We start from the raw sequence: 71,883 nt of genomic DNA, 5'->3' as shown, positions 1-71,883 counted from the left end.
AAAGTGTGCAACAAAAGGGAAGGGCGCATTATCCTAAGGGTCTGTCAGGGTGTAACTACTCCATGAACCAGTCTTCTCCTTCTATCACTCTATGAAGCACAGGCACATCACTGGTGCTATATAAACAAGAAATACTATTAAGAACAGCCTTTATTCTTTGCACACTGTGCCAGTAACTCCTAGCTTGGGAGTGCAGTCAAATGAAAGTGAGGGAAGGCGAACAGGCTGAAGCTGAACCCAGACAAGACGGGGGTGGTGTTGGGGAGGGGGGCAACTTTAGACATCACTGGTTGCCAGCTTGTTTCTGGCTCCAATTCAATTCGCTTTAGTGTTTAAAGCCCCAGATTTCCAAAAGTCTGCTTTCTTCACTAAATAGCCTCTGGAGTTTAGATCAGAGACAGGCCCTCTTAGTAATTCCACCACCCTCAGAAGTTATGGGTGGTGATGGTTCAGGAGAGGGCTTTCTCTGTGGCAGCCCCTAAGCTAAAAATTCCCTCCTGAACAAAGATGTATATAGCACCATTATTATTTAGCTTTTGCCCCATATACATACAGTGGTACCTCTGGTTACATACGCTTCAGGTTACATACGCTTCAGGTTACAGACTCCGCTAACCCAGAAATAGTACCTCGGGTTGAGAACTTTGCTTCAGGATGAGAACAGAAATCGTGTAGCAGCGGCGCAGCGGGAGGCCCCATTAGCTAAAGTGATGCTTCAGGTTAAGAGCAGTTTCAGGTTAAGAACGGACGTCCAGAACGAATTAAGTACTTAACCCGAGGTACCACTATACACACACACACACACACACACACACACACACACACACAATCTAGGACCCAGGTGGCACCTTAAACTTGGGTTATGGTCACCACAATGGAATGTCTAGGTGCCTTTTTCCAATGAAGATGATGATGATTTCATTTCTATACCACTTTATGTTATTTATATTTTAAATAACAAATCTCAGCGCGGTTTACAAAACGTTAAAACGTCAAATAAAACAATCTAGAACAAAACAAATTCAAGCTTCATGGAAAATATTTCAGGTCCTTCTCTGACATTTTGCTTTCCCCAGTCCCCAGAGATCTCCGCTTGTTTACAATTGGACCCACCCCAGTTGCAAAATGTGCCTGGCTATTTTCTATCCCTGCCTCCACTAACACTCTGACATGCAGTGGCATAGCGTGGGTTGCCAGTGCCTGGGACCGTGTGGAGGGGAGGGAGGAAAAGGACGGAGTACACGTGTGCATTCAACTGCCTAATGGCATCCATAACAACCAGGTGATTGCAGCCGCAGTGATAAGAAAATAAGAGCTGTTCTGTTGTCTGGAGAGGTTACTTCTTGCTTTGCACGCAGAAGCCGTTTTCAATGGAGCCCAGTGCCAGAAGTGCGCAGCTGTATTGAGGCAGCACCAGGTGTTGAAATTTTGCATCCCCTAACAATTTTGCACCCAGGGCAACCACCCCCGTACCCCCACCACCATGCTATGCCACTGCTGATATGGTTGCAGGTCCTTCTTAGGCCAATACGTGTGACACATCTGCTCAATAGCTCACCCCAACGCCACAAACCCTACAGACTAACATCACAGAAATAAAGACAAGATTTGGAGTTGTGAACCTCTCATTTCCTCTGCCTTCAAAGTGCCAAGTTGACCCTCTAAGCCATCCTGAAGCCCCAACCCACAAAGCAGCAACTGCCCATGTCTGCTTAGACAAAGACACACATACACACACATCCCTTAAGTGGATTTTCTGCCTCAAACAGACAAGGCAGAGATTTGCTCAGGCATACTTTAAGCTAGGATTTCTCAAGAGCGGATAAAGAGAAGGATTTGCCTGTCTGGGCAAAGGCTGGATTCCACAGCTATAAAGCAGGGAAGGGAAGAGGCAGTGTATTGAGGAGGGTTCAGGATCCATCCTTCACCTTACATACTCCCATCCAGAACAGAGGCCCATTGAGTAACCCCAAGGCAAAATGAAGCCTCAACATCCACACACACAAAGAGAGAAGCACACACATGAGCTGGCTAGCCTGGCAGTATCTTCCCAAGGGCTAATACACAAATTATGCACAAAACCGCAAGACGTGGGTATACAAGAGTCAATCTGAGTTGCATACACACTTTATGGCACATTTGAGGCACGCGCGCGCACACACGCACACACGCACACACGCACACACACACGCACACACACACGCACACACACACACAGAGAATGCTAGGCACTGTTGATTGCTAAGGTTGGCCAGGAGAGATAAACTACAACTCTTTGAGGGAAAGAATGTGCTTCAAAGGTACAGCCTGTATGCAGCCTAAAATTAGCTTTCATTGTGGCTAAATGTCTAATATGCTTCAATACTGGAAGGAGAGGTCCACTCCTCCCACCCCGCAGTCACACAATGGACAGAAGACATGACTTGATGGGCAGCTTATGAGAAGGTGATCTTCCATAAGCACAAGGAAGATGGGGATCTCTCCGCTGCATGAACTCCATGTACAGATTAATTTGCTTGTACATCTGAGCACTGGGTGGGTCTGGGACCACCAGCTCTTCTGCCACCCAACCCCCCCTAAATGTACGAATAGAATGTATTGTTTTGATTTATTGTGGTTTGTTTTGTATTGTTTGACTGTTCTTGGATTTGCATCTTTCTGGAAAATTCAATTTTAAAAAAACCTAAGTTTTAGACACACAATCCTGCATGCAAATAATAATACTAATGTTGTGTGCATGAGTATTATTTTCCTTAGAAGCTGCCAACATGCCCATCTTCAGCTGGGGGCTGCTCTCGTCCATTCAGTTCTCCCTCCAGCGCCTTCTGAAATCCAAATCCCTCCTGCTCTCCAGCTAACTCCCCTTCTCCCTACTACAGACTTTTTTTAGTGGCGCTTTCCAAGCAGTTTGCCTTACCTGCCCAGAGCAGAGACATTCTCCATGGCGCCTCCTTGCTTGCCGGACTCAGCTGCTGAAGGCTGTTGTTGTGTCGGCAAGCAACGGCAAGTATACAAGCTCCGAATCAGGAAGCTGGCAACTTTTAAAAAGGAGCATTCCTGGCAGGTCAACCTCAAGACCCACAGCCTTTGGGTGATCTCCTTAAGCTGCTCACCGGCAGACAGAAGAATGCCCTCTCCAACATGTGCAAGGCAGGGCACTGACAGCAGGGTGCCAAGAGCTCAGGAACACGAAGCACCTGCTGGTCTATAGCTATGAGAGCCAGGGGAGCAAAGGGTGCCCTCCATATGTTTTGAGATCCAATACCCATCTTCACGGGACGCGGGTGGTGCTGTGGTCTAAACCACTGAGCCTAGGGCTTGCCAGTCGAAAGGTGGGTGGTTCGAATCCCTGCGACGGGGTGAGCTCCTGTTGTTCAGTCCCTGCTCCTGCCAACCTAGCAGTTCAAAAGCACGTCAAAGTGCAAGTAGATAAATAGGTACCACTCTGGCGGGAAGGTAAACGGCGTTTCCGTGCGCTGCTCTGGTTCGCCAGAGGCGGCTTAGTCATGCTGGCCACATGACCCGGAAGCTCTCTGCAGAAAAACGCCGGCTCCCTCGGCCAATAAAGCGAGATGAGCGCGCAACCCCAGAGTCGGCCACGACTGGACCTAACAGTCAGGGGTACCTTTACCTTTACCCATCTTCACAGGCCATTAAAAGCCCTAAACGGCCTGTATACTTGAAGGAGCATCTCCACCACCAGTGTTCAGCCCAGACACTGAGGTCCAGCTCCAAGGGTCTTCTGGCAGTTCCCTCATTGCAAGAAGTGAAACTGCAGGGAGCGAGGCAGATGGCTTTCTCGGTAGTGGCACCCACCCCGTGCAATGCCCTCCCAGCAGATGTCAAAGAGTTAAACAACTATATAACTTTTCATAGACATCTGAAGACAGTCCTGCATAGTTTTTAATGTTTGATATTTTGGGCGGCTTCCAACACATATAAAATTTCAAAATTTAATAAAATTATTTATAAATTTATAAGTTTTAAAATAGAAAATAAAACCAGCTATCTTAAAACAGTTATACTTACTAAAATCATATGTTAAAATTGCATGTCAGGATAGACTTGCTGGAAGAAAAAGGGTTTTAGCAGGCACTGAAAACAATACCGTGAAGGCGCTTGCCTAATATAAATGGGCAGGGAGTTCCATAGTGTAGGTGTTTGCACACTAAAGGTTGACTCCTTGCAAGTGTGAAATGAACATTAGGCGGCACCTATGAAAGTGGCAGTGAGACAGATCCCACGCTTGTTCCAAAGTGCTGATCATCCTGCCAGCCAAGAACCTCCTGCGAAAGTTGCTTCCAAAGCCATGCACATCTAACACGTGTCAATCTGAGCACAGTGTGCTGCAAAGAGGAGTACGCATCAGGCTATATAGGGCAAATATCAAGCATAACTTCTATCAGGCTTAAATCCAGATGGCTGCCAACAATCCGTCACCTTGGCACGCTAGAGAGAAAAGCAAAGAGCCTTAATCTGATCACCAGGCAATCTGATTAAGGCAGTGGGCAGAGATGGAAAGACACGCCTTGTTCCTGTACCAATATGACAATTTGATATGTACATCTGAACAAAGAATCCATTGAGATCTCCCTGGTGGAAAAGGTTAGCATGGATAATGAATCGTAAGAGTAAAAGCACACATTGCGTTTATGCAGCATTTTCCATGACAGCTCAAACGGCCTCATGTCCAGTTTCTCAGGAATCTATTAACAACAACCTAGAAAGGCAGTCCAGCATCGTTATCCTCATTTTACAGAGCAGGGCTTGAGAACGTGACAATGGTGACTTGCCTAGGACTACCTAGTGAAGGAGCTGTGAACCTGTAGCCTTCCAGATTGCTGAACCAATTGTGGTGGTATTGAAATGCATAGACTGCAACAGCCAGAAAGGTTGGGTTGCTAGAGGTAACCAGGGTGATGGGAGTTGTAGTCCACAACATCAGGAGAATACCATGTTGACTACCCAGGGCTAGAGAACCACCTAGGACTAGGGAGATTTGGCTTCAAATCCTTGCTCAGCTGGCAGTGGGGAGAATATCATCATTTCTCTATCCAACGTATGCCATAAAGATAAAAAAGAGGGAGAACCACAACCTGAGTTCCTCAAAGGAAGGCTGGAGGTAGAGTAACAATACACCACCAACAAAAGGTGCCCCCATGCTAGCTAGTCAGACCACCAGTCACTGCCCAATAGCAGCCCCCCCTCCCATGGCCTCGGCCCAGGATACCTGAAGAAGAAGGAGAGGAGGAGGAGGAGTTTGGATTTGATATCCTGCTTTATCACTACCCAAAGGAGTCTCAAAGCGGCTAACATTCTCCTTTCCCTTCCTCCCCCACAACAAACACTCTGTGAGGTGAGTGGGGATGAGAGACTTCAGAGAAGTATGACTGGCCCAAGGTCACCCAGCAGCTGCATGTGGAGGAGCAGAGACGCGAACCTGGTTCACCAGATTACGAGTCTACTGCTCTTAACCACTACACCACATTGGCTCTGAAGGAGTGTCTCCACCCCAATCGTTCAGCCTGGACTCTGAGGTCCAGCTCTGAGGGCCTTCTGGTAGTTCCCTCACTGCGAGAAGCCAAGTTACAGGGAACCAGGCAGAGGGCCTTCTCGGTAGTGGCGCCCGCCCTGTGGAACACCCTCCCATCAAATGTCAAAGAAATGAACAACTATCTGACTTTTAGAAGACATCTGAAGACAGCCCTGTTTAGGGAAGTTTTTAATGTTTGATGTTTTATTGTATTTTTAATATTTTGTTGGAAGCCGTCCAGAGTGCCAGGAGAGACCCAGTCAGATGGGCGGGGTATGTATAAATAAATAAATAAATAAATAAATAAATAATTCCTAACCTGCAAGAATTCAAACAATCCTTGAAAGTGCCATACCATTGGCCGCCACACCACAAGTCATATTCTACAACAGTTCTTCAAAGGGCCAGCCCAGGTGACAATAGATGATGTGCGTTGGGGAAAAGTGATTAGGTGCTGGATAACAGATCTGTGGCCAATAGCGGATTGCCATGCACCCTCTATCTACCAGGGGTCAGCAAACTTTTCAACAGGGGGCCGGTCCCCTGTCCCTCAGGCCTTGTGGGGGGCAAGACTATATTTTGAAAAAATAATAATGAACCAATTCCTATGCCCCACAAATAACCCAGAGATGCATTTTAAATAAAAGCACCCATTCTACTCATGTAAAACACGCTGATTCCCGGACCGTCCACGGGCCGGACTGAGAAGCCGATTGGGCCAGATCCGGCCCCCGGGCCTTAGTTTGCCTACCCATGATCTAAGCCAGCCAGTTGCTGTCACATATGGCGAAAGATGCCGTTTCATCCCCAGCACTGAAGGAAGACGCTTTGCTTTCTTCTCCTTAAAATCTAAAGCCTATTCATTGCACTGAACGTTTTCCTGGCTCCTTATATTTTTAGAAACGGTTAAACAAGAACAAGACTCCATTCACTTTGGATGGTCCTGAGGTAAGTCCACAGGACACAGAAGATTCATTTCTCCCTTCTCAGGCAGGAAGCCAGCGAAGAGGGAGGGAGTCAATGCTGGATCTCTAGCCAAGTAAAATCAGTACACAGATTGCCTGGGTTTGGGGCGGTATCCTCATCCAGCAGCTCCCACTGAATCTCTTTTGGGTATTTCCATTTAGCCAAATTTAGCCAAGGAATAGCCCAACCCAAGGCCACATTTTAAAATTTAAAAAACCCCAGAAACAACAGCACAAAACCTTACGCATTCAAAAACAACAACACAAAGCAGAGAGAGCCTTGACCTTTTGCTATCCCACACTACAAGCCCATGCTGGCTGAGGCTGATGAAATCCAGCAACATATGGAGGGCCAAAAGCCACTCATTTCTGTCCTAAAAGCTACTTTAAGGCTGCCTCATTCTGAGCTATCTGAATACTTACACAAACAAGTTTTTAATGTGGCCTTGGATGCACAGGAAACCACTTTTTGATCAAACTGCAAATCCATCTGCCAGCTTTTGCCCTCATTTCAAATTCCAAGCGCTTTTCTAAAAGCACTTATTTGTATTACTTTTTTAAATTGTACATGCTGTAATCAACAACATTGTGTGTGTGTGCATGTGTGTACACACACACGGTATGGAGTACAGCATGGACTTGCCCTTTAGTACCTTTTCAATGTGAAACTTTGCCACAGTCCATCACCTTTTGCAGCAAAACTCGATTCTCTATGCTGGCAACCCTTTGCTTTATTCTTCCAGATGGCCCATTGCTAGCTTCCTGCCTAGATGCTTCACCGTACGAACTTTGCCCAGTCATGCCATGCATTTATCATCCAGGACCACTTCTTCTCACACAAACACCAGGAGGATATTTCCGTTGTCAGGCCCAGTGGTTTTTTTTATTAACTGCTTGGAGGAGGGCATGGGGGGGGGATGCTTAACAGATTTGCATAGAGGGGACCAAAGTTTAAAACCCTCTTGACAGGCGGGGACACCAGGCTGAAAAAAACCAACGTGTGATATTCTTTTTTTATGTTTTACAAATGTAATTCCTGCGTTGATTTTGCCTCTGTCTTCTCCCAAAAGGAGAGCAATGCCCAACCTGCCGATAACATAATAAATGACGTAAGGAGGAGCTGCAGCCCAAGATAGGAAAGGAGGTGGTAAGGGAACACCTGGCTTCTATAAATTAAATCAAATCTCCAGGGTCTGATGAGCTGCACCCAAGGGTACTAAAGGAGCCAGCGAATATAAGCTCAGAGCCTCTGCCTATGATCTTGGAGAATTCTTGGAGAACAGAGGAGGTCCCTACAGACTAGAGGTGGGCAAATGTTGTCCCCATCTTCAAAAAGACCCAGGAACTACCAACCAATGAACTTGACATTGATAGAGACAAATATAAGGTTCTGCATTTAGGCAGGAAGAATATAAGATCGGGGACACCTGGCTTACTAGTAGTACAGTGGTACCTCCAGTTGCGGACGGGATCCATTCCGGTGTTCCGGCCAGATCCTGAGGTTTTCATAACCAGAGAGACCACTTCTGCGCATGTGCACACGACCAAAACCCAGAAATATACTTCCGGGTTTGCGGCTTACGTATCCCGAAGTTTACGTAACCGGAGGGATACGTAAGCGGAGGTACAACTGTACATGTGAAAGGGTTTTAGTGGATCACAAGCTTAACATGAGTCAACAGTGTGATAAAGCAGCAAAAAAGTTAATGCCATTCTAGGCTGCATCAACAGAAGTTTAGTATCCAGATCAAGGGAAGTAATAGTACCACTCTATTCTGCCTTGGTCAGGCCATACCTGGAATACTGTGTCCAGTTCTGGGCAGCATAATTTAAGAAGGACGTTGACAAGCTGGAATGTGTGCAGAGGAGGGCAACCAAGATGATCAAAAGTGTTGCAGGATGAGGGATGCAGTTTGGCCTAACTGTAAGTGGAAAGGATCTAGTAACTTTTTATTGGGTTTTATAAACAAGGATCATAGGAATAATAAATAAACACTGAAGTCTCACATCAGTTGTACATAACAAAAATAGCATAATAAATTTTCAGCAATATCTACAACATACGGTGCATGATTAGTGGTCAATGTATAGGTTCTTGCGTTTGTCATTTGATTTAAACAAAAACAAAGGGGAAACAGGATAGAACAGAATTAACAGATAACACTCAACATTGCAAAGCTAAATGCCCAGTCAGGAGCCCTTGTGATTGTGTTTAAATTAAGTATGAGCAATAATCATTTTTCCTCTTATGTTAGTAATGAAACAATATACAGGCAACTCCCATTTTGCACACGTTCAAAGAACGCACGACCGTGCATGCGCACATCACCGCAACCTGGAAGTGGCTGGGAAAGGGGGCGGGGAGAGGGCATAAGAGGGCAGAGTGGGTTTATATGCGTGTGGGTCAGGAACTCAACTCCCGTGCAAAACGGTCATTGCCTGTAAAGTGTTGGTGTATTGATGAACATGGAAGCGGGGTTCAAATATAATAATTTATGTTTAAATTTAAATTTAGATCAAGCAGACTGAGCCAAATGCGGGAGGCGGAGGGTTGTTCATTTTTTGGAGTACTGGCATATGTTATGCAATTAAATCACACTGGGGTAAAGCCATCTTTCGTGATCTGTTCACGTGTCAACCACACTTTATTTGTTAATCTCTCCAGGAGAGCTGTTTCCCAAACTGTTTTGTGTCAGTTGTCGATCGTTGTGCCAGAAAGGCATTTCCAGTACAGTATCTGGTTATGTTGGGTCTCGTCATTTGTAATAAATGGCTTATTAATTCTTTATTATGTGAATCCAGATTGTTGTCTAGAAATATATTTAATAAAGCTAATTCTGGTTTGACTTTCCAGTTGTTGTTTTTGTTATGTTATTAATTTCTTTTGGATTCCAGAATCCAAAACTACTGGATTCCAGAAAGGCTGTCCAGGTGGTCTTCGTTTATTCCAAGCTGAACATGAGCCAGAAGTACTATTTTAGACAGCATTCTAGCCACAAGAGGCAGCCTCAGAGCCACCCAGAACAACACAAAGTAACACAATATACAATTTTAAAAATGCAAAACAATTACAAGAATGACTCGCTCATTCTTTGCTTTGAGAGCATCCCAGTGACCTCTGTGCTCAAATTTCCCATTCTGCCAAGCAAAGCTGGTTTTCATTTTCAAAAACTGGCAAAAACATTTCGCCACGCACAAAACCCTGTAACACTAAGACAGTAGCAATTTAATGCCATCAGCCCCCCAAACGCAACCCGAAATCAAGGGTGATGTGGTTACATAAACACATCAGAGGCATACCAAGGCTTAAAACTAAGGCCGATATATTTTTCCCGTTTTTAGAACACCAAGTTCATCCTGATTAGGAGGCCAACAGCTGTTGGCCTCATTCCGCAAAAGGCTGCCGGCTGACTGGCTGAGCCCTCGAAATATACCCATCCTCATCGCTGCATCTTGCCCGCAAGAATTTCAGAACCGATTCACAGATGGCCCTCTCCCACAGGGAGATGAAGATGCACAACTCACTTCCCAAATCTGAAGGACCACCTGCTCCCGCAGGAACCTACCCGTATCTTAAGTTGGGTATTAGGGGCTGTGATCTAGGTCGGCTCAGAGGTTTGGACTAGGAGTGTTAGCTAGCAGGGAGATGGCTTTCCTTGTGGCAATGTCCACTTGTGGAAATTCCCTTTCCACAGCAAGCCTCCTGGCACCCGCTTTACGAGCATTTAGGACCTGGATTTAAAAAAAACAGTTACCCACAGACAGTGCTATTTTTCTAGAAAAAAGAGGTGCCAGAATTCACCCTTGTCCTCTCATAATGGCAATGGCACCCACCTGAAAGGGTCCGGTACTGAGTTCCGGGGCGTTCCGGCTGGAAAAAAGCCCTGCCCACAAATTCAGTGGTATTAGGATTACGTTGCTAGTGGGGAGTTTTGGTGACTGTTTCTCATTTGCAGGTGGAAGATGAGCACTCCTGCATGGCTGTTATCTTCTGGGAGGGCCCATTCAGAGATGGAGAACCAGTGGCCCTCCAGATTCCCATCAGCCCCAGAGTCAAGTCTGAGGGGAGTTTTAGTCCAGCTGCATCTGAACAACCACGGCCTAGGCAGACTTTTGGGGTGGATCCAGTAGGGCAGCTGTTAAGGTTGTAATGAATTTAGTTTTTAATAATATATTTATTTATATACCCCCTGACAGGACTCAAGACAGCTGATAAGAACCGGGGGGAAACAAGCATTAATAAACAATTAAAAATTGAAAAAATTAAAATTATATACATATATAAAGCCTAAGAAAACCAAGAATTACGATACTGTAAAAACAGAACGGCACCAGCCAGTGTTAGTAACTCAAATATACAATCTAATTGCCAAATGGCACCTTAAACCTGGTTTATGGTAGCCACAATGGAATGTCTAAGTGCCTTTTTTCCAACAATGTTGTTGTTGTTGTTGCTGTGTTTTCATTTCTGTACCACTTTATATTTTAAAGAACAGATCTCAAAGCAGTTTACAACACATTGAAACATCAAATAAAACCATCCAGAATAAATCAGAGTCAAGCTTCAAGGAAAATATTTCAGATCCTTCTCAAAAGGATATTTTGCTTTCCCCAGTCGCCAGCCTGGCATCCAGAGATCTCCACGTGGTCGCAGTTGGACCCGCGCCAGTCACAAAGTGCGCCTGGCACCTGGCTATATTCTGTCGCTGAAAACCTCAGTCTACATGGCCAACCGTCAGAGGTGATGGGAGCTGCAGTCCAGCAACCACGGGTTAGGTAAAGGTAAAGGGACCCCTGACCATTAGGTCCAGTCGTGACCGACTCTGGGGTTGCGGCGCTTATCTCGCTTTATTGGCCGAGGGAGCCGGCGTACAGCTTACGGGTCATGTGGCCAGCAGGACTAAGCCGCTTCTGGCAAACCAGAGCAGCGCACGGAAACGCCGTTTACCTTCCCGCCGAAGTGGTACCTATTGATCTACTTGCACTTTGAGGTGCTTTCAAACTGCTAGGTGGGCAGGAGCAGGAACCGAGCAACGGGAGCTCATCCCGTCGCGGGGATTCGAACCGCCGACCTTCTGGTTGGCAAGTCCTAGGCTCTGTGCTTTATCCCACAGCGCCACCCGTATCCCTAACCACGGGTTAGCCACCCATAGAAAATGAATGTGGGAAGCAGCTCCTCATCAGAGAACCATCCTCCCTGGCTTCTCCGAGAACATAGCAAGGCAGCTTATGCAAGAGACCTGCCCGACAGAGTCCCAGTCAAGCTGTCGGCAGCCCGTCACGTTGCTGCATGTTGAGTCAAACTCCCAGGAGAGGTTTGCTGGAGAATGCCCACGCCAGGTCCCGAGAGTTTCGCGCAGCCAGCCTGAATTTCCGAGACACAGCCCTCATTCAGCAGTGACCTCATTTCCTTGCTCTAGATGGGTACGGCTGCATTGCCCCAGCCTGCATTCCAGTGGAAATTGTTTGCGTGCGGATTCGGAGAAATGCTACGCTTCTCTACAGCCGGAGGCGGGGGACGGACACACACAGACACACGCAGCAAGCAAGGGCATCCTTTGTTGGCGAAATCATGCTCAGAACGAGGGCAGTGAAGACTTGACAAGTCACACTGCGCTCCTCCTTAAAGCACGGCAAATATGAAATAACTGAAATGCTAAAGGCAGCTTTTTGAGTCATATTTATTCACAGGGAGTTGGGGGGGGTGTTGCAGGGGGTGGGGCTATGCTAGCAAGGAAGAAAAAGGCTAAGCAAAGTCCCCTTTTGTAGGGATCCGAGGCAGGCAAGAAAAATATTATATAGCAAGTGAGTCTGCAACAAAATGCCAAGAGTCTGTGCAGAGTGCCAGCCAGCCAATGAATGCTAACCGCTCTCAGGATATTTCCAGTTCATTGCCGTTTTCTTTCTCCACCCCAAAACTCTCTGTCAGTATTCCAGCTTACTGAGCATGCTCAGTTCTTACCAGGCTGTCTCCCCAATATTCAATCACCCTTGTGTTATACCATACTCTCCCCAATGCTGAGGTGAAAAAACAGGGCACACATCTTCTGGGGCAACGCTCATGCACAAGTCACATGGCCCACGCAAGATCACAGCCCCGAAAGGTGTGTTTTCTTCAGGGCACTCAAAAATGCGCATTTTGGGTCACCACCTCAGATTGCGGCCCTGAAAATTGCACTTTTACAGTGTGAGATGGTGTGAGGTCATGGCGCTCAAAATGGCTGCCGTGCTCTCACACAAAAACCCTCCAGGATAACCTGGTTTTATCAGGACAGTTGAGGGGTATGTTGTACTGCTGCAAATCTGCAAATGCTGAGCTCCCATGTGCTTGCTTACACCTTCCTCATTTTGGCTACACAGGGGTTCACACTCAAATAATGAGTCCAATATTAATTGAACTCATAGGAGGGGTAGTCAATGTGGTCCCCTCAAGATGTTATTGGACTACAACCCCTATCAGCCCCAGCTATGGCTTATGGCTGGGGATGATGGGACTTGTAGTCAAAGTATATTTGGATGGTACCATGTTGGCCACCTCTGGTACATCTCCATTAGCCCGCCGGGCCCCCCCCCCAATTATGGGTGCTTTATTTTTTTTCCCTTCAGCCCTCACTTCTGCCTCCTCCTAAACAGCCAGATATTCATAAAATAAGAATATATTTCTGTAGACACCACTGCAATCTCTGAGTTGTGAGAGATTCCAGGGATTCCAGGCACTTACCCAGGGCTTATGTTTTCTTTGCAAATGAGGCACAGTGGAAACTGTGCTATCATTATGATATATAGTTTATTTACACACATATACAACCTGAGCCAGCGATGGAGGGGCTGCCAGCATTACACTCCAAAGCGTCTTGCTTCTCCCATAGCTCTGACTCTGCTCAGCTTGCTGTATTTAAGACATCCACTTTTCTCTCCAGCTTGCTGATGCTTACAGCCTTCAACTATTTTTCCTCCAGCTCACATCATCCCCAACTGCAATCCCAAGACTCAACTCTGCTTTGTCTCTAACTATCTCTCCCTTGAAGGAGGGGCTCAGACCCATCTACTGGCACAGAGTATTTGCTTTGTTAATTGCCCATTACCTTCCTTTTGTTCTCCGTAATGGCTCTTCTCCCAGGCAATTTCCTGAACGGGAAACTGGTTTCACCTGTATTTTAACACTTTGCTAAAGCCAGCACCTGGCAGCCCATTTTAATACTCCAACCACTGATTAAACTCCATCACCCACTAGACCCAGGAATTTTGGGGGTGGATCTAGCGCCCAGGAGTTTTATCCTTTTTCCTTCAGCCTTCCCTTCTGTCTTCTCCTAACAGTCACAGATTAATAAAATAAGAATACACTTTGCCAAGGCCCCCCTAGTGAATACCTTCCCCCTAAAACTACCAAGAACACAGAATACAGCAATTGCTTTGAAATAAGGACTTTACCTTTGGCAAAGCATGTCTTACACCAATAGGATATAGCAATAGCTACAAGTATGGGCAATATTCATCCTGCTTCCTAGGCAGCGTACAGACTGTTACTTCTATGGAGCAATGGGACTGAGTTCTTCTTTAGCTGTTACCATGCCAAAGGCTCTGATCCAGCATAACCCTCACTACACAAAACACAAGAGGGGGAAGGACAGAGCCTCACTACAGTGGCTGAATGTTCCTTGGGCTTTCCTAATTACAACTGCTGCTCTTAGCCACTTTCATAAACAGTGATGAAATAACCTGAACCAGATGGGCAAGCAACTTCTGATCTAATCAATTTAACTCCTAACGATTTCTATTGATTTCTTAGTCCTTGGACAGCAGTGCATTCCTGCAAGGTGTTGCTAGGTTCATTTTTCTAATGCACCACACAAGAACTTCAATGTCCATCCTTTTGGGTGTTTTTAAAAAACCAAATTGCTCTAGGAACTATAAATTATATGGAGACAGCAGAAGAAGGCCTCAGTCATGGGTATAATTCCGACAACCACAATGCTCACACAAAAATGTGAATGTCTCTTGCTGCTGTACTCAGGTCACCTCTGAGAGCTCGTTTTAGTTTTCCTCAGGTATGTCTTGGAAGTGCAACAGAAACCTGCCAAACTGGTTCGACCAAAGAACTTGGTGGGATCTTAAAAAATGAGCGCATATGAAGGATAGCTGTACAGGACAGGGTTGGCAGCAGCTGGTCTAGGGAAGGTCGGAGCGAGCTGCTCATGACTGGGACCTTCCAAAGTTGACTGGGTTGTGTGTGCAGAGGGAATGGTAGTGGGAGGCTGCAGCAGCAATGCACCATAGATGGTTCCCCACCTCAACTTTGCATGCAGAGGGCGCCAGGTTCAATCCTTGGGATCCCCAGTTAAGGCTGGGAATGTCCCCAGTCTGCAACCCTGGAAAGCCTCTACCAATCCATGCAGACAACACTGAGCTGCACGGACCAATGGCCTGACTCGGTATAAGGCAGGTAGGTCCTCATGCTCCTGTGGATGATGAAAGCAGCACCAGACTCCTGGCACTCCCTCAGCCCAAAGTGGCAGAGAGAAAGGGTGGAGGAGGCAGCTACAGTGGCCATCTTCATGATCCCAAATGCCTCTGGGCCCCACCTCCAACACTGTGTGCATCCAAGGCAGGGCTAAGAGATATTAGGAGTAATTAAGACGGCAGCAGCTTCTGACACATGGCCTGGTGCTTCTCATCACAATGGAGGACCATGAAAAATTCTAAAATTCATGGACTTTTGGCCTGATGTAGCAGGACTTGTTATGTGCCAGGGTGGATTTGATTTAAATCAAATCGATTTAAATCACAATTTAAATCACTAGTCAGTAAGACTTGATTTAAATCATTTTTTTACAGAAAGACTCATTCTTAATATTTACAACCAGATGAAGGTTTCATTTTTGGAATAATAAATGTTCAGAGTAGTTTTTACAGTTATATCAAACATTACTGATTTGGTTATACTATTAGAAATACATAGACAGATAATTATGACATTATTGTGAGGTTTAATAAGTTAACTGTTTATATTTGGACAACTTTTCTGCTGTACGTTATTGGAAGGAGAAAAATAATTATTTACTTAATAACAATTTAAACAATTTATTTAACTAAAACAATAACATCATAGCATATGTATCCATGTTTGTTAACTGATGTGGTTAAACGGTTTTTTAAAAAAAAAAACTTAAGACTGAGTTTTAGCACACATGAAAAACGTAAAACAAATCCTTATTTCCTGATGAATAGCCTTTGGACTATAATGTAGCTTAAATAGAAAACTATCTTTAGAAAGATTTTTCCTCCAAAAGCATTTTATTTGAAAAATCTGATTTAAATAAAAAAAATCTGATTTAAATCAAAAAATCTGATTTTTGTATTTTTTTAAAAGAAAAAACATTGATTATATGCCATTATATGCAGTGTTATAAACTCAGATATACAAGCCAGATGCCAAATGGCGCCTTCAATCTAGGTTACAGCTGCCACGAAGAAATGCCTATTCGCCAGGTGATCGAGCTAGATGACCTTTGGAGTCTCATCCAATGCTACAATTCTACGATTCTACAATTCTCAACTACACTGCTTGACTTGTAGCTTGCTCCTACAACCATTCACTTGTCCCAGGATGCAAGAAGGAGGAACACACACAGGGGAAATTGAAGCAATATTTCTGATGAACTAATACAAAGGTTTTTAAACTGTGGTCACCAATCCGGTGCCCAGAAATCTCCAGGTAGTTACAATTGGACCCACGCCAGAAGCAAAACACACCTGGCACCTGGGGAACTTCGAACACTGGTCACATGTTCTCAAAAGGCGATCGCTATAGTCTTCCATGGATGGATCCCAAGTTATTCATCCACCGCTCACACGTGCTAGCAACAACGATAAACATTTGGGAGGAAGTGGCCACATTCAAGAATCTGGGGTCATTTAAGACAAGACATTGATCAGAATTGACGTAGGCAAACGTCATAGCCGGTACGTACCCAGGTTAGGAACACAAGAAGCTGCCTTGAAGCATCAGCCCATCTAATTCAGTATCATCTGTGTTAAAGCTCATCTGCCCAGAATTTGGGAAAGAAGTTTTTCTGAGCCTTACCTGGAATTTCTTCAGGCACAGCATGTGGCTCTAGTACTCTACAACAGTCCTTCTACAAACCTAGATCTCCAAATATTCTAGGGGGTTTCCCCAGCAATTTGCCAGCCGGCCAAGCAAAACAATCAAATTTTCTAAGACAATACAGACCAGACTGGCATCCAAGAATCAAATCAACCTGGGAAATTGGGACCTACTGTCGTTGTTTTGGCACTGGGGGTGGAGGCATTGCCCACCTACAGAGAGCAATTAAGTCCCACCTCCAAGCCTCTGTTACTTTGCTTTGCCACCATCAAAAGCAGCTTCTGGACACAGCTACAGAGACAAAGCTACATTCAGCGGAGAGCCAAGTGGACAAGATGTTTGGAAACATACAGTCCTTTGGGAGAGCTGCAGCCACCCTGCATAGCTTTCCCTCCAAACTTCAAGGTCACGCGATGCCCCGGTTTCTCATATCCCAGCATATGTCACAGGGGGAAAAGAAAGCACTCTGGCAAGCAGCGGGGTGGGGGAAGAGCGAAACACCAAAAATAATTAGCATGCCCTAGTGTAGCAAAAGACAGCACAGCAAAAGGAAAGAAAAGGAGGGGAGGTGGAGGGAAATCAGACATTCTGTCCTCACTGGCAGAGATAGATGTGTAATAGTGCAAAGCAAACAATGCCGGGCCTGTTAGAGCAGAGAACGGCAGGCCTCCCAGACGGTCTCATCCACGCAATCCCACCCAGGGCAGGGGGAAGAATTTCCAGAATCATGCCATAAAGAGCTTCGTCAGCTGGCAGCCCCAGGAACCTGGCAAATCTAACCTGCAGATGACCCAAAGGAGAGGCAAATCGAAAGGGAACGGGGGGGGGGGCAGAGGGTGATGAGGCAGCACAGGCTCCTGAAGCACCAGCTGAAGTGAGAGCATAACTGCACTCCCTGAAATAAAAGTTGTCTAACTCACCAGACACAGGCATACAAAACTTCCACCTGGGAATCATTAACATACAGAAGCCCGCATGTGTCTGCTGCAAAACACGCCTCACTCGTCTCCCGTGACCTTCCCTGTTGGGCTCTAGGGAATCAGAAACGGCAGAAGCTTCCTCGTCAGTTTAGTTCTCCAACTCAGCAGCAACAAAGCCAGGATTGTGTATGGAGAAATGGCAAGACACCACGGCTTCCAAATCTGCCACTCAACCTCTCCCTGCCCAACACGGCCGTATGATGCAATTTTAGCAACTGGGACATGTGTCTCTGGACAGCAGGCATCGCTCTTAAACCTGGAGGGGAGTTGGGCATTGACAGGAAGCATCAAGGCTTTAATTCCAGAGTTAAAAGAAACTTTTTAGCAACAGATCAAGCATCCAAAAAGGCCACCAGATCCAAATATTTTTAGAAGTGTTCCTTGCTATCTTGCAGAAGCACCCGAGTCCAGACATCATCGGCTCATCTCCAAAAACTGAACTCATTCTTACAGCCTGTTCATCCTCATAATGCCCTAGCTTTGTAAGAGTGAAAAGGGTTAGGATCCAGCCCTCTGCTCTGATTATTATTTACAATATTTCTGACCCACACCTCATCATTCATGACCCCAGAACAACCACAAACAATCATTCCATGTCACAAAAATAACAGAGCAGATAAAATATCATAATCAGAATACACCAAACATTAAGAATCTTTAAGACTGCAGCACAGCTCCTAACTTCTATCACAAGGCTGGCTGAATTAGCATCCTCCAAAAGCTTGAGTAGATAGATCCGCCTTAAGTTGGTGCCAAAAGAAAAAGAATCAGCAACAACCGTATCACTGGAAAGAATGCACCCTGTAAACAGGGTGCCAACACAGAGAAGGCCTTTGAGAATTGTGCCTGAATCGACTGGCTCACCAGTTGAGTGACATCAAGCAAGTAGTCTCTCAACTATAATTCTCTCATCAGCAAAACAGGTTTTTTGTTTATTTATTTTAACTATCCTACTACACCAGGTAGTGCAAACAAATGTTCCCAAACCCCCAAGGGATAATTTCTGAAACGTCCTGCTGCAATTTAATCAGCTTTCACACGCACTCTGGCAGTAATCAGCACAATAACCTTATTTATTAAATTGCATTTCGGTCCCATCTTTCCTCCCAGGAGGACAGGGCAATGTATGTAGTCGTTCCCACTCTAACCCCGTGTGCATTTTACCATGACAACAACCCTGTGAGGTAGGTTAGGATATGAACAGCCTACAGAGTGGGCTTCACAAAGGAAGTGGGTGGGACTGGGTCTCCCCTGTCACTACACCACACAGGCCTTCTTCAGAATAAAGCTAAGGAACCCACAGGCCTCCACGTATCGCTAGACAACAGCTCTCATTATTCTTGATTGTCAACAACATCCAGAGTGCCACAGTTTCCCCATCCTGGCTTTAGAGAGGAAAACCTGCTATAGCAGCAGCTGGGATCCCATTGGCAAGGGGGAATTATCCTGTGCTATAGGAGTTAAGACTGGGCAACACTGCCCCCCCAGGCCTAGAGACCCACACCAAGGTTGTTGAGGAGTGGCCCCTTCAGACTCTGGCTACCATCAGGGAGATACACCAAGTCCCTCTCTTACCAGGCTCAGTCCCTGACAGGATGCTGCCACAGCCCTAGTCATGCAGATGCAACTTCATCGGGTACTTGGTGGTGCCATCAAGGCAGGACTTTAGGGCAGAAGTACAAGGGCCCCACGCAGCAGAATGAGCAAATGGGATCCACCTGTTATAATTATTAACTACACACCCTTCCCAATTAGTTGAGATTCCTGCATGGCGGCGGGTTGGACTAGATGACCCTAGAGACCCCTTTCCGACTCTACAATTCCATCATTCCTAAGGTCTCAGGGCTGGTTAGCAAGAGGAAATCACAATATGTAAAGGCATTTTAAAGCAGCTTGCAGTCAGGAAAAGCAACGCAGCAGCGATTCTGGGCGGCTTGTCACAGTTTCAACGACCACCTAAGCAGCCCCCGTTTCCCCCTTCGGCCCCCAAGGCCAGCCCAGGGTCTCAAACGCCGGTTTGGCACCGGCCCGCGCCTCCCTCCCGACCCCCGCGTCAGGCGTGCCGCCCCTTACCCTTTCCTCGAGGGGCTGCCCTGGCCCAAAAGGTTCCAGACGACGGCATAAGCCAAGGCGCCAGCGAAGCTCCCCGCCTCTATCCCACCAGCGCTCCGATCCAGGAGAGACGAGCCTGGAGGGAAACCGTTTGCGCTGATCAGAACGAGGGCGAAGGCAGGAGCCGCCGGGTCCCGCTCTCTCCCCAGGCCGACCCTCGGCACGTAGAAGGCGCGGGGAAAGGGCTGCTGCTCCCCCGGTTCCCGAGCCCCAGGCGGGCAGCAGCAGGACAGGGAGCCCCCCGCCCGCCTGCCCGAGGCGCGTCCCAGCCGAGGAGCCTCTTTCCCCGCGCCCGGGTCCCAGCCACGCATCCCTCCCGCGTTCCCACGTGCAGTCTGACACGGGGATGATGTAACCCGCATACCTGCCCGGCGGCCCCTCGCGATCCCCCCTCCGCGGAGCCGTCATTCCCGGCAGCTCGCGATCGCCCGGCACTGGCCACGCCCACTCGCCAGCCTATTGGCGGCAGCAGCGGCGGCGGCGGCGTGGCCCTCCCTCCCCGAGTGCGCGCGCTATCCCAACCTCGCGCTCTCATTGGCTTGCTCGCTGACCCTCCACGCGAAGTCCCTCCCCCCGGGTTTGGGCGGGGTGCGCAGCGGCGGCGGTGTCGCTTCTTAAAGGGGACGCGTCCTGTGCTCGACGGGGCGGAGATCTTTCCGGTGATAAGGGAATGTGGGGTTGGTGACGTGTCGTGGGTTTGCGCTCCAGATGAGAAACTCTGGTAGCAGCAGCCTTGTGCAGTTCGGTAGGATCCACTCCTGTGTGAGTGTGCAAAAGATTGCAGTCCTGCAGCCTGAGACTTTTGAGGTTTACTCGGAAGTAAGTCCGATCGCAGTGGGACTTGCTTCCTAGCAAAGAAAGCATGCATAGGAGTATTGATTGCCCAGCTGCCGCAACCCGGCTTGTGCATGTTTTCTAAATGGCCCGGAAAAACGTGGGCTCCCTCTGCCAGTAAAGCAAGATGAGCGCCGCAACCCCAGAGTGGCTCGCGACTGGACTTAACTGTCAGGGGTCTTTACCTTTACCTTTACCTTTAAGTACTTTAGGTAAAGGTAAAGGGACCCCTGACCATTAGGTCCATTCGTGACCGACTCTGGGGTTGCGACGCTCATCTCGCTTTATTGGCGAGCCGGCATACAGCTTCCGGGTCATGTGGCCAGCATGACTAAGCCGCTTCTGGTGAACCAGAGCAGTGCACAGAAACGCCGTTTACCTTCCCACCTATTTATCTACTTGCACTTTGAGGTGCTTTCTAACTTCTAGGTTGGCAGGAGCAGGGACCGAGCAACGGGCGCTCACCCCGTTGCAGGGATTCAAACCGCTGACCTTCTGATCGGCAAGTCCTAGGCTCTGTGGTTTAACCCACAGCACCAGTTAAATAGGGCTTATTCCCAATTGAAAAACAATGAAGAATCACATGACACCATAAAGACTGACATGAACATTTGGGGACTAAAGTCCACTGCATCAGAAGAGCAATCCTCATATGAAATCCTCATAAGTAATAGTGCCACTGTATTCTGCTCTGGTCAGACCTCACCTGGAGTACTGTGTCCAGTTCTGGGCACCACAGTTCAAGAAGGACACTGACAAACTGGAACATGTCCAGAGGAGGGCAACCAAAATGGTCAAAGGCCTGGAAACGATGCCTTATGAGGAACGGCTAAGGGAGCTGGGCATGTTTAGCCTGGAGAAGAGGAGGTTAAGGGGTGATAGGATAGCCATGTTCAAATATATAAAAGGATGTCACATAGAGGAGGGAGAAAGGTTGTTTTCTGCTGCTCCAGAGAAGCGGACACGGAGCAATGGATCCAAACTACAAGAAAGAAGATTCCACCTAAACATTAGGAAGAACTTCCTGACAGTAAGAGCTGTTTGACAGTGGAATTTGCTGCCAAGGAGTGTGGTGGAGTCTCCTTCTTTGGAGGTCTTTAAGCAGAGGCTTGACAACCATATGTCAGGAGTGCTCTGATGGTGTTTCCTGCTTGGCAGGGGGTTGGACTCGATGGCCCTTGTGGTCTCTTCCAACTCTATGATTCTATGAATATATTTATAGTATATACATGCACATGGGTGTAAAAGAAAACAGTGTTCAAGTTCGATGTTAAAGGGCACTAATATGCAAAAAGGACAGATTCTCATCGCATCCACACGGCTGACCCCAAGAATCCTGGGAGCTGTAGTTCGGTAAGGGTGCTGGGAATTATAGCTCCGAGAAGGGTTCACTACAGTTCCCATGGTTGTTTGCGGGGGAGCCATGTGCTTCCCATGTGGTGTTGAGGTGACCATTCAGTGGCCTCCCTCAACTGTCCTTCCTGGTGGCTGCCATTTTGTCAGGAGAGAAAGCTCTGCTGAAGAACCAGCTACATGTGACTCCTCCCATCCTTGAACTGTTTCTGTTCCACTGTGCACTGCACTGCAGATGACCTCAGAGACCGCCTTCCATGATTCCACTGACGCCTGCAACCACGTCACAACATGCCCCATTTATTAATTCAAAGTAGGTCAGAGTTGAGTGAGTTGACTACACACCTGGATAGCTCAGTCACAGAGCATGAGACTCTTAATCTCAGTGTTGGGCAGAAGATTCCCGCATTGCAGGAAGTTGGACTAGATGACTCTCGTGGTCCCTTCCAGCTCGTGAGTGTTGCCCATTCTGCAGCTTGCATTAAATAAGGTCAAGGCAATCTCCTCGCTGTCTCCAAGCGGTGCCATGAGTTCCTTGGATAATCATTCCTACCTTCTACGACAGTGGTACCTCAGGTTAAGTACTTAATTTGTTCCAGAGGTCCGTTCTTAACCTGAAACTGTTCTTAACCTGAAGCACCACTTTAGCTAATTGGGGCCTCCTGCTGCCGCCGTGCCGCCGGAGCACGATTTCTGTTCTCATCCTGAAGCAAAGTTCTTAACCTGAGGTACTATTTCTGGGTTAGCGGAGTCTGTAACCTGAAGCGTATGTAACCCGAGGTACCACTGTATGTGCTGATACCAACCAGGCTCCGTACTCCCACAAAGCCAGCGCGGTGGAGAGACTTTCTTGTTCCTTCAGCCTGTCATTATGTTATTTATTTCCATTCATTAAAACAAACAAAGCACCCAGCCTTGTTGCTCTGGGCATCTGCCACGAAAATGAACTTTCGAAATCCGGCACTGCTAAGCCCACTCTGGCACAAACTGGGAAAACACACACAGAGGCACTAAAACAACATCGGCTCAATCAAAGGCACCCAGGAGGAGACCGGAGATCCTGGAAGCTTTTCCCTTCACTCTCTCCTGCGTTTACGAAGATATCTGCTGGAAGGAGAAGCAGCCGCAGGGCAGCACCACCCCATGAACTGGTTGTAAGTTAGAAGACAGGCAGATGGGGGCTGTCTGAGAGCAGACTGTTGTTGGTGGGACAGAGCCCCATTACCCTTAATTGGACCAGCCTCCACTCCTGGGAACTATAGTTTACCCCTCATAGAGGCACAATTCTCAGCACCCTTAAACTACAGGTCCCATAATTCATGATTGTGTGCTTTAAATTCTATCCCCTAAATGGGAACTATAACATGGAGGTGGATGGGAACAAAACTAGAATTGGTTGGGTCTGCCAGATTTGGCTCTGGCGCCACCTGCTGTTGGTCTCCTTGCATTCTGCCCTACCAGTCTCAACAGCCGCCACTGGAAGATTGTTCTCTTGCAGTGAGGGCTTCCCACCTAAGGGAAAGATATTTAGAATCCATTTCAGCCAAGTGTGGTGCAGATTCTCAGGGTATAAATTCATTCTCTCATTAATTTCCCCAATTTATTTATGTTTGTTTATTGGTTTGGTTTTACAATTTTTATTAAAATGAAATACTTCTTTTTGGCTAATTGTTTTTATTTTTTATTTTCTGGTATACACAAAGCAATAGCAACAACAATTAAGAGAAAAGATCAAAGGAAGAAAGGAAAGGAAGGATGTGAGGAGAGAGGACGGAGTGGTAGCATCCAAAGAACAGCATTATACAGTGGTACCTCGGGTTAAGAACTTAATTCGTTCTGGAGGTCTGTTCTTAACCTGAAACTGTTCTTAACCTGAAGCACCACTTTAGCTAATGGAGCCTCCTGCTGCTGCTGCGCCGCCAGAGCACGATTTCTGTTCTCATCCTGAAGCAAAGTTCTTAACCTGAAGTAATATTTCTGGGTTAGCGGAGTCTGTAACCTGAAGCGTATGTAACCTGAAGCATATGTAACCCAAGGTACCACTGTAGTTCTAGACAATTGTCCCTCAAAATCATATTATCCAATGTTGTTTCACCATAGGAATCCATGAGAAGGGGGTGCGTGGCAATCATATTCCTTAACTTTAATGTATTCAATAAATGGATGCCAAACTTCAGAAAAGTTGTCCCTTTTTCAGATTGCATAAGGTTTGGGTGTGCTGTTAAATTTTCCATTAAAGCATTGGTCCAGACCTAGAGAGATCAATAGTCTTGCTAATCTCCAGCCACAGACTTCCAGTAGTTGGCAAAATAAAACATTTATTCAGTATAGTTTTGATTAAATATCTTTGCATATACTTTTGATTAAGTATCTTTTTATTTTGTTCTTTAATATTGTCAATGGACTAGCTCAATAGAGTAGATGCTACTCTTAAAAATAATTAAGTTTGAAATATCCAGGAGTATTAAAATGGTATTTACTTGGCAATGAAAATATCAGCATGTAGATACCAAGCTGCCCCCCCCCCAAATCAATAAAAACCAATAAACAAAGCAAACTGAGGTTTTGCCCCCCCACCCCAAATCCTGGCTACGCCCATGCCTAAGGCCATCACTGTATCAAACGGCAGTAAATTCTGGACACCTTGTGAGCTTTTCCTACCCCTTTTGGTCTGCTCTGCATGTGAGACTATTCTCTAATGAGAACTTGCAGGAGCTTAACCAGGCCTCACTAACTGTCATTAGGTTTGCCGGGTCACAAGTATCCCAGACCTTGAGTTTTCAGGGCCCAATCCTGATGTCATGGACGCAGAGGAATGGCGAGAAGAACCAGCTGGGGAACCCCCAAGAGAAGTCTGGCTCAGAGCTCAGGGATTGATGGTGGGACAACCATGAGGGGTCAGAGGGAGAAGACTAGGAAGAGGAGGTGTTGGAAACTGAGGAGTTAACAGGGTTTAGTGAGAAGGGAGAGTCTGCAGCAGGGAGTTTAGTGTACCTCACTCTTCTGGCACAGCTGAGATCATTGTTGCTGTTACAAGGCCAGCCTGCAGCATTGCCGGAAACTCTAAAGCAGACACCTGCCTCATTAACAGATCCCCAGGGAAGTTCCTCCAGCTCCCCATGGCCCATCCAACCTCCTCCTGCACAACAAATGATGCTCTAACAAGCCTCAGGACGCAGGGCCAGCTCCAATTGCTGCTAGTACTTCTGACAGGAATCTGCCTTCTCCTCACGTTTCCCTCCTTTAATGTAACCCAAAGCAACAAAAGGGTAGACTCTACCATTTGCTAATCTCCCAGGAAAAGTAAAGTGATTTCAGAGAAATTGGGGGTTGCGCATATGAGGATGTCAAGGGCATCCAGAATAAAATCACACTAAACATAATGGAACTTGCAAGTTACAATCTTGATGGCATCTCGTATAACACAAGGAGGTTGTCAGGTTAACAATGAATCAGTTAGGAATAATACATGCTATAACGACCCAAAAGGTGTGTTACTTGAATGTTTAAAGTGTATTATAATCATTTTTTAATGGCTGTTAACTTTTTAATTGTTGCAAACATGTCAAAATATTATTATTGGGAGGGGAATATAAGAAGATGGGATGTTGTACATATATGGGTATTTGCTTATTAATAATACACTGGTTATAAATTGCTACCTTAAATCTGGAACGTTTACGTTCAAAACAACAGGGTACCAGGAAAATACACTGTGTGAAAATACAATGGAATATATGAGGGCTCTGTATCCTTTCTCTCACAAAAGGCAGCTGAACAATGGGAAATAAATTTGAGCTGTGGTTTAAAACAAAGTTTGAGTACAGATAGGAGTTGGGAAAGGCTCTGTTGTGTTACCTTTTTTGTGTTAGCATCTACCGTATGTTGTGCCCATCTGGGTTTTTTTTTCTCCTTAAAAAAATAATAAAAATAACCCTCCCTCCCCAATCAATTCAGATCTCCCCCACTACTTTCTATTCAAGGGCCCTTCCCTTTCATGTCATGACCGCTGCTCTTCTGTAACCTGCTGTCTCTCTTCCTCCATCCGTGTCTACATTCAAATCCAGGGTTGTGATTGATGGCAAGGCACTACAGATCCTTCAGTGGAGACTGCACTCTTGACTTCATGCAAATCCAGGATTGTAACATGGCATGATAGAACCTTCATTATGGCTTGTGTGGTGGCAGCCTTACTATCTATATATATCTATATATCTCTCTCTCTCTCTCTCTCTCTATATATATATGAAGACGAATTGACAACTGAGCTAGTTCTAGTCAAATAAGCTACTGTAGAAAACTGATATATAGGAAGCAAAGCCTAAGATGATGGAGAAGACTGCAAATCTGGTAACTGCTTGCCTTCTGCTAATATTGGCACCTGACAAATAATATCACAGAACCTTTGACTGCATTAAGTCCTGGCCACAAAGCTATCCAGAACTTACAGGAGAGATTCAGGATACACACTTAAAGCCAGAGATTGAATACATTATTCCTTCTGAATGTCCCAAATCTCATACGTGCCAGACTGCAAATGCACACTGCCCTTATGGGACCAGATGGAAGGTTTTCACATTGACAGAACCACATGTGCCACCCTGGTGCATTTGCAAAGGGGGACAAGCACATTGTGAAAGGCTGATAAGCAAATCAGACCAGATTTCCACAGACCAGGACTGAAGAGCTGCTGATGCAAAAGCTAAAATCCAGAACTTAGCTGCTCACCCGGCCCCCCTCAGTAATATCTTTGGGTTAGTCAAATGAGAAGACAGGTCTAAGGAACCAACCAATCATAGTGGTACCTTGGGTTACAGATGCTTCAGGTTACGCAATTTCGGGTTGCACACCGCGTTGAACCCAGAAGTACCGGAACGGGATACTTCTGTGTTTCGGCGCTCGTGCATGTGCAGAAGCACTAAATCGCACTTTGTACATGTGCAGAAGTGCCAAATTGCAACCCACGCGTGCGTAGATGCGGCGCTGCGGGTTGCGAACGTGCCTCCCGCACGGATCATGTTTGCAACCCAAGGTTCCACTGCAGTTACTTCATCCCAGTCTCTCTAGGTGTGTCCATAAACCTGCACAGGACCTGGGGGAACCTAGCCTGTTAGGTTTAGGTTTACACACTGCGTCTTAAAGGCTAAAGAGTTCTGGAGAACACAAAAGCTTGCTCACTTTTTAATAATAATAATAATAATAATAATAATAATAATAATAATAATATAATGTCCTGGCTGGCCAGAAGTGGGAAAAGGTATCCCCAATAAGCACCACATGAACACAATTTTTTCTTATTCCTATTCTGATCTAATTCCACAGCAGAGAAATCATCCTGAATGAGCTCATAGTATAAAATAAGATTACAGTAAAAAGGCAAAGGACCCCTGGATGGTTAAGTCCAGTCAAATCTATGGGGTGCAATGCTCATCTCTGCTGAGGAAGTCAGCATTTGACTGCAGACAGCTTTTCCAGGTTATGTGGCCAGCAGGACTAAACAACTTCTAGTGTAACAGGACACACACAGTGATGGGAAGCCACAGCACACGGAAAGTTTACTTTCCTGCTACAGCGGTAGATCTATTTATCTACTTGTGCTGGCATGCTTTCCAACTGCTAAATTGGCAGGAGCTGGGACAGAGCAAAGGAAGCTCACCCCATCGCAGAGATTCGAACTGGCGACAGCACCACCCGCATTCAAGTGTCCTGCCTTAATACAATTAGGGCTGTCACCTATTCAGGTGTTGCAACTGACTAAAACACGCACATAAGGGGAGGCAGGCTATGGATCTGTTAACTTGACAGGCCTCTCAGACCTGTCAAATACGACTTTTTTATGAGAACTATTTTCTGCTTTGCAGGTACCTCAGGCTGCACTGCAAGTTACACAGCTTCCACACACTAAGAGGGGTGGGGGGCTTTTGGGATGGGGTGGGGAAAGAAGCAGAGAAGAAACTCTTGTCAAAAATGACTTTTGACATGACTGTGCCTTTGCAGGAGCAGTGCAGATTGTTCCTCCTATCATCAGTTTGGCTAAACAGGAGTGGCTTGATTCATAACAAACCATCAGTCTTCTGCACAACTTGCCATTCAGCTAGGTCGCAAAAGAACAGTTCTTTGGAGTCATTTTGTTTTGTTTTCTCTAGGGGAAAAAGTTCTGTCAAGGTCAGCTAACCAGTGCTTTTACCTTTGGAGTCTGATTTGATTATTCTGCATATGTTGATGCATCAGTAATTTGCCAGTTATAAGAAAAAAAGTTCAGTTCTGAATCTAGGCCATCCTTTCTGAATCCAAGCCTCCTTTTGCAGGAAAATATTTACTAGGAATTCTGGAGAAAGCTCCCCCTCTAGTGGATGATTTAGTAAGTGCACCCAGTGAAATACAAAAATTCCTAACAGTGACAATGTAGTGTCTAGACCAACTGCTTCCAGCTTAACTGTAAAATGGCTTAAGTTTGGTGCACTTTTAGGATTAAGGAAATTTGGGGCGGGACACTATATAAAATCTGCACCCACTAGCAGTACTAGAGGCTTTGCATTCAAAGCGGCAGGAATTTCAGAGAAGGGCTATAGCTCAGTGGTTCAAGGAGTTCAAACTGCAGGCAACACTCCCCTTTCTGAAATCCTGGGCTTCCTAGGTTCTAACACATGAGTAGGCAAACTAAGGCCTGGGGGCTGGATCTGGGAATCCGTGCATTTTTACATGAGTAGAATGTGTGCTTTTATTTAAAATGCATTTCTGGGTCATTTGTTGGGCATAGGGATTTGTGGTTTTTTCCCTTCGAAATATAGTCCGCCCCCCCCCCAAGGTCTGAGGGACAGTGGACCAGCCCCCTGCTGAAAAAGTTTGCTGACCATTCTAACAGGATGGGCATTTGGGCCTCCTTCATTTATTATAGGTAACTAGGGACAGTAAGCTTATTGAAAAAGTTCCCAGAGGCCAGTTCTTAAAGACGCTTATTTGTATGGAAAAAAACAGCTCTCAAATTCAGTGCAAAAGCACTTGGTCCTAACATGGATCATGTGTTGAATGTGAAAACGCTTGTATTATGGGTGGCAAAGGGATTGTATTAAAATTAGCACAATAACTTTATTCTCTCCCAGTAGTTTTAAAGGTGCAATTCAATAAACAGTTCACTAGCTGTACAGACTTATTTTGCTACCATGTGCATCCGCTGCTAGGCTGAGCAGACTAAAGCAAGCCCTGCTGTGCCTCTGATCTCTTTGAGGCTTCCTCCACTGTCACTGAAGTCCTTTTCTGTCTCCTGGGTCTCCTTACCATTTCCCAGCTTGAATTTATTTCCCAGCACCAGACATATACACAACCACACAAGAGTTGATCCATGTGTTTAGTGGGGAGATGTCTGTACAGGGGCACAAACATTTGCTAGCACTCCAGCCCAACTGAAACACTAAAAAAAAGTATACATTCAATTTGTACTTTCAATGAATTTCTTGATTTTTATTGGCTTCCAGACCGTTTTGACGAGCCTTTTGTGTGAAGTAGTATATAAATATAATGAACTGTTAAGGAAATACTAAGAATTATACATTTGGTACAAAGCTTTAGATCCCCTTGAAGGGAGCAGCAAAAGGCCACTGAACAGCCAGTACTCTCTAGGATATGGCAGACTAAATGTGTTCCTGGGAAATGCTGCACAGGATATCAAAGCACAGCGGTGTGTGCAAAGATTTTTGTCCCCAGTAGAGGTTTGGAAACATCTGCAGCTGTTTTCAATGTCCTATTGGATTGGACAGAATAATGAGGAGCCAACCTGTGTCCCTTTATATGTTGGAACTCCAAACCCTTGTCAGTATAGCCATCATAGGATGGGAGGAGTTGTCCAAACGTGGAGGGCCACCTTTGCTGTAATGTGCATCTGTCACGAGGCCTTATAATAAGCTATAATTCTCAGGCACCTTGGTAATAATCCAGATTGAAAGAACAGCAGCTATTTTTTCTAAACACCAGTGTTTCAGGGCATCAGGGCATAGGCAAGTTGAAAAGAACCATTAAACCAGAAAAACAGAAAATGCACAGATAGGTATGTGAGCTCTGCTTTATTGATGTACAAAGTTGTACTCTACAACCTGATACACCTGTTACAGTAGGTAAATCATCCTGATTTATAGAGGATAGTTAGTGCTCAGGAAACACGACTCAACTTGAACACAAAAACACAACACTGCAACAGGCGCACAAGCAGCTTGAGATGTGGGGAGTGCATCAGGTGAATTTTTTACTGCACTGCTCAGCCCTTTAAAGTTCCATACACAAAATATGCCATTTTTAGTTTTTATATCAAACCTGAAGCAATCTGTACCTGAGTAGACTCTGGGAGCAAAAGAACCCTGCAGACACTCATTTCCATTGCTATTCTCTAGCTGTGCTGGCAATAAGATACAGCAATCAATTTTTAAAACCAGGTTTTCTGGAACTTCAAGGGACAAGCATGTGATGTTTTCTGCCACTACCTATTGGAGTGTACAGTTAAGATATCCAAGTGATTGTGTTGTAGAGTTCTGGTTACAGTGTACCAAAAACCCCTGTATACCCACAGGGACACAGCAAGACTAGAGATGTTACAGAAAGGAGAGCTATGTCGGTCTATGTAGATCCTAATCCGGAGTGTTTGCGTGGAGACCTGACAGTACAGAACTACAGAAAAGGGACTTGGCAGGTATTGCCACTGCATAAAATGCCTTACTAGTTGGATGAAGGCCCTCCTGTTTCTTTGGACTCCAGAGAGCTGAAGAAGAAACACTGGGCAGCCCAAGTTGCCACACTAGACAATTTTACGCTGGTTCCCAACAAATAAGGCAGGAGACTTTGGGGAGGGGTTCTAATTATCAGAGAACTATTTCAAGTATTTCTAGACTTAGTCTCTCTTCCCCCAATTACTGCACTTGGTGGTTTTTGGCAGCCTCTATCCACTCTACAGGCAAAGACAATATTGCAAGCAATTTGCTGATCTAATGCAAGGGGAAGGTGGTGAGACAAAAGGAGGGTTGAGATTGCTGGGTCTGATTTTATGGAACTGGCACAACACGCATGGTGTTGGTATAGCCGGAACCAGGACGCCATCCAGTAAGTACTATGACTAGATCACCAGTCTTGAAGAATCCACGAGCTTTACCTGGAAAGAAAAAGAAAGCAGTGAGAAAATGGGTCTTAAAACATATAAATTATAGAACTGCATAGCAATGGTTTTGGTAACACCTAACAACCCAAAATGACCAAGTTATTCTGAAACTAGTTAAAGTTATAATAGCTTCAACTGTAGCCTAAAATCTCATGTAAAGGTAAAGGTAAAGGGACCCCTGACCATTAGGTCCAGTCGTGGACGACTGGGGCTGCGCGCTCATCTCGCTCTATAGGCCGAGGGAGCCGGCGTTTGTCCGCAAACAGCTTCCAGGTCATGTGGCCAGCATGACTAAGCCGCTTCTGGCGAACCAGAGCAGCAAATGGAAACGCCGTTTAGCTTCCCACCGGAGCGGTACCTATTTATCTACTTGCACTTTGGTGTGCTTTCAAACTGCTAGGTTGGCAGGAGCTGGGACCGAGCAACGGGAGCTCACCCCGTCGCGGGGATTCAAACCGCCGACCTTCTGATCGGCAAGTCCTAGGCTCTGTGGTTTAACCCACAGTGCCACCCGCGTCCCTAAAATCTCATGTAAGATTGTTCTAATACACCAAACTGTCAAATATTGGTTCAAAACTCTGGGATATTTCCAGCTGCCAGATAAAATTACTGTATGATTTTTTAAAGCTTCCAGAGAGAGCGAAGGATACCAACATTTACTAACTTACCAACTTTCATGCCCACATTAACTCTGAGGTCAACATCCTCAGCCCAGGCATCATGGGTTGGCTCTTTGCACAGCACGGGGAAAATACCACGGTACAGATGGGCCTGGCGTGCGGCCTGAGCATTACGGGTCACAGCAATGATGGGAGCACGTGGGCGGTACCTTGACACCAGGTGAGCAGATCTACAAAGGAGAACATGTGGCAGGTTCAACTGTCATCTCAACAAGGTCACTGGGATATGCTATTTCAGTGTGTACAATGAATCCAGGGTACAAAGGAGTCAAGGCAGCTTCCAAGCAGAGACTTAATATACTAACTTTTGATGTCTACATCGCACTAGTCTCCAGATTATATGGTATTATACTCAAATTCTGGATATATGGAAATACCCCCAGACAATATTTAACAAGTATAATCTAGCACTGTAGCCTCCTGACAAATGTAGCCTCCTGACAAATGCCGTTATAATAAAAGGAAGGATGCCTTTGCATTTTCAGCACAGTAAACAAACTCGTTAAGTGAGTAGCAAACAGGAAGCTCATTCAATTCTCCAGACATTTTAGCAAAAAAATTGTGCTGTTTGCTCCCTCCTGAGTGACAAAAGCAGCAGTGAAGATACTTTGTAAATTTTCTCAGTTCTTCTAAGAGCTCAGTGTGCTAAGGGATCATCATTTTGAACATAACAGGGACCATGTAGTAAATGCTTGAAATAGGGAAGAAATGTAACTAAACCACACTACTCAGAAATGGAGTAAGTACTATTGCTTTTACTTTTCTTTAGAAAGCTACCAAAAGGTTGTATCCCAAGATTTAAGATGTGTACATTATGGTTTCAGCAGGCCCCATATTCCCATTGCTGCACCATGACTAATAAATCTAAACAGAAAAACTGTCTTAGACCTTTTTCAGTTTGTTGCTTTACAAACTATTTGATATTCACAAATGCAAACTTACAGTACTGGAAACCTTTAAGTTGCTCAAGGAGACCTAAGCAGTACTGTTAGAAGGGAAGTCTAATTTAGCTCTGGATTTTGTTTCAAGTTCAGATTTCTTCAGAAAGGTCAGGCATGAGGCTCGGAAGAACCCTTTACAAACAAGTAATAATATTAAGGGTACAGCTCAGAGCATGTCTGCACCATAGCTTAAAACCTCCACCCAATTTCAAGGAGAATCTGTGCAGAAATATCACTGCAGTGCCATCTACAATGACCTATCACAGTGTGCACTTTGTTTCCCTCTTCACACCCTATAATTACGAGAACTAAATGTCTTCCTTGAGCAACCTGGTGTTTCTGTGCAGTTGCTACTCCTTACATAATTTGGCATGAGAACTCTGCACTGATCCTAGCTTCAATTAATGTAGATATTACTGGTCTGATAAATGGCCACGTACATTTTCAATATAATTCCAGTATATTGATAAACAAAACTGAACTCAAGTGAAAGTCTCATGGTTCAGTTTGCTGGTTCTGGTTCAGTTACAAAACATTCAGGCAGCCAGGCACTGAGGAACCTTATACAGTGGTGCCTCGCAAGACGAAATTAATTCGTTCCGCGAGTTTTTTCGTCTAGCGAGTTTTTTGTCTTGCGAAGCACGGTGTCGGAAAAGTTTTGGAAAAGCTTCAAAAATCACCAAAAACCTCAAAAAAGGCTACCACACCGCGTTCTATGAGTTGCTCCTCATAGTCGCAACTGTATTAACGGTGTTAAGAAAAAGGAAAAACAAACTTGCAAAAAACGCAAGACGTTTTCGTCTTGCGAAGCAAGCCCATAGGGAAATTCATCTTGCGAAGCAGCTCAAAAACCGCAAAACCCTTTCGTCTAGCGAGTTTTTCGTCTTGCAGGGCACCACTGTATTTAAAGGCAAAACAGAAGCTACTTAGTATTGCACAAAGCCTTTTATCTGCACGTTGACAAGACAACCGATTCAAGATGTGTCAAAAATATAGAATTAGTGCCAACCCCACATTAGTGGGGCATACATATATTTTCCCACCCTTTTTTCCTTTGTGCCAGAGAGATTCTAGTACAGTAAGCCCACAACTTACAGGTTGGTTGGTTTTACATATAATTTGAGGTTTGCACTTTGATTTTGTTCTTGTTTTTACAATCTTGTTTTAGTATTAACTGCTCTCGCGGTGGAGTGAATCTGGGTGTTGCTTTTAAAGTTATTTTAAATTAATTGCTTTAAGTTATCTTGAGACTTCCTTTGGAAAGACAATATAAAAAAGTTTAATGCGCAATTAACTACTCAGGTCCGGGTAAATCCAAGTAAGTAGCAATGTAACAGACACTCCTCCACACAGACAATGAAAAATACAGTATTTGATTGAGACAGATGTTCATGTTGTGTGTTACTTAAACACGTGAAGTCCATGCGACTTCTGCCAGAACCTTCCACCTCCTACCTTCCAGACTTGGTGAGTACGATAATGGCCCCACTGCAACACTTGAAGGAAGCTTCAACAGCGCCAACAGCGGCAGCTTCAGTGGGATCCCGATTCAGCGGGGCCAGCCGTCGGAGCTCTTCAAACAATTGCCTGTGAAAGATGGCTGCCTCTGCTTCGCGAGCAATCTATAAGAGCAACACGCGTTCGGAAGACAACATTCACATCTGTCATCACTAGCGGCATGAGTGAAGGTGGGGTCTGGACTTGGCAGAGTGCTTATAGCAGCAAACCCAAATGAGCATCTAGTAATGCGATTGATGGGGAACTTCAGCCAAGAATACTGTTTGCGCACCATCAACAAAAGCAAAATTAGCACATGCTATTTGGACTGCACCCACTGGGCACACACGTTTCCCTTCTGAAGACAACATCTGCCATGTCGCCCCCACTCCATTCTGCCAAAATTGTTACACTCATCCATGCGCAACTGCCAGTCACTCTTGCTCTGCTTCTACCTACCTCAAGTCCTGCTTTGATAGAAAGATGAAGGCAGACTGATGGTTTGGTTTTGGAAGAATGCCGTATGAGGAACAGGTTTTATCAAGTATAGGTTTGAAGCAGCTGCTTGCTTTTAAAACCTCTAGCCACTGTAGAATGAATTATGAGTTACCTTACAAATCCTAGATGTGTACCTAACTCTGAACCCTACCTGCCAGACTCTGTCAAAACTATCACAGCTGGAGCTAAGCACTTAAAAGAGGCCTCCACAGCGCCTACAGCCATGGCATCAAGAGGGTCCCTGTTGTTAGCAGTGAGGCGGAAAAGTTCTTCAAACAGCTGGCGGTGATAGATTGCAGCCTCAGCCTCGCGAGCAATCTGTAGGCCAGAGTAAGAGGGAGGGAAGAAAAGAGGAGCAACATAGAAAGGAAAGAAATTCACCAGAGTGATATGATAAAAGTTAATCTGCAAGGAGAGTTAATTGCTTGTTTGTCATGCAAGATTAAAGGCAGGGTGGTGCAACTACCTGGTTTTCAAAGTTAAAATAATCACTAGAGCCATAATTTGGACATGATACAGGCCTAATGTAAGATAACCACAGATTAGTGGTCATCAGGAAAAAGCACTTAAGCATCCTGCCTCATAATTTAAACATGTTTCTTTATTCTGTCAAGCAGAGAAAGCAGACAGAAGCCCCCGACTGTTAAGACCATGACTTCAAAGTTCTGCTTCTGCAGGTCTGAGCACCGTTAAGATTATAGAAGCAGAATCACTACATCAATTAACTGGGTCAAAGTTTATAATCCTCAGATTTTGGTAGCTAATGCCTCTATTAAGGCACTTCTATGGTTTGACTCCAGACAGCTTCATTCTTTTACTGCACCACCCTACCCTTTAATTAGAAATAAAATCTCTCACATTTGGCAATACAAGTCTCATGTATAATCGAGTAATAGTGTTAGCTGGCAGGCAACATGTAGGATAATTGCTTATGTCCAGGTTATTGGCTTATATGCTCCACAGTGGGTTCAGATGGAACTTTCTTCTTGGGATTGAAAACTGAGCGTACAATCTTATGTACACTTACTCAGGAATACCACTGAATTCGATGTGCTTTCTACCAGCATATACTGGTTTACGCCATCATATTTCAATAGAGGGTGCTACATGTGTCCTTACCAGCCAGAGACTTGCATAGCATTTTTAAAGCATGCAGACAGGTCTATGCAAGAATTATTGCATCTAGACAGTCTAGATAAGATCAGATGGAGTTAAGAGCATGGCATATTAAGGATACTTTCCTAGGACCACCTGTGCAAGAAGTGCAGTTTATTCCCATTCAACTCCCTTTAGGCAGTATTAGGCATATTTTATAGAAGAGCAGTAGGTGAACGTGAAAGAAAGTACAAAGCCAGAGAACCCATTATTATTTAGATGACCAGAATCAACAGAATACTCAGTGTTGCATAGCTGCAGCATGTTACTTAGGATCTTATGCAGTGTGGCACAACAGTAAGCCCTGGTTTTCATAGAAGAAATGGTAAACCCAGGTCTTCAGCAGATGGAGGCTCACATGATTGAATGCTCCTCCATACGGAAGAAAAATTCATCCCACGTAGAAAACTGGCATGTTGGTGAAAATTGTTCTAGGTATAGTCCAGGAACAGGTTTACAACCCCATCTGTAAGAACTATATCTCAGACACATACCAAGCACTAAAAACAAGGAGCAACACGTCTTGAACAAGATTCTGGGTTAGCAGTTATGTTATGTTAGATGCTTTGCACAACACAAAGCTGACTGATCTTTCTTCCCCCTCCTCTTATTTCCAGAAGGGCATCTATGTCAACATTTATATGTCTAACATAATGGGAATCAAGGAAGAATTTTGTTTGCACTAAACTTTGATTTAAAATCCCCCAGAATACTTAAGAATGTCATTAGGGTAACATAAAAAGGCAAAACTGCTTTGAGAAGACCAAGAACGACCCAACAGTAAATCCATTTCAGCGTGTACTGGCTGAATCTTGCATGGAACACTCTTACAACCTTGTTGTACATTTCTCAAATGAGGTTTAAAATCTAGCTTATAATTGGGAGAGGGTTAAGTTGTAGAATTATATGCATGTGCTCCTAAAAGTAAGGCATTCTTTGCATCTATTAATTGCATGTATTAGTTTTTCAAGTAGCAGGGACAGGGTCTTGAACTTAACTTCTGATCTTTTCAATGTTCCAGGTTCAACTTCCAGGTTTTTTCTTAGCTTTTTTCTTAGCTACTTCAGAAGAATGCATCAAGAACTACAGTCAGCCAGGGATCCTGCATGCACTAATATGGTGGTGAGCTCCATTATGAAAATTAAAGAACATTTGAACTCCACAGGAAGGTTTATCTAGGCATTTTGAAGACACTTTAATACGTAATTTTTGTAGCTGTTAAACAGCACTGACGAAACCCCATTTTTTCAGACAGTCATGCTTCAAGCAAATAGCAAGGTATGAGTACAATGGCAAGATACCAAAGGCCAGTAAAGTCAACCCTTTCAATGAAAGGGAGTTCAAAATGGCTAGAAATCAGGCTGCATTACAACACAACCATGCTTATCTGCCACCAGCTCACAGGAACTGGTTCCCTCAACTGCTTGACAGTATGGACCAGGTTACATAAGGATGAGACCAAGCAAAGAGGTAGTTAGCATACTATTATGTGAGAGTTGTTCGGAGTAAGCTAGCTAACCTGAACTGCAGCTCTCAAACTAGTAGGTTATCAAGGCTGTAATTCACAGCAGACCGTCAACACAATCAGTACTTTAATTCTGGCACGAAGTGCCATGTTGTCAATGAGAAACTGGAGAATTCCAAAAGCAGAGCAGAGAGTTTTCTGGCAGTTTAAACATGTAAAAAGTGTCAGTCATGCACTTTAAAAAAAATAAACACTGTTCCAAGGGCACAACCGTTGTGCATAAAACAATTGTGCCAACCCCAAAGGTGAATTACAGAGTGTGAATCAGATGTTCTTTTCCCTCCAGGATGAGATTGGGAGTGGGCCTTGGGCTCACACTCTTTCCCCCATGCCACTTACAGAACTTAAAATATAGACTGGTCCCCAATTCACAAGTTCTCTTACCTATGAGGAGTGAAATGGAGAACATACTCCAGGCCCACTCCTGATTTGTCTCGGCTTTGATTTAATATTTGTATTCTGCTTTTCCAACAACAAATGTTGAACTCAAAGCAGCTCACAACAATCACAGTAGCATTAAAAAAACAAGCATTGCAATCACTATAATATCTAACACAGCAGCATATAAATAAATCAAACAACAAATTCATCAAAACAATACAATTCAATAATTGGAATCCCAGATACAGTATCTGAAGTTGTCTCAAAATATAATATACACTAAGTTGGACAATTTCAGACACTTAAGGCTGTCAAAACTAATCACTACAGTTCAGAATTTGTTCCACTTGCCTTTGCATAAAAAGTTTTATACTTGCAGCCAGTGCAAGAAAGCACTTTGTGTTTCACTGCCATTAAAGAAGTCTATGGCAGCCTGAGGGACCTATGGCATATAGCAAGCTATAGTGAGAAAACAGCCACATCATATATAACACATTAAGCTAGCCACCAGACCTGGATGGTATTTGAGCAGATGGGAAATTGGGTAACAGGGCATAAGCTGTGCTAATATTTCTAGGTATACAGGTACTGTCTTTTAACATTGAATGGTTATCACTTACAAGATGCTGCATGCGGACAGCCTCCAGAGGGTAGTCTCCTTTGGCAGTCTCTCCAGAAAGCATGATACAGTCAGCTCCATCCAGGACAGCGTTAGCTACATCACTCCCTTCTGCACGTGTTGGCCGTGGTTTCTTAATCATGCTCTCCAACATCTAATGAGACAAGGTGAAGTTAATAGGTTTCACTGCAAGATAATCATCTTATTTACATAAAACTTGAAATGCTTTGTTTCTGTACTGTTCATCAAGGCAGAATCCTTGGTAAACATGCCAACATTATAAAATCCAGAGATTAAAGACATGTTAAGAAACTAAAAGTACTGTATTTTTCGCCCCATAGGGCGCACCTAGGGTTTTTTTTTGGGGGGGGGGGAATAAAGAAAAAAAATATATTTCCCCCCCAGGCGCGGGGCTGGGGCAGGGGAAGCCTGAGCTTCCCCCGACCCCAAAACAGGCTGCTATCCGCAAGCCGTGGGAGCCCGGCGGGAAGTCACGCCGGGCTCCCATGGCTTGCGGAGAGCTGCCCGAAGCCCGGAGCGCGCTTCTCAGCGCGCCCCGGGCTTCGGGATGCAAGCAGCTCTCTGCAAGCCTTGGGAGACCGGCGTGACTTCCCGCCGGGCTCCCAAGGCTTGCGGATAGCTTCCTGAAGCCTGGAGAGCGAGAGGGGTCGGTACGCACCGACCCCTCTCGCTCTCCAGGCTTCAGCGAGAGCCTGCATTCGCCCCATAGGACGCACACACATTTCCCCTTCATTTTTGGAGGGGGAAAAGTGCGTCCTATAGGGCGAAAAATACGGTAACTGCAATCTTATTTGCACAATGAAGAACAAACTCCTTGAGACTTGCTTCCAATGAAAGCACCACAGGAACATGCTTTCTTGCTTGCAATTATCTCGGTATCCAAACTCACATTAGTTCGTAGTATTCATATACACTCTATAAAAGAACAATTTCTATGATGTTTAATCACAGAATGTGCTGTAACAAAAATGCAAACCTATCAAATCTCGATTTTGCTTGCTCAAAGACTTGTCAAAATGATGTGTTATGTTTCCTAAACCACGCATTTAAGTTTTTTTCAACTAACTTGTTCAAAACCAGCAGGGGAAAACAAGGGTGAACTATGTAATTTATTTAGTACTTGTAACTACTCCAATTACTATAGCCTCCATTTTTAAACCATTTTTACAACTAGACTGTTGCAGTACCCGTAAGAATTCTGATTAAGATTTTCAAGAAGCTTTCTTCAAACAGTGTTGGATCCAATCAGAGATGTGGAATCGACCTCAGCATTTTAGACTAACATTTTCCATGTTTACTGATTGCGACAGAAGGTATCATTTAATAGCATAAAATAATTCAGGTTTCACATAGCCCATATGTGTAGGAAGGACAGGCCTTCAGAGCCAACTTTTCTTCGAGTACCTGAGTAGCACAGATGATTGGCTTGCCAGCCCTGTTGCATCGACCAATCATCATTTTCTGGGCAAGGAAGACTTTTTCAGCAGGAATCTCAATACCAAGATCACCACGGGCTACCATGATGCCATCACTAGCTTCCATGATCTCATCAAACCTGAAATGCACAAAAGACAAAATTATTTCTTGTGAGATACTGAATGCGGGTGCAAGGGGTCATAGTCAGAATTGCTTATCTACCTTATATGGAGTTTTCAGAATACTGTAGCACACCAAAACCACACATTGTCCCAGATATCAAGAGAAAGAAGTCACTGACAAGCCGACTTCCGAAGAATTATCTGCCACCTTGTATTTGAGCACACAAGGAGGATGCTTCTAAGCACTGAATCACAATATGCATCCTTCACAGTGTACTGTCAACATTCAACAGCAAGTACAGAGCTACTGACCCATTTTAGGAGGTGCAACCGGGCATGCAGCTCACTTTTCAAGAAACATATCTGCTCCAAGAAAAGTCACATGTCAAATGGGTTGTTACAAATTTAATAACCAACTTACCTACGTACACCCTCATGGTTTTCTATCTTGCTAATGATCTTGATATTCTTTCCCTTTTCTCCCAGCACCTTCCTGACAGCATGAACATCGGCTGCCTTTCGGATGAAGGAAGCAAACACCATGTCTACATCCTGCTCCACACCAAATTTTAGATCCTGGATGTCCTTCTCAGAAACAGCAGGAAGGTCTACTGCAGCACCTGGCAGATTTACACCTTTCTTGCTGCCTAGCAGCCCACCGTTTTCAACTTCAGTGATGACAAAATCAGCACCTGCACAGAGTTCCAAGAATCAGCATTATAACTCAAAATAAGCTCATTTCCACAATAATTACCCTCTTGTGTCCACAATAATTACCCCCAAGTTCTTTCCTAATCTCTCACGATGCAGACACCTGGTTTCTTCGTATCAGTTTCTAATATGCTGAAAGCAATTACGTTTATGCAGTTTCTAAATACCACACTGTTATAGCAAGTAGCATCACCACATAAATATGTATTCCTATTTAAGGTATGCCCACAATAACAGGAATGCCTTCCAAACACACCTTTCTCCTTAACTTTCAGGGAAATGAGTCCATCATCCACGTAGATCTTGCTGCCAACATCAACAACTTTGGTGAGATTTTTGTAGTCCACCCAAAGTGTGTTCTCATCGCATTTCTCCATAAAGGCATTGTCCAGGGTCATTTTCAAAGTTGCACCTTTTTTGAGCTCCACTTCTGCTGTACCACTCTGGAAGGACAAACAACTGTTACTGGCATTGCCAGAGGATATCCCCTTCCTTCAGAATTAAGCCATCCTGACTGCTGCCACAGTCTAAATGCAACAAGTGCAGCAGAAAGACTAAACTTACTAGGATAACCCTATAATTCCCTCAATTTTCAACGATAATCTCAGAACAAGTACTGAAACCAGGTATTGTACATCTGGAAGCGGAAACATGAAGCTAAAGGGCAGAAAACGAAGAAGTTTCCCTTCTTCCACCAAGACTTAGGTAGATTGAATGCCCTCTGGCAGATGACTCTTGTTGGATTTGTGGGGAAGACTACATCCTGTCCTGATTTAGAATGAACAACTTTGTGTTCTAAATACAGTTGTGTTATGGTTTTAGATGGTTCAGAAATGAACTGTTCTATTCTCCTTTGACTACCAGTGTTTGACTGGTACCCCTGACTACAGATCCTTGCATGGAGCAGCAGACTGCACAATACTATAAGAAACTGCAGCATTGTCATCTGGGAGGCTATTACTGATGTTTATTGGAAGGGAGTGATCTTACCTGTTACAATGAGTAATAAGACAAAGAACAAAACAGTGTGACACACTTACCCCCTTGATGAGTCCAGTGCGAATTTCAGGTCCCTTAGTATCCAGTGCAACAGCAACAGGTCTGTACGAAATAGGATCAGAAGCAAAGCTCTCAGTAGCTTCTCGAACATTCTTGATTGTTCCTGCGTGGTACTAATACAGAAGATACAAGGGTTACAGAACAGAAATAATCACTTACCTTGACACAGAGCTGGCTGCCTTAGGTCTGGCTAACTAGATGCAATGGACACTACAATTTGTTTTGCCTGGGCTCTGTCTAGAAGCTGTACAATTATATATATTCATTATTAATACATCCTATAACTTTTACTGCCATCTTGTCAAATATGATGAAGAACAGTTTATAGCACAGGCAAATATGGCCTAAGACTTCCACATTTTATTTTGAAAACTTAACACAATATAGGAGATTCTCAACTTTTACAAGTGTTACATTCCAGGGATAGTGCATAAACCAAAACTGTATAGTCAAAACACATTGGATTTAAAGGCAGGTGGGACTGACAAAGTCTCTCCCCCTTTCCATTTTTTACCCTTAAGTTGCTAAGTGCTTAAAGCTGAATGCTCTCAAGTTAAAATGCAAGTTGCGAGTTACAAACTCTGTTTCATCCATTGCTCAATGATAGCAATGTATCAGACAGATACAGCCAGCTGCAAATGAAGTTAGGTGTATGCTGGTCTATGACTGTAATAAAGATCTGACTGATTGATTGAAGTTAGGTGGTAACCAAGCTCTCATCTTCTAGCACCAGAATTATCAGTTCCACAGAGCTCTGCTGAAAAGAGCCTTCACCTCTAGTCAAAGTCAGATTAGCTGAATCCTCACTAACAGATAGGTTTCACTTCACAGATTAGCCTATGAAAACTGTTTGCTTATCTTGATCAAACACAATAGAAGACAGGCAAAGTTTGCAATCAAGGTTATGTAAACTTTTACTTTTACAGCTATTAAAAGAAGAAAGCAGCAAGGTACCATGCCATGCCAAATATTAAGTTTCTGCAGGAAAAAACTAACTAGCTCCTTTGATCACCATACAGAACAGCAGTTTAACTAATCAGCATTAACACAGGTTCAGAAATTAAGTACTGTAATTGCATTAACAGTGGGACATTAGGATCCCAGGTGAAACTTTAGTAAGAAGACAGTAGTGTGTTTGCTCCTGAACCAAGTTTTCAGCTACTACTGCCAAGTAGCTCTTTGGAAGCAAAGAGTTCAAGAGACTAGTTGCAGTTCAGCTCCATATGGTCTTGGAGGATGCTGATTATTTAGACCCATTACACTCTGAGTTCAGATCAGGTTTGGGGACTAAATCTCACTCTGTTGCCAGATGGGTGCCTTTCATGAAAGGGAGTGAGATCTGCTACTCTTGCTTGCTTCTCACAGCAGCTTTTGATACCATCAACCATGGCATCCTCCACAACAGTCTCCATTGCTTGGGAGGCACTGTGTTAGCTGAAGGGCTGGTGTCAGAGAGCATTTGGTGATTGTTTCTGACTCCCGGACAGTAGTCCTGTGGGCTGCCACAGTGAACCATCTTGTCCCCAACATTCTTTAATATCTATATAAAGCAAGTGGGAGCAGGATTAGGGGATTTGGAGCATGGTACCATCAATATGCTGATGATAGCCAGCCTTATTTCTGTTAATAGGTACTCAGATGAGGGAACTCCTTCCTCCACTTTTGTTATTGGAGATCTAAGTGGCCTCAGTGGTTAGCAGTACTTTTTTGCAGCTTTAGGTCATGTGGCAACCACAACTGTTGCTGGAACAGGATAGCCTAGTTACAGGGACACATGCACTGATAACCTGGAGACTGGACTATTGCAATACACTCCAGGGTGGGGCTGCCTTCAAGGCTGGTATGGAAGCTGTGTGATACAAACTGCAGCAGCTAGATTATCAAATGAAGCATCCTGCCATGCAAATATAACACCTGCACTAGAGATTGCACTGACCATCACCCTACTAGCAAGCAAAAGTCTAAGGTTTTGTCATTAATTCATAAAACCCTAAACTACTTAAGACCAGGCAATCTGAAAGAACACCTTCTCCCGTATAGACCTGCTCATTCCCAAAGAACTTGAGAAGCGAACCTATTGGGTCAGTCTTGCAGAATTTTGAGGTGCAAGGCAGCCTTCTCCAAAGGGGCCCACTTTGTGAAATGGTTCTCCCACTTAAGATATGGCACACATCTACTGTGGTGAGCTTCCACTGCCTGTTAAAAGCATACCCATTTTATTTTAAAATGAAGACTGGTATAGAAATTTAATAATACCACCACCAATAAGACTTATGTGCACATACTGCAGTAGTGTGTGCACGCGTAAAAATGATCACTTATAATTCATCACATACAGTAGTTTCTAAAATAATAAAACAGTCTAGGAGTGTTGATGTATTTTATGCACATTCAGCATGATGCCTTTTAAAGAGAAGACCAATAGAAGAGGCCAAAACACTTTCTTAGCTAACATAACTTTGCAAGCTGCTGCCCAGATTGCAGCTTGACCTTTCAAAGAGTTAACAGCAGCCAGCCCAAAGGCATTTAGGTGGCCTTTAAGGAAAGTTGCAGTCGGGAATGGGAGCCTGAGAGCCTCCCATCCTGTAGCGATAGTGAGAAGGCTGTTTTATTTATAGAAGGGGGGTTGCCTTCTACTACAAGTTACTTGCAAGTCTTGTGACCTTAAGCACTCTGCTTTTAAAGTGCCAAAATCCTATCAACATAATTTTATTCCCAAATCTTACTTTGCAAGCCTTGCAGACGTGCTGTATCTTAACCGACTGGCAGCTCCATTTCAGTCATATCTAACTGGCTCCCTGCAGATCTCATAATTTTGAAGGGAAATAACTAGAACATATACTAAAAAGTAATGCTGGTTAAATTTTCTTAATATAGGTACTGCTATAACCTTAATAAAGGAGCAGCAGCTTCAAATGACACTGTACCTGAGCAGACCCTATGAACCAGAGCATAGCAGTTTCATTTAACCACTCCTAACAGGAGATGTTTGTGGCTACAAGGGTGAACATGTTTCAAGATCTTGTTTGGAAGTCAGGCATGCATCAGCAGTATCTGGTAACAGAGGAGTGACCTTTAACAGGTGAACTTTCAGTGAATACTGAAATGGACATGCTGTACTTGTAACAGGCATCTTTTTTTGAGATCCACAGCCTCTGACATTTGCTCTGTCTCCAAAGTCTGCACAGTGGCTGCATGGACACAGTTCCGTATTCAAGCTGGCCATGATCTTCTTGGAGAAATTATTTGGTTAACTCATTTCATCATTTTGCTTTCCAGCTACATGCAGTTTTAACTGTTCATTTAAGGTTTGGACTACCACATTTATCTGAAAGTGGAAGACTAACAAGAAAATGTATTTTACCAGCCTTTTAACAAGGACTCAGTAGCACTTTTAGATATACAAACCTCTTAGCATCCATATTTGTTGGAATGTTTGGTTTAAAGTGTGTGTGTTTTTTAACAGCAGACTGGATAAATGAGGCCTCAAGTCTTTAGCCCCAAGGTAAAACATAGGATTGATCTAATGAGAACAGTTCTTTCTCAAGTGAGTGCAATATTTGCCCTCAAATCTGCTCTTACCTCATGGGTTCCATGAGAGAAGTTGAGACGAGCAACATTCATTCCAGATTTAATCATTTCTTTTAGCGTTTCCACTGACCGAGAAGCCGGGCCTAGAGATTTGAAAATGAAGTTTCTTTAGCATATGCCAGTTAATAGTTACAAGTCTACGGGCGGTATTCAACTAAGTCATACTTAGAGCAGATCCACTGAAATCATTGCTAACAGAGTATTAAAGTCCAGATAACTGTCCAGAGCTACTTAAGACGACTATTCTACTACTCTATGCCTTTGTCTTCTTGTCTGCAAAATAACTGTTTAAGCTATTATTAAACATAATAAGCGAGAAATGCACATTTAAGTCTTAAAAACATTAAAAAAACTTATGTTTAGCCTTCTAGCTGGTATAACATGAAGATGGGCACATAAGCCAAAATGAACAAGTTTATTGAGAAAGCCTCTCAACTATTAAAATATTCATAACAGCCATAAAATGTTTATTATTTGTTCTTTGCTCCCCTTGGCTCCTTTGGGAGGAAGAGTGGGATATAAATGTAATAAGTAAGTTGTCCACAGCATACAGGGTTTTACTTCCTTAATCTTGTGCAGGGGGCAAAGGTGAGGCTGTTCAAACACAGCCAAGTACCTGACTAACTCCCATCTTCTAGTTTGCTAGCTACATTCATTACTTTTTCACTTCTCACTAATACTGCTAGAAGAAATACACATAAATTATCTATCGGAAAATATGCTCGTTTTTATAGCAGCAGTTATTGTGGTTGTTGTTACTTGCCTTCCATACATATCTTGAGATTATGTACAAAATATAATAAAAACAACTAATATGAAGATCTATTTGTACAGTGGTACCTCGGGTTACAGACACTGCAGGTTATGCAATTTCGGGTTGCGCACTGCACCCGGAAGTACCAGAACGGGTTACTTCCGGGTTTCGGCGCTCACACAGACACACTAAATCACGCTTTGTGCATGCGCAGAAGCGCCAAATCTCAACCCGCGTGTGCGTAGACATGGTGATGCAGGTTGAGAACGTGCTTCCCGCACGGATCACATTTGCAACCTGAGGTTCCACTGTATTTCAATATTTATCTGAAAGCTTCTTTCAAAACTTTACTCAGGTAGGCAATTGACTTAGCCGATGTGTAGAGTAGGCTAGTAAAAACCGTAAGATGGCAGAGCAAATAGTGTTCAAATTTTATGTTAAATTTGTGATTGAACTCCACTTACCAATTGTGCAGATAATGCCAGTGTTTCTTGCAGTGATTGGGGGAGAGTCAATGTCCAGACGGCACAAGTGTTCCAGGAATGTGTCGGCCATGGCAGCATGCAACTGCTGGGTCTGGATGAAAGCATCGTGTTGTTTCGACATGGCTGCTGAGATTTGGTATCTAAAAGAAGAAATAAAGGAAATACATCTGCCTGACCTTGCAGCAATCAACTGAACATGTTTCCCATTTAATACATTCCTGGGATGTAGCCATGCAGAAGAGATTCCGACATGATAGCTTGAAGCCCTTCATTGCAAATTGATTAACTCAAAGGGAAAGATTTCAGCCCATGCTCAGACTGGCAAAGAGACAGACTGAACAGGCTGAGGTCTGTCGCAGCCAGCAAATCAACTTACTTCTATGCAGTTTTGAGTGTATATAAACCGCACATATGCACAGCATTACATTAATGCGTGCTCAACCAAGGAGGGAGCAACTTGAGTGTTTGCTGCTCCGTATTATCATAAAAGAGCCACAATATTGCATACACTTATTTAACTAATGTTTAGGAACTGCCAAACATATAATGGATTAATCTAAATAGAAGTTTAAAACTAACCCAGTAAACCTGAACTAAATAGTCTTACACTTAATACTGCACTTTGGCAGCCAGCCTATATAAGTAACTTGCAACTTACACACATTTAACTTCTGTGTATAGCTAGCTAGCTAAAAAAAAATAAGACAGGCATCCAGGAAAAAAGACCTACCACTGAACTCAATGTGTTCTGACTATACAAGATGTTGGCTTCACATGCTATCCCTGGAACAAATGGTTGTCACTAGCAATGTGTTCTCAATATTGTGCTCAACAAGCTACAATGCAAGCACTTCTGATTTATACTAATTACTCTCGAAGAGTAAAACCTTTTCCCCTTTTTGCTGTACAGTTATTCCCAGCAGCTTTAGGCTATGTGCATTAGCTCCACCCTTTCTGGTTAGGACCTCTGTACGTGCAGCTTCCCTCGTAGTCAGAGCTTTAACTCATCCGATTCAGATTCAGCTTATTGCAAGCATCATTCTCCCTTCTCATCCCTCACCTTCCCTTTGAATAAGCCAATTCTCAGAGGAAATACAAGCTCTAGCCTCAGTGAAGATGCTGACTCACTTTCAAATTAACAGAAGTATGCTGGGGGGGGGGGGGGGGGGAGAGACAGGAAATAGCTGCTGCAGTGATGCAGACCAATGTCTTCCCAGCACAGGAAGATTCTTATGCAACCAGGTTCATATTTATACAACCTTTTGCAAATATCTATTTAAGTATTATTAAAATGGCACTCTTTCAGCTTAAGCTTGCCCCAACTCTTTACTAAATTAGTCTAGCTTAGCATTTTTCTTATGGGGTAAACTATCATCCAGAAACTATCATCTTGTTTCTGGGGAAGCCACCCCCTACTCCAATGACATCTCTTTGTAGGCTTCAAAAAACTTTGGCACAACACTGCAATGGGAAACAGTATTAAGAAACTTGGGACTCTTACTCTCCATTTACTGCCACATTTGGTACTGCTCCACTTTTTCAATACATGACACAAAACTAATGAGTTGTTTTTTACATATTTTTTTCTTTTCACATCTTATTTTACCTTGTGCCCTTTTAATTTTACACTTTTAATTTTTCAATAAAGAAATATAAAAGTTTGCACCTTCCCATACATTAGTAAACATATTATGCTGGCCTAACTACAAAACCATTATATAATATTTGGGGGTAGAACAAGCATCCCTCTGAAAATTAGGAAGGTGGTCCTAGTACAGTATGTTTACTAAATCCAGATATTAAAGCAGTCATTTGTACAAGGAATGTAACATGCTGCCTATCAATTACAATGTATGTTACAATTAGACATAAGGTAACGTTATAAAAACAATAAAGACTTTAACAGTAATCTCCTGAATCCACATTTTCTTTTCTTGCCAAGTAGAAGGAGACTATTGTTTTAAAGTGAACAGGATAATCAAATCAATGTATCCAAGAAATTTGACAGCTACGTATTGGAATTTGCCTAGACCTCAAAAAATTATATGCCACTCCAGAGTTATATGTCACCCCAACTCATAATAGGGCTTTTAAACACTCTTCACTATTGCAGACTGAGGTGATCCCCCCACCACATCTATCACCTAATTTAGAGAATCTAATTCTTAAATTCTTATCACATTTTATCTACCAAAAACTTAGTGGAATAAGCAGTATATAAATGCTTCCCTGTAATCTGTACAAGACAGTAGCCTGACTGCATTAGCATATTCCAATAGTTTTTTGGAAATGTATCAATGCCAAAACACCAAACGCACACTTCAAGTTACCCCAAGTATTATTTTAAATACTCTGATCCAACCAGGTTATCTGTAGTCTACAACTCTTAAGGTGATGGATTTCAATTTAGTGCAGATCAATTTTAAATAGAGGATCACATGGGCCCTCAACACAAAACAGAACAGATGAACAAGCAGGCAGGGCAATATAATCTAATATAACCTCACAAACAAAGAAAGGCTTATTTATGCGATAAGCTTTAAACCTAAGTATATTGTGAGCTGTTAGTGAGAACAGATAAGACTGGGATATCCCAGGGCAAGTGGTTTAAACCATTTTAGCCCCATGCTATTCTTTTTGCAAAAAGGTGGATCATCACTATTTTAAGAACACATGCACTATTCACTAAAATATGTCTTTAAAATATGCCTTTATCTAATCTCTATCAACTTCCAACATAATTTTTAAACTACCACTTCACTAGGATGTGCTGCTTTAATAATCCTTCATTTTCAGAAAGGAAAGACTACTTTGCTGACCATGTGAAATGAATGAATTTATTCCCAGTCAAAAGTGTAAGCCCTCAGCTAAATTTAGACACATTGGTTGGGCCTTCATTGGCGGCATCATTTGCCTGAAGCTTTCTTGCGCACAGAGACAGTAGTGGTGATAGGCTGTTACTACAGTCTCATTCAAATCCTACGTGCTAGAAGTCACAGAATACTGCAGCAAGCCAACAGCATCATGGAAAAGCTGAGTTCTTAATATGTCTGATTAAACATCTATAGACATATTTGAATAAAACAATTATAAACATATATAAAGCTACTGTCATTAATTCTGTTCCCTGAAAAGCTAAGCTGATTCCATATATGAGCATTTCCAGTTTAAGTCATTTCCTGGTTGAAAAGATTTGCACCAACTGCATGTGTTCCAACTGGCCTTGGCAATGTAAGATGACTCAGCTACAGAGATTTCAAATAAATTATAGCCAAATAAAAGGGCTACGGCACCCTATTTTGCATGCCAAAGCTTCTCCCCTCTGAACCATCTGCTTGTGGACATGTTTGTACATGATGGCAACAAATGTCAAGGGAAAGCTGCTACAGGTTAAACACAGGTTTGTACTACTTTATGATACAGAGAGAACATGTTAAACTGAAATAAATGGTTGTCCCCCTAGCTGTTTTATCCAAAAGTATTTCCAGCAGGCAGGCAGAATTGACATAAGAAGAAACAACTTAAGCTGGTTACTTAAATTTCCATTAACTGTGCTAATCGCTCAGTCATTTCCTTCTTCCAGTAAATGGAAATTACATCACATCTGTAAAAAAGCCCATGGGTTGAGCAGTTAGTAATGACTCCTCCCCTTCTAAATTTTCATGTCTCAGAAAAATGGGAAGCAATCTCATTTCACATCAAGATTTGGAGATACTGCTTCGAAGCACCACCAAACCTCTGCCTGAAGCATGGCTACTAAACAAATGAATACCTGCTGTTATAGTAGCCAGTTTGTGGACCCCTGTACAGGATATCATATAGAATACCATAAAGAACCTATTTCTGGTGTGGTAGCAGTACTGTGACTACTGGACAGCTTCCTAACCTGTTATGGTTCAGACAACCTTACCTATGTGAAACGGTTTCTCTACAACTTCTGTGCCTATTGAACAATTGTTTTCATTCAGTACTATTTACTGTTATTCTGAGAAATATTGATCACAAGCTGCAATTATTCATTCCCCACCAAACCAGTATGAAGGTGAAACTTGCTTCCAGATAAAAAAAAAAAAACTGATACGCTATGGTTCCTTAGTTATGCCTCTTCCAAAAACCACCCCAATATTGTCACAAAAGCAACAATAGGTGCAGGCAACCACACTGATGGAATCTCTTAGTATTTGTTCCTACTCCCGCGAGCGTGAAATGTTTGGCCTGCACAGAGCTGCTGCTGCAATGGCCAAGGTCACCCTAGAGAAACGCCTCATGGTAGACTGTGCTCCCAAGGAAGTCTTGCCTTCTCTGCACTCACTCTAAGGCATGCGGGAGTTAAAATACCACCTTAGGCAACTAGAGAAAAGCATCCTTACCCGAGAAGGTCAGAATAAGACTGCAAATGCTACGCGTGCTTTTTTTTTTAATGAGTAAGCACCATGGGGTGTTGGTCCTTCTCAAGGGTTGAACATGGGTAACTCGGGTCCATTGATTTCAACGGACTTTTTCTGCATACAACTTAGGTTACAACCCACTGTGATTTAGCGGCATAAACCTGCGTGGTACTGGGGTTAGATCCGGGAGGAAAGCAAAGAAACCGTAAGCTCTGATTGCCTTATCGGTGCGACCCGATAACGCTCATGAAACCAGGCCCTTGGCAATATGATAGCCAGGCCACAATTGGCATGCGGTGAAACTCGATACCTCCCGCTTCCACCAGCAGAGAGGGAGGCGGCTGGCGCGGGGGGGGGGGCGGGGGCGGGAATTGCTCAAGGATGCGCAGAGGCGGCTTTCAGGGAGGAGGGGGAGAGAAAGAGAGAGCGTGGAAAAAGAACGAGGAAGTAAATCAAAGGGGGTAGGAAGAGCGTGAAGATGGAGATGGAGGAAGCCATGATGGGCACCTCGAAAAGTGCGCTCCCGCGTGCGCAGCACTCCCCCCCCCCCCCGCGTGCGTGCTTCCTGGCCCTCTCTTCTCTCCCCTCCCCCCCTCCGCGTTTCTATGGAGACGGAAGGGGGGGCACTTTTGTGCTTCGCAAACCTCGGTGCCTCAGGAGCTCCCCTTCATTTCCTGGGGTTTTCTCCGGACAGTTAGGCCGCGTGCCAGGCCGTTACCTAACCGCCCTCAGCCCCGCGCCCTCGGAAGGTGTGAGGAGAATGCTCCCCATACGCTCACAAGCCCAATAAGGTTTTTGTTTTTTTGGGAAGGGGGAAGTATATATTATACGGCTTTAGGTTTTTTTATTTTAAAAAAAACCACGTTAAATTGCCTTGAGTGAGGTGGCTCTAAAGATGGAGAATATGTCGTAGGTGAATAAAAGGGGAGCAGAGAAGGAAGTGAGGCGCTGGGGAGAAGTTAGAGAAGCAGGGCTCTTCCTCACGCCTCTGCAGGAGCTACGTGCAGCGGGTGATGGATAAGCCGCCCCGCCCTACCCAGCTCACCAGCCTTACCTGCCCGGCTATCAAACGTCAGTCACCTCGGAGAGTCTCGACCTCTCTGAGCAGCCGAGCTGCCGGTAACGGCGTTTAAGGTAGTTGTGGGCAGCGGCACATCACCGCCCCCAAGATCCTTCCGCCGCTTGTCAGTCCTCCTTCGCCCTCCAATCCCGCGTAAGGATTCCGTAGTAGGCGGGACATCTGGACTTATTTTTTTCTCCGTTTGGCGGACTCATAAGATGCAGCGTGGCTGGAATCGGCCGGCAAGAGAAGGTAACGGACCAATGGGGTAACGGCCAGCCGTCGGGCACGCGGGCCCTGAATGACAACGGCAGCGGCCGTTAAAGGGGACGTGATGAAGCGGCTCTTAAAGGGGACGTGGTAAAGGCTCGCCGTGGGAGTTGCCTCCGAGGAAAAACACGAGCCGGATTGTCGTGCTTCAGCCCATCAATTATATAGTTACTTCAGTTGCTGGCACCTCACTTTTCTTTGTAAATATAATTTCAAACGGGGGGGGGGGTGAGGAGGACCTTTGTGGAGCACCCGATAATTAGATGCAATCAAGGATAAAGTTGTTCCGCTCCGCAGCAGTTTTGTTGTTGTTGTTTAGTCGTTTATTAAACCACAGAGCCTAGGGCTTGCCGATCAGAAGGTTGGCGGTTCGAATCCCCGCAATGGGGTGAGCTTCCGTTGCTTGGTCCCTGCTCCTGCCAACCTAGCAGTTCAAAAGCACGTCAAAGTGCAAGTAGATAAATAGGTACCGCTCCAGCGGGAAGGTAAACGGCGTTTCTATGCGCTTCTCTGCTTCACCAGAAACGGCTTAGTCATGCTGGCCACGTGACCCGGAAGCTTTACGCCGGCTCCCTCGGCCAATAAAGGGAGATGAGCGCCGCAACCCCAGAGTCGGCCACGACTGGACCCTAATGGTCGGGGTCCCTTTACCTTTACCTTAGTCGTTTAGTCGTGTCCGACTCTTCGTGACCCCATGGACCAGAGCACGCCAGGCACTTCTGTCTTCCACTGCCTCCCGCAGTTTGGTCAAACTCATGCTGGTAGCTTCGAGAACACTGTCCAACCATCTCGTCTTCTGTCGTCCCCTTCTCCTTGTGCCCTCCATCTTTCCCAACATCAGGGTCTTTTCCAGGGACCCTTCTCTTCTCATGAAGTGGCCAAAGTATTGGAGCCTCAGCTTCAGGATCTGTCCTTCCAGTGAGCACTCAGGGCTGATTTCCTTAAGAATGGATACGTTTGATCTTCTTGCAGTCCATGGGACTCCCAAGAGTCTCCTCCAGCACCATATTTCAAAAGCATCAATTCTTCGGCGATCAGCCTTCTTGATGGTCCAGCTCTCACTTCCATACATCACTACTGGGAAAACCATAGCTTTAACTATACGGACCTTTGTTGGCAAGGTGATGTCTCTGCTTTTTAAGATGCTGTCTAGGTTTGTCATCGCTTTTCTCCCAAGAAGCAGTCATCTTTTAATTTTGTGACTGCTGTCACCATCGGCAGTGATCACGGAGCCCAAGAAAGTAAAATCTCTCACTGCCTCCATTTCTTCCCCTTCCCCTTCTATTTGCCAGGAGGTGATGGGCCCAGTGGCCATGATTGCAGCAGTACCAGCCGAGATGACCAATGCAACCTTGAAGCCATGTATTGTGGGATCATCCCCAGTTAACGTGGCCTGCAGAAGAAACTTGTAGTGATGTTTCATTAGATCCTTGTCTACCCTGCCTTATTAAAGCTGGCCAGGGTAGGGGCGACGGAATGGGTCGGAGGTGTGGTAAATGCATTTTTGCACAATGCACATTTTTGCACTGTCCTCAAAAAGGAAGCGGTGTGTCCACTTCTCAAAAAACCCACCCTAGACCCAACAGTAACTACAGACTGGTCACCATCACCCCTTTCTTGGCAAAGGTGGTGGAGAGGATGGTTGTGGAGCAACTGCAGGTCTGAGACTGATTTATCTAGAGCAGCAGTTCACAAACTTTTTTCTCTGGGCCACACTTTCAGGATTTTTTAAATGATAAGAAATACATTCAAAAACAAGCAGCTCGCAGTACTTGATTTATAACATAGAACACAACTCCTTTATAATATGATCAAGGGACAGCCAGAAAACATAAAATAATGCAGCTACATAAAAGCTTGAATCATTCCCAAAACATAATGATAAACAAGTCTCTTACATATGTATCTTAAGTATGCATACAAAATCAGAGGCGTGAGCTTGCTTTTGCCAGGTGTTACATCAGGCACTTGCTCTGGGAGACCATGCTTGCCCATAAGGGAACATAGGATAGAACAGGCTTCCTCAACCTTGGCCCTCCAGATGTTTTGAGACTACAATTCCTATCACCCCTGACCACTGGTCCTGCTAGCTAGGGATCATGGGAGTTGTAGGCCAAAAACATCTGGAGGGCCGAGGTTGAGGAAGCCTGGGATAGAACTTGTCTGTGGATAGTCTTCTGTCCATTGAGATATGACAGAGACCTGCTATTTGCATTTTCTGTAAACAATTGAAGACATCTTTTTTCTGACAGGCTTTCCCAGGATGGATGGATAGGTCTGTACCATGGGTGTCTACTTTGCATTGTTTTTAAATTCATTTTGTGCTGTTTTAAACTTTTTTTAGCTGCTTCTGTTATTTTTTTTTTTCCACATCACCCTAAGACATATATGTGGAAGGCAATGAATAAAGAACCATAATAATATCCATTATCTGCTATCAACCCAATCACTCACATGGTTTGTGAAAGCAGGATTTATACTGGGCACCAGAGTCTTCCTAGGGATAGATGGTGCATTTCTAGATGATGCATGCAAACAATGGCAAGTATTTTCTGAAGCGCCACATCTCCCATGTTCACTATTGGTGAGTCTTCACCACCTGTTGCCCATAACTGTCAACAATAACAAAAAGCCCAACCCCACTCAGGGCAAACTGAAAGAATTGTGGCTGTGCCTAATCTACTGGTGGATGGCATGTGAACAAGTATGGATGTTAATGCAGGGCTAAACATAGCTCTGAATGAGATTGGTACAGCCTATTATGATCCCTGGCCTGCTGCTGTCCACTTCCTTTCAACCGGAGACAGGAGGCCTGTTGCATAGATTTATGCTGAGTGGGATTTTGTAAAACAAACAAACAAACAAACAAACAAACAAACAAACAAACCACCTTTTGGAGTTGTGGAGAGGTTTTTGTTGTTATTGTTAAGTTTTAAATGTCAAGTTTCTTCAAATTGTAATCATTTACTATTAAAATAATTGTGAACGTAAAATTATTAAAAATGCTCTTTCACATGTTCTTAATGCGGCCTTTTGAGTTCCTAGAAAACTCCTTCAAAACAATTGCCCCATGCTTCATCATGCGCATGAAGTGTTATCCTGAGTTGCAGGCATATATATGTGTGTGTGTGTGGAATTATAAACAGTGAGGTAAGAATGAAATGAAATGCAGAAAAGTATAGACAGTGGTCATAGTTAACTGGGTAATTGTGAAAGAAATTGTTGTTGATAACCAAAGAGTACACCACTTTAAATGTGTTAGTGTAATTCTAATTCTTTGCGCTCAATTGAGACTTATTGAATTCAATTGGGCTAACTCCCAGGAAGGTGAATTTGCAGACTTACTATTTAAGGCACTACAAGATTCTTTTGTTTAGGCTATTATCCGCTGGTTCCTCAGCCCTAGCTAATAGCCATTATCACATCTTGTGAAAGCTAATTCTATGCATTTGTTATGCACCACACTTTTTGTTCCCTGCCCTGAATCTCCTGCAAACCAGCTACTTGGATAATCCTTCCCACTAAAGATGTTGGTGTGAAGGCACTTACCTTTTGGAATGCCTTCCCTTTGCATATCAGACAGGGACCTTGTCCACTGTCTTTTCACACACCTGCTAAAGACTTTCCTCTTTCAACGATCCTTATTAAAATCTTTGTCCCTATTGGCATCTGTGTTGAATTGATTTTATTTTATTGTGCAAGATGGATATACTATTGAATTGTAATAAAGCCTTAAAGTCATTTACAAAAGGAATAGAGCATTAAAATCATCAATAACAACACCTATAAAGCATTCAAAAATAATTAGAATCAATGATAAACTAAAAACCAGATGAAAACACATGTTAACATTCTACATGTCTGAATAGGCTTTATTTTTTAAAATGTTTTTAGCAGATCCCCAAAAGTGTACAGTGAAGGCATCTATCTACCTGATGCCAATAGGCAGGGAATTCCAATGTTTGGGCACTGCTACACTGAAATAGCAATTTCTTAGAAACACAGAACGAGTATTTTGTGGCGTCTATAACAGTGCCAGTTCCACAGATCAAAGTAGTCCTGTGGGCATATATGGAGTAATGCAATCTCACAGGTAAATTGGTCCCAAGCTTTTAAAGGCTTCATATACTAAACAGTAACACCATGAACTTGGCCTAGTAGCAGAACAGCAACCAGTACTGTTCTTGAGCAGCAGTGGACAGGGTTTTGCTCCCGTCAGCAATCAGGCAGCGGCATCCTGCACTAACTGCAGCTTCCAGATCAAGTGCAAAGGGAGGCCGTCATAGAGGACACTGCAGTAATCCTGTCTTGAAGTAACCAGTGCATGATCTACCAAGTTTTCCTGGTTGAGGAACAATCATAGTTGTTGCCCCAGTCTCAACTGGTAAAAGTCGATTCTAACCACTGAAATGGCCTGGCCCTCCAGTCTGGAGCCAAAATTGCAAACCTACTCCTTTGGGGGGGGGGTACAAGTGACCATTTTCTCAAACATGGGAAACTCTCACACAGAGTCCCTCTCTGTATTGCTAGGAATTAACAGGTATCCAGGAGCATACTGCTTCACTCCATATTTCCATTATTGCCACCCATGAGAAATTAGGCCAGAGGCCTCTGGTTGCCCTCCCTTACTATACACGAGTGGCGCTGTGGTCTAAACCACTGAGCCTCTTGGGCTTGCTGATCAGAAGGTTGGCGGTTTGAATCCCCGCAACAGAGTGAGCTCCCATTTCTCTGTCCCAGCTCCTGCCAACCTAGCAGTTTGAAAGCACACCAGTGCAAGTAGATAAATAGGTACCGCTGTGGCGGGAAGGTAAACGGCGTTTCCATACACTCTGACTTATGTCACGGTGGCCCGTTGCTCCAGAATCGGTTTAGTCATGCTAGCCACATGACCCAGAAAGCTGTCTGTGGACAAACGCTGACTTCCTTGGCCTGAAAAGCAAGATGAGCGCCACAACCCCATAGTCGCCTTTGACTGGACTTAGCCATCCAGGGGTCCTTTACCTTCTCATTATAAGCCGTTGTTGTTGTTGTTGCTGCTGCTGCTGCTGCTGTTGTTGCTGTTGTTGCTGCTGTTGTTGTTGTTGTTGTTTAGAGGAGGGATCCCATTTTAGATTATAGTGCTGGGGATTTTAAGCATCTTACAAATAACAACAGAACAATCCTGACAGAAACAGACAACTTGGGTTAGTCTCATATCCGTATGTTCTGTCCCTGGCTGCACTGCCTCCCGCGTCTGCTAAGGCCAGACTCCCGGCAGCAGGAGCAGTTTCAGATGGCAGAGATAAGCAGCTGCTAAATCCATGGGCCAGCAAAATGTCAACTCTAGAATAGTAATCCATGGGCAAAGGGAAGTGGCACTGCTGTAGGTGCCGGGGGTGAGGGGGTGGAGAGGAGAATCATCTGTCAGGAGTTGGGAGATAAATCAGGTGGCTCTCCTTAGCAAGGAGCTGCTTACCATATGGAACAGCTGGGTAGCCCCAGAGTTTCTAAAGAAGGAAATTGTGTCTGCTTCCTTCCTTGTGCTCACCTGTCTCTGTGGACAGATTGGTGCACAGAGATTTAAGTTTAACTGTAGGTGGCAGTATCATATATTTATTCTAGTTACAGGTAGGTAGCCGTGTTGGTCTTCCGTAGTCGAAACAAAATAAAAAAATTCCTTCCAGTACCACCTTAGAGACACGAAAAGCTCATACCACACACACGAAAGCTCATACCAATAACAAACTTACTTGGTCTCTAAGGTGCTACTGGAAGGAATTTTTTTATATATTTATTCTGTTAGCAGTCAAAGGATTTAAAAGAGTTACTTACCACCATAAAGCAGCCTGACTTGATTCAGCTGATGTTCTGTCTCAGCTTTCCTGCTGATAGAAGTTCCTGGTCCTAAACATCTGAAGGGCACCAGGGACGGCATTCAACAAAGTGTTACTTAGAGTAGACCCATCCAGTTAATGACCAGGATGTAAGTAATGTCCATTGATTTCATTAGGGGACTCAGGAATATAGCTTACTCCTCCCCACCCCCACCCCAAAAATAATCCTCATAAAAATATTGTACATATGTGTGGACTTTCAGCTGAGTTAATCTTGGCTGAAAGAAGCAGAGGATAAATATAATGAATGAATGGCAGTCATCTGCCACATAGGTCTGTTTTCCATCTGCCTTGCAGAACCAGGAAGGTTTTATTGTTCCTGGAAAAATTACTGTACAGTTGGAAAACGTAAGGATGCTTTGTTTCCCCATGAGATTTAAAAGTGATATTTTAGAAGGATAATGTATGATGGCAGTAGGCAAGCAGTCTTCCCAGTAATGCATTGCAGAAACTAATAAACTAAACCTGGGTGCGGCTTTCTTGAGGCAAAGCACCCCAGTGTTGCATGTAACACAGGATGTACGGTATTCACTTAAGGTGTGTCTGCACTAGCCCTGCTTGTACCAAGAGAAGGAATGTCTCTCCTTGCGTGGCGAGTTCCCGCCCCCCACCAGGATAAATAAAGACACGAGACACCATGTTTAAGGTTAAATGGGCGAATTAGGCCACAACTTTATTGAATTCAGGAATGAGAGGCATTGGCTTAGGCATTGGTCCTAACGACTATCCGGCTCCAGCCCATTTGCTGGAGACACGGGGAAGGGTTAACACTATATCGGGGGAGTCTCCCGCCGAGGCACGTTGACTAGGAGCTCCCCCGGGTCACCGCTCGGGGGCGTGCCTTTGGCCCACACCTAGCCCTGTTTGTACCAAGAGAAGGAATGTCTCTCCTTGTTGCCGCAGGTAGTGGCTTCCTGCCTTGATTTGCACAAAGCAGTCAGGTCCTGCCTTTGCGCTTCCCATAGGCATCTGGTTGGCCACTGTGAGAGCAGGATGCTGAACTAGATTGGCCTGATCCAGAGGCTGTTCTCACGTTCTTAAGAAGACGCACTGGGATGAATCTACTTCAAGGGAAGTGTGAAAAACAGTCTCTCACTTGCAAAATAATAGCATCAACAAAACCCCTACCAAGGCAGCTGCATTGGTCCATAGGAAAGAAAAACACATCCAAAAACTATGTCTTATGCCCATGATGGGGAGGGAACATTTCTGGCCTTCTAGATGTTGTTGGATGCCAACTCCCAGCAGCCTCAACAGTCAGCATGGCCATTTTACAGGGGTGGCAGAGGTTGCAATCCAGCAACGTGGCAAGACACAGTATCCCCATCCCCCTATTATGCTATTGTTCCCCACTCCCCAGGAAGCCATCCCCATCTCTGAAGGAGAGGGATTCCTCCTCCTTCATCTTTGTGCTTATGTTAAAATAGCTTAAGAAGGGCACTTAATTCCTTTGTTTTTCTTTTCTGTAACCAAACTGAGTATTGTTGAAGGTGTCATGGCTCTGTTAGTCACATTCCTAGTTAATGGTCCAGGATGTTCAGTTGATGTTTAATGAATGGGGGATAATGGTCAAGTCAATGATGGTTTCCTCACAGTTCAAAGTGTCTTGTTTCTTGAATGTGATACCCCAGCAGAGGTTTGGAGAACTTCAGTTAAGCAGTGGCGGCTGCAGGGCTGGGGGTCAGTTGAAATCTCAGAGAAAGAGAAAGAATTGTAAGAAGTCTAAAGGCACCTTGTAGGTGCAGGACTCTGTCTCTGGGTCTGACTTAGGGTAACAGTCCTTCAAGTGGCTCTTTGCTTCCAAAAACAACCAGGAGTTTTGTGGCATTTTAAAGGCTAACGCCCATTGTTATTTTTGTTGCAAGAGACTAACACAGGGTCCCCTCTAAAAATATTTGCATCCAGCTGTGCTGTGCTTGTAAAGGGACCCCTGACCATTAGATCCAGTCGTGGCCGACTCTGGGGTTGCGGTGCTCATCTTGCTTTATTGGCCGAGGGAGCCGGCGTACAGCTTCTGGGTCATGTGGCCAGCATGACTAAGCTTCTTCTGGCGAACCAGAGCAGTGCACGGAAACGCTGTTTACCTTCCCGCCGGAGCAGTACCTATTTATCTACTTGCACTTTGATGTGCTTTCGAACTGCTAGGTTGGCAGGAGCTGGGACCGAGCAACAGGAGCTCACCCCGTCGCAGGGATTCAAACCGCCGACCTTCTGATCGGCAAATCCTAGGTTCTGTGATTTAACCCACAGCGTCACCCACATCCCTTGCTGTGCTTGTAGCTGTGTGAATAAAGGAAGTTTGAATAAAGCAAATAGGATGGGGGACTAGTCTGGATAATATCTGTTGGGCCCATCCAAACTTGTGGTTTTATGTATATAAAATGGATTCTTGTAGCAGAATGAACTGCTGCAGTGGTCAAACCAGTGTAGCCAAATCCATTGAGCATTAGTCATTGTCATCATATTCTTTTCATTTCTATAGTGGTACCTCTGGTTATGAACTTAATTCGTTCCAGAGGTCTTTTCTTAACCTGAAACCGTTCTTAACATGAGGCGCGCTTTCGCTAATGGGGCTTCCTGTTGCTGGCACGCCACCGGCACACGACTTCCACTCACATCCCGGGGCAAAGTTTGCTACCAGGAGCATCTACTTCCGGGTTAGTGGAGCTTGTTACCCAAAGCGTTCATAAGGGGGAACGGTACGTAACATGAGGTTCCACTGTATACTGCTTTATATTTTTAAGAAAAAATCTCAAACAGTTTACATTAAGACATCATTTAAGGAGCCCCCAGTGGCACCATGGGTTAGTGCTTCTGGCTGTGAACCAGAAGGTTGGTGTTTCAAGCCCACCCAGGGACAGATGTGGACAGTATTTCTGCATTGCAAGGAGTTGAACTAGATGGTATCCCTTCCAACTCTATGATTCTGTGATCAAATAAAACAATCTAGAATAAAGCATTACAAAAGAAGTCAAATATGTATGCATTCAAAGCAACATAATTAATAGGAAACTAAAATATTATCTTAAAGGTTTCATAATAAAGCATCTCTTTATATGACTAAAGAGTTGGCCATCACAGATGTGATGCTTCCTTCCCCTCTCTTGGCTGGAGGTGATGTCTCACTGAGGACCAACAGAGTCTGGTCTAGTCTGGAGCTGGGACCATACAGACCTAGACTTGCTGGACTTGCAGGTCTTCACCTCTCCCCTAGCAGGAGGCAAGGTCATTCCAAGTGAAAAGAAAACAGCAGGCCAGAGGCCCGTCTTGCATGGTCTCCTCTGGAGCTGGGAAGACCTTGCTTTCTGTGCTGAACCCAAAACTATCTTTGGGAACCCCACGAGAAACCTAATGGGGGAGCAAGATTTGTTGGCGTGCTAATTCTATGAAGACTTTCATCTTACGCTCAGCTCACGTATCTGTGTAAGTAAAACCATACACCCCAAAGACACCACAGTCTCTGGTGACCTTCATTCCAAGGAAATCAAAGCTGGGGTATGTGCTGGCACCCCTGAAGTCTCTGTGAAGTGTGTAACATTGCAAAGACATGTTTAGTCTCCTCTGCTTTCTAATCTGAATGATACTGAGGCTGCAATCCTGGCCCCATTTGCCTGGGGGCAATTCCCATTTGATAGGCCTTACTTGTCTGATTAGACATGGTTAGGATTGCACTGTAAAAATGAAATCCCGAATAGAAGAAAAGGGAGCAAGCACTATTGAATAAGAGCAGCCCTTGCCCTCAAGTAAAGAGGCCAAAATTGCTCTGTTCAGGCTGCAACCCAAAGAAAGACGTCAGTCTCATTGAACTCAGTGGGACTTATATCTGTAAGAACAAAGATGGGATCACACTGTGGATCAGGCATCCCTGTCCCAGGAGCACCTCGCTGCCAGGGAAGTGGGAGAGCATCCTACAATCTTATTTTCCAGTCCAGTAGGTCAGTTCACAGCAGAAGAATAAATTAAAGTTATATAACAAGATGGAAAATTATGTCTGAGGTTATGAAAGAAAAGTCCTTGTAACTGCATGACCTGTTTAAACAATAGACTTCTTTTATCAACAAGATAAAGAGAATATCTCAGACATGGAAATCAAACCAGACAAAATGCTTGATTCATACATGGGGGAGAGGATGTTCCTCCTTTGCAAAGAACACATATAATGCCTTCCTTCATGAAAGGAAGCAACTCCCAGAGCCTCAGAGCAGCGGAAGAGTTTCAGAAGTTGCAGAAATGCAGACCCAAAACCTGCACCTATATAAATGTTTGTGACTGCAGGAGAGTCTAAGGTAGGATGGAAGAGACTCAGAAACAGAGCTGGTAGCCTGCTGTAGCCTCCATACACAGGAAAGAACCCCAGATTTTGGGATCCCCTCCAAACCTGTCTTCCCACGGCCCACTGTAGAACAATCTTAGATCTCTACCGTAAAGGCTTTGGATTAAAGTCTCCTCTCAGCCATACCTACCTTATAGGGCTGTTGCGAGAATGCCCTATTTAACATGTTGTTTTTGTTTAGTCGTTTAGTCGTGTCCGACTCTTCGTGACCCCATGGACCAGAGCACGCCAGGCACTCCTGTCTTCCATTGCTTCCTTCAGTTTGGTCAAACTCATGCTGGTAGCTTCGAGAACACTATCCAACCATCTCGTCCTCTGTCGTCCCCTTCTCCTTCTGCCCTCAATCTTTCCCAACATCAGGGTCTTTTCCAGGGAGTCTTCTCTTCTCATGAGGTGGCCAAAGTCTTGGAGCCTCAGCTTCAGGGCTGATTTCCTTCAGAATGGAGAGGTTGGATCTTCTTGCAGTTCATGGGACTCTCAAGAGTCTCCTCCAGCACCGTAATTCAAAAGCATCAATTCTTCAGCGATCAGCCTTCTTTATGGTCCAGCTCTCACTTCCATACATCACTACTGGGAAAACCATACCTTTAACTATACAGACCTTTGTTGGCAAGGTGATGTCTCTGCTTTTTAACGTAATTTAACATAATGGGGCTTATTTCTGAGGGTACATGGATGGGATTGTGCTGCACAGAGCTGGCTAAAGGCAACACAGACCACTTTCTCACCACAGTTTGAAATTCTACCCCCATACTGCTTCAGGCGCATGTCTTCCAATCTCTCTTGAGAGAAGGCCGTAGGTGCACAACAAAGAGTTCAGTATGGCTATAAACTTTCTAGCCAACTTAAGTCCCTCATTGTGTAGCTGTATTCTTCCCTCAGGAGATGCTGGAGGGCAGAATGCAGATGCACAAAAAAAAGAGTTTAGTGTGGTCATAAACTTTATAACCTTGCTAAGTCCTTTGCCATGCATCTATAAACTAAGCGCAGGGGTCAGCAAACTTTTTCAGCAGGGGGCCGCTCCCCTGTCCCTCAGGCCTTGTGCGGGCCCGGACTATATTTTTTGGGGGGAAATGAACGAATTCCTATGCCCCACAAATAACCCAGAGGTGCATTTTAAATAAAAGGACACATTCTACTCATGTAAAAACACGCTGATCCCCGGACCATCCACAGGCTGGATTTAGATGGCAACTGGGCTCTCAACCAAGAACCTCACTGGCTACACTAGGAAGTTATTGATGGAAAACTTCTGAGCCCAGCCGGTTCCAGTGGCTCTCTGCTTGCCAAGGAAGGATTGGAAGCACTGATTATTAATGGGAAAAGGAGGAGGAAGAATTCAAGGATTGTTCCATCAGCACGAACATTTCGGCTTGCCAGGTGAAATGATCCTCCTCTCCCCCCCTTGTGTGCTGTTCCAGGAGTTCTCTTGACCCCAACACAGGGCCAATTTGAGGGGAACATATGGGGGGGAGGACCCTGCCTCGCAAATGGAAGTCCTTGCACTGGGCACCCACTGACAGGACTCATTACAGCAGTACCTCGGTTTAAGAACTTAATTCGTTCCGGAGGTCCGTGCTTAACCTGAAACTCTTCTTAACCTGAGGTACCACTTTAGCTAATGGGGCCTCCCGCTGCTGCCGTGCCGCCACCGCACAATTTCTGTTCTCATCCTGAAGCAAAGTTCTTAATCTGAGGTACTATTTCTGGGTTAGCAGAGTCTGTAACCTGAAGCGTCTGGAACCTGAAGCATCTGTAACCTGAGGTACCACTTTAGTTGAATCCCAACCATTCTTATTAATATTATTATTCTCAGGGCTTTTTTTCATCCAGAACTCACTTCCGGCCCCTCTCAGGTGGGTGCCATTGCCATTCTCAGAGAACAAAGGGGGTGTTCATAGTGAGTTCCGGCATCTCTTTCTCTAGAAATATAGCCCTGATTATTCTAATTAATAATAATTTCTTACCCACCCTTCACCAGCAGGTCTCAGGGCATGTTACAACAATTTAAACTTGGCTACTAAAAACAGTTAAAACAAATTACAGTCACAGGAATAGGGCAGGGCCTGAAAGCACATATCTTGGGCACAGCGTTCAGAACTCCCATTTGTTATAAGAAATTATCTTAAGCCAAATGAAACTAGGTATAATAATTGGGTATAAGGTTGCATCTGGCAAAAGGTAATAAATGGTTTTTTTTCCTTTTAGAAGCAGCGAAGGAGCTCTGACAGCTACACAGCGACATCTACTGCATCTGTAATGAATAACACCGACTGGAAGAATCCGGGACGAGAAAGAAGAGGAGTTTCAAGAGGACTGGAGGAAATTCAAGGACTATTTGAACAAATATTGTAATATAAAAAAATTGAAATTACTTGAAAGAAACAAATAGGCCTAGGACAAGTTAAGTTATAATTAAATAAATGGGATTCAGAATGTCAAGAAAAGTGAATAAGAGGACTATAATTGGAAATTGTTTTAGTTTAATAATGATATTGGAAAGCTGTTACTTTTAAATTACAAGGAAACTCAGAAGGGAGGGATTTGAGGAAGTCAATCAAGATGTTTAAAAAGTTGGATTTGTGAAGAATTAAGTTTGTTATTATTGTTTATTTGTTTATTGTTCCCCCCTTTCCCCCCTCCCTTCCCCCTTTCTTTTCTTTTCTTTTCTTTTCTTTCTTCTTCTTCTTTTTTCCTTTTCTGTTTCTGTGTATTATTCTGCTTTGTGGCTTGTGTTATTATGGTGGAAAAATTTAATAAAAATTTATTTTAAAAAAAATGTAATGAATAACACCAGTTCACAATGTCAGTCCACTCCATTCAATGGATTCATAAGCTGTTAAGTGGTGTTTCTGCCCCCACCCAACATTGCATGATGCCCTCCCCTTTGTGGGTCCTTTCGTTAACCATTTCCTCCTGCATCTTTTATAATAATCCAAATATTTTACGTCTCCATTATATCCAAAATTCAACATTAAACTACAACATTCTATACACTGTTACGCTAGAAAAACTCCAAGTCTTAGACGCTCCTTTGGTACTTCCTTTTCACATTCCTAGGAATGTGCTCTCCACTGTTTGTTGCTGCAAAAGACAACAACAAGTAATTGTGAGCATGTTATTGATATTTCTATGACGTGCTGTATTTCTGATATACGACTGACGTTCTTGCTGGGCGGGCCTCAGGAAGATCTGCCTGTGGATCAAAAGGTATACAAATCATGGTTTTCTTTTGTTCTGGGTTCTCCTCCCTCCTGCTTGTGGTGAGTGGGGACCTTGTGCAGCAGCCTATTTCTATTAATAAAGATCAGGCTTACTGGCCGCCTTGCTACCATATACTCTGGTTGGCCTCTGCTTCTTCTCTCCAACCAATAGAGATGATGAACTCTATACAGGGGCTCTAGAAACCCAACAAAGGAGACAGAGAAATTTTCTTATAACACATTGTTCTAGGCGCGTTTTGCGACAAGGAATTTGATTAGCGTGAGCAGTTTCTGAGCTCTGGGCGCAGTACTGAGTCTAAGATTTTAGATTAAAATTGCAGAGTGGAAGGAAAGGAAGAGCTTTTTCTTCCTCCCCACCTCCAGCCACTCTCTGAAGACTGGAGAAGAGACCCTCTTAAGAATATTAGGGGGGCAGGCAGGGGAAGCATGGCTTTGTTTTTTGCAATCTTCAGATGTGGACTAGACCATGTGAAAAATGAAAACAGTGGACACTCGGGTTGCGAATGTGATCCATGCGGGACGCACGTTCACAACCCGCAGCGGCGCATCTGCACACGCACGGGTTGCGATTCAGCGTTTCTGCGCATGCGCAACCGCCAAAACCCAGAAGTAACCCGTTCCGGTACTTCTAGGTTTTGACGGGTCAGTAACCCAAAAAAACACAACCTGAAGAGTCTGTAACCCAAGGTATGACTGCACAGTGGTACCTCTGGTTATGTACTTAATTCGTTCCAGAGGTCCGTTCTTAACCTGAAACTGTTCTTAACCTGAACCACCACTTTAGCTAATGGGGCCTCCCGTTGCTGCCGCGCCACCGCTGTGCGATTTCTGTTCTCATCCTGAAGCAAAGTTCTTAACCCGAGGTACTATTTCTGGGTTAGCGGAGTCTGTAACTGGAAGCGTATGTAACCTGAAGTGTATGTAACCCGAGGTACCACTGTATAAGATTTTAGCTGCCGTTCATTCATTTTCAGCTTTGTTTTATAATAATAATAATAATAATAATAATAATAATAATAATATTTTATTTATATCCCGCCCTCCCCAGCCAAGACTGGGCTCAGGGAGGCTAACAACCAATAATAAAAACAAGTTGATTGAAATACAATTTAAAAAACAAGATTAAAATACAACATTAAAACATTAGGATGCAGCCTCTTCACAGGAGGAGAAAGGAAAAAGAAAGAGGGGGGTGGGAATCAAACTGATTCTAAGCCAAAGGCCCGGCAGAACAACTCTGTCTTACAGGCCCTGCGGAAAGAAATCAGATCCCGCAGGGCCCTGGTCTCATGAGATAGAGCATTCCACCAGGCCGGGGCCAGTGTTGAGAAGGCCCTGGCTCTGGTTGAGGCTAATCTAACTTCCTTAGGGCCCGGAACACTAGGGTGTTGCTATTTATGGACCTTAAGGTCCTCCGTGGGGCATACCTAAAAAAGTGCACCTAGACATTCCGTTGTTGCGCCCATAACCTAGGTGTCAGGGAACTGCCATCGGAAGGAAGGGAAGTGAAAGGGCTCACACAGGTTGGGAGAGACTCAGCAGCTGAAGAGGGAACCAGTAGGGGGAGAGGAGCTGAGCTGAGGGAAAGGGAGCTGGAGGGATGGCTCAGAGACACTTCCAGCGAAAACAGTGGGGAGGTTTCAGGACCTCCTGTAGGGACACCCACTCCTCGCCGGAAACTGTCACGCAGAGAGTCCAGAAGACGTGTTTCCGTTAAGGAGCTTTTATGTTGGAAGCGATTCCGAAAGCAACCACTGTCGGAATCTGCCAGCGACTGACGGAGCCATGTTTAAGGGGCTCCGTTACAGACAGAGGTTTGCAAACTTGACCAAACTCTGAGGGACTTGGATTTTACACACAAGCAGCTCATCGTCCCATCACAGCATTCCGACAGTCTCCGTGAGCAGCTTGTGCAGGAGAAGGCATCATGAGCAACCCAGCCGGAACCGGAGAAGCAGGAGCTGGAGCGGGTCCAAGCCTGGAAGAAAGGTACCGGGTGTTGGAGGTCCAGCTAGCGCTGCAGACGGCGAGGCTTGAGGAGAGGAGGGCTCAGGATGCAGACAAAAAGGGGAAAGACACCCAGCTCGCCAGAAAGGTACCAGGATTGGTGCAGAAGTTTGGGGGGGAGCCCAAAGACTATCATGGCTTTCGGACAGAGATGCAATATGCCCTCAATCTGCAGTTTGATGAATTCCCTGACGAGGAATCACGAGTGGCTTTCGTGATTGGGCATCTTGAAAAGGGGGCGAGAGACTGGGTTAGACCCCTGATGGCAGCGAATAGTGACGTCCTAAAGGACACGATGAAGTTCTTTCGCGCCATGGATCTGATGTTTTCCAGCGATATTGAACAGGGAGTGGTGCGCAGACAGTTAATGGCTTGCAAACAGGGGAGCCGATCTGTCCGTGAGTACTGGACTGAGTTCACCATGTTGATCCATAAATTGGGGTGGGATCTATCGGCGGAACCCATTCAAATGCTCTTTGAAGAAGGGCTTTCTTCGGCTGTGAAAGACGAACTTTCCCGGGCGCCCAGGGCGGAGTCTATGGACCAGCTGACCAAATCAGCGCTGACCATAGGAGCGCGTCAGGAGGCGAGAGCATTGGAGAGGCGGGAAGGGAAGGGGGAACGTTGGAAGGAGTTCCGCATTCCAGACATTCCAGAGCCAACTTTCCCGCCGGCAGAGCCGATGGAAATCGGAACAGCGCGCGCGCGCGCAGTTTCAAAGCCCAGTGAGGGGGGAAAGAAGGAGGGAAAAGGCGCCCGGAAATGCTATCTCTGCCAACAGCCAGGTCACTTTGCCAGAGTCTGCCCCCAGAGGAAGGAATGGCAAGGGATGGTAGGAGCTGTGGAGGGAAGAGAGGAAGAAATACCGGAGCAAGTAAAAGCCAACGCCTGGCTGCCACCGTCGGGGCACAGCAGCCAGGCCAAAGAGCAGTGAAAGTGCCCACGCCAGAACCTCCTAAACCCGCCCTAGTGATAGAAGTGGCGCTAGAGCTGCCAAACGGACACCCTCTAAAGATAAAGGCGCTGTTGGACTCAGGCAGCTCCTGCAATTTCATGAGCAAAGAGTTTGCAGCTGAACACCAGATACAGACGATCCCTTTAAGCAACCCCCTGCAGGTGACCACGATCGATGGCAGGGAGCTGTTGGGAGGAGAAGTCAGCTTGCAGACCGTCCCAATGATAATGAAGGTGGCAAGGCACACCGAACTGATAGCGTTTAATGTGGCCACCTTGGGAGGAGCTCCCATTATATTGGGGATGAGCTGGCTAGCGTTACATGATCCGCTGGTGGGCTGGCATCAGAGAGTGGTTTCTTTTGGTTCAGCACATTGCTTAGAACACTGCAAAGAGGGAAAGGGTTTGGCAGGGGCCCAAGCCACCCTAGCAGGGACTGAAGTAACGGAGAACGTGAAGGTACCACGACAATACGCAGATCTCCGCGACGTCTTCAGCGAAAGGGAAGCTGACCAACTACCTCCGCATAGACCCTTTGACTGTCAAATCAATTTACTCCCTGGGGCACAGCTCCCTGTAGGCAAGCTGTACGCCATGTCAGACAGAGAGATGCAGGAGCTAAGAGAGTTCATTGACAAGAACCTGAAGAGAGGGTTCATCAGAGAGTCCAGGGCGGTGGGGGGCAGCCCAGTGTTTTTTGTGGATAAAAAAAACACGAACAAGCCGAGGCTGGTGTGTGACTTCAGGGCCTTAAATGCAGTGTCAGAACCAGTGGCTTTCCCTATGCCCAGGATTGACGACATTTTGACAAGGGTGCGGAAGGGAAAGATTTTCACAAAGCTGGACCTAAGGGGGGCGTACAACCTGATACGAGTAAGGAAGGGGGATGAATGGAAAACCACCATGTTCACCCCTTTAGGGGCATTTGAATATTTAGTTATGCCCTTCGGCCTACAAGCAGGCTCCGCATGCTTTCAATCGTTTATGAACCACGTCCTGGGGCCTTTGCTTTACAAGAATTGTGTGGCCTTCTTAGACGACGTGTTGGTGTATTCTGAAAATGAGGAGCAGCATGTGAGAGACGTCAGAGAAGTGTTGAGCAGGCTGCAAGCCAACCAGCTGTGGGTGAAACTGGAGAAGTGTCAGTTTCATACCAAGGAGGTGGAATTCCTGGGGTATCGCCTGTCAGACAAGGGATTGGCCATGGATCCCGGCAAGGTCCAGGCGGTGCTGGAATGGAAAACACCCAAAACAAGGAAGGATGTGCAGAGGTTCCTAGGATTTGGGAACTTCTATCGTAAGTTCATCCGAAACTTTGCCCACCTGACGGCGCCCATTACGGACTGTCTCAGCAGTAAGAAGAAGTTCGTTTGGACTGAGGAGGCGGAGCGAGCATTTGAGGAACTAAAAAGGGCCTTCGCCTCGGAACAACAACTCCTGCATGTGGATTTACAAAAACCGATGAGAGTGGAAACTGACGCATCAGACAGAGCGATTGGGGCGGTGCTTCTGCAGCCAGGGAAGGAGGAGTCAGAGTGGAGACCGTGTGCCTTTTTTTCGCGAAAGCTGAACAAATCCGAGAGGAACTACACGGTGTATGACCGAGAACTACTAGCCATTCATGAGGCGTTCCGGAGATGGAGGCACCTGCTAATTGGCGCACAACATAAGGTGCAAGTGTGCACTGACCACAAGAACCTAGAGTATTGGAGGACGGCACGAGTGCTCAACCAACGGCAAGTGAGATGGGCCCAGGAGTTCTCCAAATTTAACTTTGAGATTTGTTACGTGCCAGGCCCAGAGAACATTAGGGCGGACGCTCTCTCACGCAAACCTGAATATTTGGAGGGGGAGGGAGCACCCGAAGAGAGACATGTCATTCCAGAGGACCGCTGGGTGTGTGGGGCCGCATTGGTGAGACAAAGAGAACTGGTAGAGGAAACAGAGAATGATGAATACGCCCAGAATAAGCTCAGAGGTCTTAGGGGTGAGGGAGAGGAACCAGGGGGTTTCGAGGAAAGAAATGGAGCTTTGTATTACAAAGGGGCACTGTATATCCCTGAAGGAGACTTAAGGGGGAGGGTACTCAAGCAGTTGCACGACAGCCCCACGGCGGGGCATTTTGGACAACACAAAACCATGTGGTTGGTCACCAGGGAATTTTGGTGGCCTAAGGTGAGGGAAGATGTACGGGAGTATGTAAGAGGGTGTGAGCAATGCCAGCGAGCCAAAGGGGAGAGGCGGGCACCGGCGGGGCTATTAGAACCCTTACCAACCCCAGAACGACCTTGGGAGGCAGTGTCGATAGATTTTATGACTGATCTGCCGAAGTCCAAGGGGAAAACAGCCATCATGGTGGTGGTAGACCTACTAACAAAGATGTGCCACTTTGTAGCCTGCTCGCATGCAGTCACGGCGGAAGAGACAGCGAAGTTATTTGTAGAACACATTTTTAGGTTGCACGGGGTGCCATTGAGGGTGGTCTCAGACCGAGGAAAACAATTTACTTCCAGGTTCTGGAGGAAGCTCATGAGCTTACTCCAGGTGGAGGTCAACTTTTCGACTGCCCGGCACCCTGAAACCAACGGGCAGGCGGAAAGAGCAAACGGTGTCCTCCAGCAATACCTGAGGTGTTATGTCAATGACAGAGAGAATGACTGGGTAGAAAAGTTGGCGCTGGCGGAATTTGCCTACAACAATGCCGAGAATGTGTCCACAGGGATGAGCCCCTTTTTGGCTAATTATGGGTGTCATCCCAGGGCTTTCCCAGGGGGAGAAGGGGAGAGATGGAGCGTCCCGGCAGCCGAGCATTTTGTAGAAGAAATGGAAGCAATCCATCGTCAGCTCCAACTCAACTTAGAAAGGGCGAAGGAAGAATACAAGAGGCAGGCAGACAAGAACCGAAGGGAAGGTGAAACCATAAGGGTGGGAGATAGGGTGTGGCTGTCAACCCAAGGGTTGCCGTTCAAAGGAGGTTGTAAGAAATTAAGACCCAGGAGATTGGGTCCCTTTGAGGTCATTCAACAGGTCAACCCAGTGGCTTTCAGGCTCCGGTTACCCAACCACATGAAACTGCACCCAGTATTTCACAGGTCGTTACTGTCACCGTATGAGGGGGGACGAGAAGGGATGGCCACTCGGGGACCGGTCATAGAAGAAAGGGAATGCAGCAGCCATGTGGCAGAAATCCTCGACGCCAGGTGGAAGGGGGATCAGGTGGAGTATTTGGTAGCGTGGGAAGGAGAACCGGAGTCAGAAAACACTTGGGTAATGGCAGAAGATATCAATGACG

At 44.9% G+C, this 71,883-nt stretch overlaps 2 protein-coding genes across 9 annotated transcripts in view; both read right to left on the bottom strand.

The window, feature by feature from the left end:
- The window catches only part of GRAMD2A (GRAM domain containing 2A), a gene marked incomplete at its 3' end in the record, with an annotated part of 62,669 nt that extends 42,528 nt beyond the window's left edge, over window positions 1–20,141 (bottom strand). The window contains exons 1-2 of one of the 7 annotated variants that reach the window (XM_080980488.1): window positions 20,060–20,141; window positions 19,657–19,771 (exon numbers count right to left, since the gene is read on the bottom strand). Coding sequence is in view for 4 of the 7 variants with exons in the window: in XM_080980484.1 (XP_080836610.1) it covers window positions 19,657–20,006 (350 nt within the window). Of the gene's footprint in view, window positions 1–2,917; window positions 2,959–16,469; window positions 16,591–16,729; window positions 17,342–17,523; window positions 17,763–19,656; window positions 20,009–20,059 lie in introns of those variants that run through there. The other 6 variants (XM_080980485.1, XM_080980484.1, XM_080980489.1 and 3 more) reach the window with 6 other exon arrangements.
- A 9,786-nt stretch (window positions 20,142–29,927) lies between these two features.
- On the bottom strand, window positions 29,928–52,073 carry PKM (pyruvate kinase M1/2). Of its 2 annotated transcripts, none has more exons than XM_080980417.1 (11): window positions 51,922–52,073; window positions 46,459–46,619; window positions 45,232–45,323; window positions 41,631–41,762; window positions 40,847–41,033; window positions 40,301–40,571; window positions 39,746–39,896; window positions 38,322–38,474; window positions 34,101–34,267; window positions 31,693–31,874; window positions 29,928–31,018 (listed from the first exon to the last, which is right to left on the bottom strand). In XM_080980417.1, the coding sequence occupies exons 2-11, from the start codon at window positions 46,598–46,600 to the stop codon at window positions 30,912–30,914; spliced, it is 1,584 nt and encodes a 527-aa protein (XP_080836543.1). In that variant the 5' UTR covers window positions 46,601–46,619; window positions 51,922–52,073; the 3' UTR covers window positions 29,928–30,911. The 2 variants fall into 2 exon arrangements, with proteins under 2 accessions (XP_080836543.1, XP_080836542.1); XM_080980416.1 differs by lacking the exon at window positions 34,101–34,267 and adding an exon at window positions 34,792–34,958 and having other exon boundaries at window positions 51,922–52,072.
- Between the last annotated feature and the right edge of the window lie 19,810 nt (window positions 52,074–71,883).

Source organism: Podarcis pityusensis (assembly GCF_964106645.2).
Source record: "Podarcis pityusensis genome assembly, chromosome: 14".
Classification (NCBI taxonomy): Eukaryota; Metazoa; Chordata; class Lepidosauria; order Squamata; family Lacertidae; genus Podarcis; species Podarcis pityusensis.
Note: the sequence above shows the minus strand (reverse complement) of the source record. Positions and strands in the feature narration are given on the sequence as shown.

What these genes read in the sequence shown, in the direction of transcription:
- PKM (XM_080980417.1), bottom strand. Translation starts at nt 46,600, where the DNA reads ATGTCGAAACAACACGATGCTTTCATCCAGACCCAGCAGTTGCATGCT. An exon ending in TGGCATTATCTGCACAATTG is followed by an intron (nt 45,324 to 46,458) that starts GTAAGTGGAGTT and finishes TCAAATCTCTAG; the next exon opens with GCCCGGCTTCTCGGTCAGTG. An exon ending in CTGTCCGCATGCAGCATCTT is followed by an intron (nt 34,268 to 38,321) that starts GTAAGTGATAAC and finishes TTGCTCTTATAG; the next exon opens with ATTGCTCGCGAAGCAGAGGC.